Here is a 66,024-nt window from a genome sequence, read left to right as displayed (position 1 = left end):
ACATAGGATAGATCTTATAACCAAAATCATCTTTTGAAGGTGTGAAAAGTGGCGTGGAAATTTGTACGGGAAATCAATAACCGCTGAACCGATTTATATGAAATTTGGGATGGTCTACATCTTTGATTTAGTTAAAAATGATGAAAAAACATGACTTCAAACCTAAACTTAAACAGTATTAACTTCAAGAAGTCAATTCTGAATTCCCCCCTACACCTCATTTCACACCTTTAAAGGATGATTTTTGAGATAACTTATTATATCCTGTCTCGGGACTCTAAATATATGTGTACCAAATTTAAATTAAAACTGTTCAGCAGTTTAAGCGTGAAGAGGAGTTTAAAAGAAAGTATTTTAATAAGTTTATATGTTTTTACTTCGGAATGGTGTCAATGTGATACCTTAACTAAATTTGGTACTGCGAATTTATACGAAAACGATACCAAACATGGCCTCGTAGCTTTACTGTTGTAGAAGTCAAAATAAAATTGAGAGCCCTAAATTCTTATTACTTGGCCAAACTTGTGTAGAAGGAAAAGGTAAAATAAAAGTCTTCGGCAGGAATATAATATAAGACACAAATATATTTTTTTTGCGTTACTATTTCATTCATCAAATATAAACATACCTTGATTATACTATTATACTATTCTAGTGAGATCCTCATAGATAAACAAAAACGTTTACTTAAAAAATTACAAGGTCGAAATGTCACGGAACTTGTGAGAGTAATATGTGAAAAATAAACACTTTTATAACAAAAAAAATCTGGACACAATTTAAGAATCACCCAATTGCGTCGAGGAATCATCTGTATATTTGCTTGTTTCATTACCTCCTCGCTTCTTTTTTGTCCTTTGTATTCTGTAGCAATTTGTTAGATCTGAAAATAAAGATAACTTGCGTCGTCACGGATGTCGATTTATAGGTTTTAGGGAGTGCAGAATTCGAAAACGATGATCATTTTATAATCCAAGATGGCGGCTACGTATTTTGTCATAATAGTGGAATCCAAAATGGTTATCATTTTCTAAATCTGCGCCCCCCAAAACCTATAAAACGACACCCATGACGACTTTTATGACATAGTGCATGGCCGCCATTTTGGATTTCAAAATGGTCATCATTTTCGAAATCTGCGGCCCCTAAAACCTATAAAACGACATCCATGACGACTTTTATGACATAGTGCATGGCCGCCATCTTGGAATCCAAAATGGTCATCATTTTCGAAATCTGCGCCCCCTAAAACCTATAAAACGACAACCATGACGACTTTTATGGCATAGTGCATGGCCGCCATTTTGGATTTCAAAATGGTCATCATTTTCTAAATCGGGGCCCCCTAAAACCTATAAAACGACATCCATGACGACTTTTATGACATAGTGCATGGCCGCCATCTTGGAATCCAAAATGGTCATCATTTTCGAAATCTGCGCCCCCTAAAACCTATAAAACGACACCCATGACGACTTTTATGCCATAGTGCATGGCCGCCATTTTGGATTCCAAAATGGTCATCATTTTCAAAATTGGGGCCCCCTAAAACGTACAAAACGACATCCATGACGACTTTTATGACACAGTGCATGGCCGCCATTTCGGATTCCAAAATGGTCATTATTTTCGAAATCGGCACTCCCTAAAACCTATATATCGACACCCATCTCGACTTTTATGACAAAGTGTTTTGCTACCATCTGCATGCAAGACATTTCTATTATTTTTACGTACAAAAATGGCCCCCTGTCAACTTTCAATCGAGATTTAATCGATAATTTATTCGATTAATATTCAGATTAATTCAATTTCAATCTGTTAGGTCGACTAAACTAATCGCGATTAAAATTTGAGAATTAACTTTTTTTATTCCATTAATTAGTCGAATAAACAGTTAATCGATTAATGCCCATCTCTGACCACGGAATTTTTACACTTTGAGAATATCTGAAAACAAATCAACACAAGGAGCCATTTTGCAAATCCAGTAACATACCAGTAACTTTGTTATTACTTTTGACAGCGCGTGTCATGTGTCAACACAGTGTCGACACAAAGTCGAAACATTGCAACTACTTTGTGACTGCAATATTTCTCAGCCTTAAACCATATTTATACATCATAATTAACAAGTTTCGTAGTATGTAAAGCGTTATTTCTGTTATTTAAGTATAGTATACGCATCGAAGTACTAAAAATGCTTCAAATAATATAGTTATGAACACAGGCACTGAGAAGTAAACAATTTCATTTCCGGCTAAACTAAAACAATGTGGTGGCGCGTTGATTATATTACACTTAGTTTATCAAATCACTCGAGCAGTTTAATTCCCCATAATAATTTAAGTCCTATTGTAATATAAATGCAAACAATATATAATTACGTCTTGTAATCCGTTTTAGAGATGGCGTATTAATGTCACTTATTTTTATTTAAGTATTTTTCCATCTGACAGTTTCCATTTGACAGGAACAAAATGAACGAATGAACGAATGATTTTGGCATAAAGTAGTCGCAAACCCGAAACAATGTGTGCACACGGCGACCACACTTTATGTCACTTTGTGTCATGTGTCGACCCTTCCCCATTTCTGGTAACTGTGTCGACACGGCGACGACTCTGCGACTGGAATTGTGACCGAAACAGACGGTGTCGACACAAGATGTGTCAACACCGCGTCGTAACGGCGACTGGAAATGGTTGTATGGGTCGTTTCGAACTTCCTATTTTTCGCGCATGTACTATTATTGCACACCTCAATAAAAGAAAAAAAATACAAAAGAAAACAGAAACACAAGCAGAGGTAAACAACAGGCGGTCTTATCGTTAAAAAGCCCAATAATATTCGGCCCGATTCGAATTTTAAGATACGTCAATTAATAGATCTAGAAACGATATGGATTTGATATGTCAGTGTCAAATGTGACGTTCCTGCAAACAAAAACGTCACTTTTGGCACTGACACATATAATCCATATCGTTTCTAGATCTATTAATTGACGTAAGTATCTTAAAGTTCGAATCGGGAAGATTGTTTTTTTTAATAATAAAAAAAACTCTAGAGGTCAACGCACTATAGACACCAAGTTAACATTTATTGGAAAGGAGGACGCGATTTTTAGGACACAGAAAACTTTGAACACGTTAGAGAACTCTAAATACCTATATATAACTAACTTACATGGTATACTCAATTTTAAAATTGACTTGCGATTAAAATACTAATTTAGCTAAAGTATATTTATCTGATGATTTTGTTACAAAATGAGCCTCTGAAACTGGCAAAAGTTTTTATAAATTTCGAAATAAGTAATCAAGACTTCAATTATACATGTTTTTAATTGCTTTTCAGCTAAAAATGCTTTAATTTGTGTACTGGTAGTTTAGAATGAGTATTAAGGTTTATATAGTTCGTTTTTTTTTAGCATTAGAAATAAGGTAAACAATCTTGACGTGTCTTTTTATTGAAAAACGCGTTTTAAAAATAAGTCACGGCAAATATGTAACAATCATTTATATTCTTCCGCTTTCAATAATAGTTACTGATTTTTTTAAAAAGCGTTTTCAATTAAGACATGTCAAGATCGCTTACTTTCTTTCTAATGCTAAAAAAAACGAACTGTAGTGAGGAACTAAAATAGGCTATGTCAGTAAAGTATAAGTTGCATAGACATTAGAGTCCGTCTAAGTTTACTTTGCACAGAGTTGAACATAAAACATAACAATGTGAAGATTAATGAGTAATTAAGATAAGGATAATAAAATTAATAAATTATCAAATCATTTGTAACGTCAGTACTTAGACCCCTCCTTATTCATAAAACTTTACGGGCCTGATTTAGTTAAATTATGTTTTATCCCTTTCTTACAAATACAAGTCAAAATGACAGATAAGGGCAAAAGATTATTAGCTAATTGAGGTTTGTAGCGCGTTTATGAATAAGGGGGTTAATCGGTATACTAGCTACTAATTATTCAACAAATGTGTGTTTTATTTTCTAATTTGCATACATTATTTCGATACAAAACTGTCTTCCATTTTTAACAATACTAAAATACTAGTTTAGGACACGGTGCAATACTTCTTGTCAGTAGAATACTATTTTTAATTATATTTTAAAAGCCTGACCAGTAATACATGGTCATTGTCAAGAGGGCGCTGTTATTCTCATGTGTAGGGTGACAGTTCACTTTAGTATTAAAAATTTAGTTCCAGTGAAATTCCGCACGTGATCATATATTCCTGGTCAGACTTAACTCACTGGAATAACAAATATTGACATAGAAGTAAAGAAATCACCTCAAAGAAATCGAGTTGTGGCGTGTGGAGTGTGGTGGCGATCACAATAGAGATGGTCGCACTGATAGGCTGTGGAGCCTTATATAGCCCCTAACAAGAGGAAGAAATGATTGAAGTTACAGTCCCTCATGTGTCAAACGCGGCATCTATTTACAGATATAATTGGTAATGTGTGGTAATTCTGCCTTGATAATCTACAAACTAACAATTTTACTATTTAATACTGGACCAATAAGCAGAATCAATTTTCTATATATTCAGCCTATACAGACAATTATGCAAATTCACTAGGCAATGATCCACCAGGCTGGGTGTTTATTATTAAGTAAAGTTTGCTTCATCAAGTGTACCGTGTTGAATGTGAAATATAACAGAATCTATTAAGATTAATACTGTTAAGATGAAATGTCTTCTCAATCAACTGCTAAATACGAGTACTGTTGTTGGGTAGGTATTTAATTTTAACTCGTCTAAAATAGGTTATATTAACCTCGTAAGACCCACCATATAAAGTTTTCGAATATTTAATTTGAACCTAATTCAAAAAGTAAATTAGAACGAATTTAGTTTGTTTTAAAAAGCAATGAAACAAAAGAAATGCTACTTTATTTGGTTAATGAAAGGTTCAAATTAGATTGCACGAATATGTACATTGTAATGTACATTTTGTCTCAGGAGGTTAAGAAAACTGTGTCAGAGGACAAGGAATGTTTTTAAATTCTAAGCCTAATCAAACGTCTATAATCTATGTGTAAGAATTATCTATGGTAAAGTCTCACTTTTGTCATGCTGATGCTGCAGTTCTAAAAGAAATAATACTTTGCTACTATCTAAAGTAATTTTTACATGTATTTTTTAAATCAAGCATATTCAATTATTAAAAATATTACTACGACTCAATTTTAATAACAAAACTTACGTGAGAACGGGTCACTCACGTATTAAAATACGTCAGTGACCCGAAAGCAGTGTTGGCCGAAACGTTAATGCCAACCATTTTTGGCCATTAACCATTATAAATTGAACCGTAAACTGTAACCGTCCGTTACGGTTCAATTTATAATGGTTAATTGCAATTTACGTTCGGCCAACACTGCTCGAATGTCGAAAAACGATCGACATGTTTCACTCCGTACCGAGGAGTGTCATCAGGAGCTTGCGTTGACGGAGACGGACTTCGACTTAAAATACGTCGGGTCACTCATAGCGACGTTGTGGTATCGTTAAGTAACTCACAGCGCCATGTTGTGATACAAACGTTGGGGTCACTCACGGTGCCGTTGTGACATAAACGTCGGGTCACTCACAGCGACGTTGTGGTATCGTTAGGTAACTCACAGCGCAACGAGACGAGTGTTGCAATCTCGCCATTTTTCTTGCAGTTTTCTGTGTTCCTCGTACTGCTGATCGGTTATATGCTTCACCGTGGTACCTGGGCCCTGTTGACAAAATTATAAATTGTAATTGTACATATCTATACATATTTGCGCATGAGAGGAGGCCTATGCCCAGCAGTGCAGTGGGACGTATATAGGCTGAATTATTATACATATTTGAAGTTAAAAATCATGCAAAATTTGCAGAAACAACCTCTAACGCTACATGGTGACGTCACCATGTATTGCCATTTTGTAAGAAGCGTTTCGTCAGTAAAGTGCCGGTGCCAGACTTTGACCATCATTTGTGACTTTTGTATTGCTTTAAGACAATGGGTCCCATACAGACATTTGATCCTCAAAACAAACCTGATCGATTGATACCATTCATAAAAAATTGTCAAATACCCTATTTCACGGCGGGCGCTTACGACGTTTTGGTCGCGTGGGACAGGTTGCGACTTGCGTCAAATTTATTGGTATGGCTTCTCTACAGTTATAATAACTCGATTATAGTGCAGCATTTCAATGTAAAAACGAATGATGTATTGATGGTATTTGAATTGATATCTTACCTTTATTTTCCTCGGATCCAAATTGGCCCCTAAGTTCTGCACGCCCTTAGCCAACTTCGTAAGCGGCGACAACACCATATCCTTAGTAGCACTCACAGGACTCGCTATATTCTTGAACTGCCTCAACGCGGACTCACTGTGACTCTGCGCTATATTCAACGTTATTTCATGCTGAGAATTAGATCTATGATAATTTACCCCTTCAGCACTTAGACACGGGTTATCCGTTATAATATCACTGGAACTGTGCGATAATTTCTGAGAAAGAATTAAGGAATTTGGTGGGACAGGTTTCGAGTATTCACTCTCGTTTTGAACTTGGATTTCTGGCGTTTTTGAATGATTCGAACATGTGTCAGCTTCCAAATCGAATGGGTTCTTCTTATTTGTATTACTTGGGGTTTTTATACTTTGCTTTTCGACTGGCGTAGTGATTACCACGCTTGGGTCAAATTGTTCATTAGGCTCGATTTTAGAGGAATATAAAGGATTTTGAATAAGTTCGCAATCGTCTTTTTCCTTTTGCTGTGAGCCTATATAGTGCTGAGTATTCTCGAAATTGTCTAACGTAGGTTCGAAGATATTAGTCCTGATTTCGTCATCAGAGGAATAATCACTGGACATTCCGTCAGAAAGGCTTCCCTTCTTCCTAGTTTCAGTTTTGCCGCCCAATGTGAAGATTTTCTTGGTTTTGGACGAGCTCTGGTCGAATTTGAGCTGAAGGCTGGGTCGCGCGCGGGCGTTGAGGGAGTGAGACAGCTTGTTTAGCTTGCTGAACTGCTCTGACATGTTGGTCAGGGCTTTGGATCCTGGAATGATAAGATGTAATAAGTGCATTGGAAAGGGTTATTTCCTTATAAGTTTTAAGTTTATTGAAAGAAAGAAAATACATTTATTTATGACAAACAAACAGTAGTCAAACACAGATGACAAAAACTGGTTGACAAATATACGAGGGCTGATCCGAAAGTTGTTAGCTGCTCCGGCTCTACTCATGCGATTGCAATGTGATTTATACCATTGTGAGGGATATTTCAATGCTAATTATGGCCATTATTTTTTTTTTACTTATATGTTTATTTTTTATATAATATATTTTTTACTGAAAGCTGTTTTGTATGGAGTTATAAATTACTAAGAAAAAAAACGATTTTTTTTTCACAATTAGATGAATCTCTTATTGAAATCTTTAAGAATCAACTTATGTTTACCCGGGTCTAATTATTCGGTTCCTTTTGCTATTTTCGATGTATAATGGATACATAATTTTATATGATAAAGCACATTTTTGAACAAGTATCTGAAATTACTACTTTTGATGAAATGACTCACTAGTGACACCTATTGTTATAATTAGGTTTACTCAATCAAAATGATTTATACGTAAAAAGACGATCGAGATTCGCAATTAGCAGCACCTAAAAAAATTATGTTTTTAAACTAAAAATGTTTATAAAATGATACCACATAATGGAGTCTCAATTACTAATCATCCTGGCTAATGGTTAGGCTTCAGCACGTCGCAGAAAAAAAATATTGAAAAAAAAAACTATGCGTTTTCTAAAAACGAATTGACGTCACCTCTTTACATATTGAAATATCCCTCACAATGGTATAAATCATATTGCAATCGCATGAGTAGAGCCGGAGCAGCTAACAACTTTCGGATCAGCCCTCGTACAATGTATAACATTTGGAGCAAAATGCCATAAAAGGGTCACAACTCAGCATGTAGCTGGCAAAGCCAGCGCTGTTCTTCCGTTGTGACCGAGGCGTACGCCGTTCGACGACGAGGCGGCTATGCTTTTGTATTCTGAATTTTATCATATGTGTAGAGAATAGCTGTTTGGTATTCATACCCCGCAACACTGCCTCACTGCCCCGCAACACTGCCTCGGATCTGAGTCTGAGGTTGGTCATCTGGATGGGGTATAGGGAAGGGTTGGTTCGGTTAGGTCAACAACAGCTGACTGGTTTACTAACGTTCGTCTCGCCTTCGCTTCTTGCATTAGATTGGTGTGAGCATGTTCATCGAGGTCTGAGGTTGGTCATCTGGATGGGGTACAGCGAAGCGGGTTCGGTTAGGTCAACAACAGCTGAATAGTTTACTAACGTTCGTCCCGCCTTCGCTTCTTGCATTAGATTGGTGTGAGCATGTTCATCGAGGTCTGAGGTTGGTCATCTGGATGGGGTACAGCGAAGCGGGTTCGGTTAGGTCAACAACAGCTGAATAGTTTACTAACGTTCGTCCCGCCTTCGCTTCTTGCATTTGACGGGTAAGAGCGAGTGCATCGCGGCGGCGTTTTAGAGCAACGCACTATTTGGTACAACACTTCGGAGGCCTGAGGTTGGTGATCTGGAGGGGATAGGGTAGGGATGGCTCAATTATACTCTGTATCTTTAGGTATTTCAATAAAAGTAAACAAAATCTACCTTCAAATGGCGCCTTATGCCAGTTGAGGGTAGATGAAAACATTACATGATCAAATAATGTAGGTTAAAGTCAGGTCGTTCAGTGGCTGATCCAGGCGGTTTTGTAATTGGTCGGTTAACCATTAAATGTTATAACTACCCGAAAATGTGCAGATTGTTTGTTTACTTTTATTTAAATACCTAAAGATACAGACTATAGGTGTTAGGTGATGGAATATGTACACCTAGCCGCAAAACTGCATGGCCATACAATGAATTCATTAATAATGTGTCCATGCAATTTTGCAGCTCGCTGTGGATGTGAAGGAGTTGAGAATAGACGAGGACACGAAAACTGTAACTCCGAGTTTAACAGTTGAAGTAGATGGCGCTGTACGGCGCCACGCCAATACGCCATAAATTTTTTAATGCGACATATTTAAACAACCATTGTTCTCGCATAATGCACGGAGCTAGTGTTGGTAGGAACTCGAGTTCTTTAACTCTGAAGTTGAAGAACTGAACTCGTTTTTACGAGACTCTACGCTTAAAAAACTTCTGAGTCTTTTAAGTCCCGAGTCGAGTCCTTCGTTCAGTCTTTTTTAAGAGCAACTCAAAAGGACTCGTGCCTCCGAATAAAGACTCCGTGAACTATTTTCGTTTTTTTCCTAAATAACAGTAAAGAAATTAGGCGTTATTGTATGATGATGACATTATATGTACCTAATCCACAAATTATACATAAAGACAATGCATTTCGGAATTGATTTAAAAAAAATCGAGAGTTCTCTAAAGAAAGCTCAAGTCCCTACAAGAGACTCGGGTCTCTATAAAGTTGAAAAGAACTCTAATTTAGACTTGATTATAAGAGTCTGAAAAACTGAGTCGAGTCTTGAAGCAGAGGACCTAACATTACACGGAGCCGTATAGCGTCATCTAATTTAGCTGTCAAACTCAAAGAACGAACTTCTTTATCTTATATGATCAGTAACTCCTTGGTCGACATAATATACATTTACAAGAATATTGTATTAGCTTATTCACTCATACTTACCGACGCTTCGTATGTCGGCGACTAGCTGCGTCTCGCTCACGTTCCTAGTGATAGTGGGGAGGCGAGACAAATCCAAGTATAGTGAGGATCTAGCGCCACTCGACGCGGCTTGCGTTGGATGTATCTAAAAACACGTATTAAGAGCCCATCAAGCCCGTGCACACTAGCGCCACAGCTAAATAATCGTGATTATTTAAATTTAACGAAAGATATTGAAAAAAGGGGGCCGCTACGTACTGTATTGTGTATTTACGTACCTTTTGAATGCATCAAACTAGTTTTTATGTTGCTGGTTTCGTCGATCTAGGAACTCAAAACAAAAACGGCCGTTTTAACACATTCACTGCCCCCGACTCACATGTGCGTCCACCGTCATACAAGTTTGTTCCTAGGCCACGCTCCCTGGCAGTGAATGCGTTAACTTTGGACGCATAGATTGACGAATCTAGCAATATCTTTTTTCAATATCGTTCGTTAAATTTAAATAATCACGATTATTTAGCTGCACGTGGCGCTAGTGTGCACGTTGATGGGCTCTTAAAATAACATAATGCATTAATTTAATTAACCCATAAATAGATCAAATATGTGTATACGTTTTCAACCAACGATTGACAATAAGACGCTATTTCCATGAAGGTTCAATTAAAAATTAAGAATGTGGTACCTTTTAGTTGAAAACGTCACATATATTCTACAAACGAAGAATATTCGGTGAATATTTATTGGCAAAGAGTAATTGATTTTAGAAGTGTGGTAAACAAATTCTTATCCCATAACCAAGTATGACGGGTCACCCATGGATTTCAAAGACCTCACGAGCGACGGAATGCTAAATTTAAGTTATGATATGCATGTTAATATTTAAAAACACAGTGTATAATGCCATACGATAAATAAATAATAATCTCTAAAACAGCTGAAATAGTACTACTAAACATTTTGTAGTAACCAGAATATAAAACGTTAGTGTTTGGCAACTTAGTTACTGTATAATCACATAATAAATAAAAAATATGGTCGAATTGATAACCTCCTCCTTTTTTTTTAAGTCGGTTAATAATAGTACTACCGTACAGAAAGGAAACTTCCTACATACAAAACCGAAGTTCGACAGCGGTTCAGCGTCGAATCATGCTGTCCGTTCTAATATATGCCACTATCCCTTTCGGCTATTTAGGGTTGTCAAAATTCACGTCATTATCTTATCTGTGGTCGTGCACGCAAAGGGACGTTAAGTTGTGTCAACCCTAATAATTGCTCGGAGCAATGCTAAGCCGAGCGGAGCCGAGAAAGCCCGAAAGGAGGAGAGAAAAAAATGGGCATGGCGATATCTAGTTATCAAATTTGAGTCATACATTTCTAAAATCAAATCTACTTTGTTATTAGTTAAAACCGGCAATAATCATTACATACAACTAGTTTGAACTAATATCGTTTAGCCCGTTGTGTCATGAGATCAATCGGTTAAGAATAAATGAACAGTAATTTACCTTCGATTTCCGCCTCTCCAATTTGACACCGCTATGGAAAGGAATTGGTGGCAATTTAGCCACATCCCGGGCCACCACCAGTGACTCGCAGATGTAGTGCAACGATTCTGTGAACAGATTTTAATACGTGTTTGAATTCTTACATAGTTACTTGAAGTTGAACCTTAGCACTAAGACAGTAGAGTGCAATTTCGACTCTGTGAACACATTTTTTAAGTGCTTAACATCTTGATATGTTATTTGAATTTGATCCTAAGCACTAGACCGTAGAGTCCAATTTAAAAAATATCACAACGGTAGCCACATGTCGAGCAACCACCAGTGACTCACAGATATAGTGCAACGATTCTGTCAACATAATTTATACATGCTTAAAATATCATGTTATTTGGAGTTGAACCTTAGCGCTAAGACCGTAGAGTCCAATTTAAAATATATCACAACGTTAGCCACATGTCAAGCAACCACCAGTGACTCACAGATGTAGTGCAAGGATTCTGTCAACACATTTTATAAGTGCTTAAAATAACATGATATTTGGGAGTTGAACCTTAGCATTAGCACCATAGAGTCCAATTTAAACATTTGTGATATATTTAAAATATTATTCAGTCTTTATTCAAATAACAACCATGATGCAATCTTAATAGAGTTCAAATTAAATGTGTGCGTATTTGTTTTACTAGAGTTTTACAGTTTTATTTTGCCATAAATACTCAAACAGCTAATTTACCTGAAGTCATTTTGTTTGTTGTATGTCCTATCCGTTGCTCATACGAATAAAATGCTAAATCGCTTATCGATCATCACATTTTTTGTTAAAAGTTTGATTGAAATACAAAAAGCAACTCTTTTCCATACAAATAAAGTTCAAACCCGCTTACCAATCATCTCGTCCTTAGTGTTAATGACAACCGCCATATTATTGAAGAACCTCAAAGTAGTAGATCTAAACATGTGGAAGTACCCAGGCTCGTTGTTGTATGTGTAGTTGATTCTTATGCAGGATATGGGTTCAGATGTGCTTTTGCGTCCGACACCGAATATCTAAAATGAACGTTATTGTTAGTACGACAAGGTTTGTTATTGGGTGAAAAAAAAACTAATAAAATGCGAGCCCAAAAGGGGAATCCTAACATTTAAAAAAATCAGTAGCATTAACCGTTAACGTAGAATTAATGTATATTTGGACTTAGAACGTATTGAAAAATTTGAAAGATTCTAATGGCGTAGTAAACATTTTAATTTTACAGAGTTTGTGTGTGAAATGACTAAAAAAGTACATTTAACAAACACCCCTTGAGTTGCAAGCGTCCATAGGCTACGGTGACTGCTATAAAAACAAAAGAAAGCAGTCATCAAGCAGTACTCGGTCTGAGGTCTCGTCGTAATCTGCCATGTGGTAAGCCTTATGCAAGTATGGACCTTATATCTAAGTATTAAGGTGTATATTACCGTGGCATTAGTGTCCACAGTGCCGAGCTCGACTAAGGGCCAATTGCACCAACCACATTTGACAGACTGATCAACGTCAGCCCCAGCGCTTTACTATGAACTTTCCATACATAAAAATTTAGCGAACTCTTTAACGATAGGTACGAACAGTTTGGTGCAACCGACCCTAAAGTTATATCCCGGAGCGGCACTTTCTGTACGCAGAGTACTCGGTCTGAGGTCTCGTCGTAATCTGCCACGTGGTAAGCCTTATATCTAAGTGTTAAGGTGTATATTACCGTGGCATTAGTCTCCACAGTGCCAAGCTCGACTAAAGTTATATCCCGGAGCGGCACTTTCTGTACGCAGAGTACTCGGTCTGAGGTCTCGTCGTAATCTGCCACGTGGTAAGCCTTATATCTAAGTGTTAAGGTGTATATTACCGTGGCATTAGTCTCCACAGTGCCAAGCTCGACTAAAGTTATATCCCGGAGCGGCACTTTCTGTACGGAGAGCACTCGGTCTGAGGTCTCGTCGTAATCTGCAACGTGGTAAGCGTCGCTGGTGAGAAGGAGAACGCTGTCCATTTCCGTTTCCGATGGGTCGCCGGTACTGTAATAGTAATAAATAAAATAAATATAGGAGGATATTTTTAAACCACCACTTCATCAGAAACATCATAGAAGGGAAAATAAATGGAAGGAGAGGGAGGGGAAGACCAAGGAAAGTTATATGAGCCAAGTAAGGGAGCATGTAGGCGCCGTCTCGTAGCAGGACACTAAAGGCACAGTATAATAAAGAGTACTAACGTACAGTATGGACACTCCCTGCCTCCCGTTGAAAGTTCCGCCCACCCGCTCTCGGTTACCTCACAGTTACCGGCTGGCAAGGACGCGACGACACGACGCGGTGCGCAGAGCGGAGGCCACGTAAAATATTCAAATATTAAACAAATATTTACAAAACCTATCAGATCACACTGAAAACAACACAATATCTATATGAACAAAAAATCATGTTTTCAACTTACGTAATATTTTGGTGGCCTGAATTTCCTTACAAAAATTTTGTTACTTCGTTTATACTCATTCAAAATAGGAAACTATTGTATAAATCGAGCTTAGATACCCACCTTACAACATAATACGATTCTTATTTCTTCCTAATTCGCGCAATCAGTTTTGAGTCATTGAGGTCATCGAACTTGACAACAAAATGGCGGAAACCCTAGCACGTCTTATCTCACTCACACAAGCATGGTACGCGTTCACCTACACGAGCTTAGACTGTGTGCGTAGAAACGCGTTTGTTTCATACATTTGATCGCCAGTGTCCGGGGTGTGCTAAAGGGCTGGCTTCGGACCTACCAAGGTGGAGACAACTTCATCACGCTGCACTGACAAGAGCCCAGGTCTTAAATTGAATGGATGGAGGACATTTTTACACAAATTGACTAAGACCCACACTTAGCTCGGGAACGTTTGTGTTGTAAGTACTAAATACTTAGAAAACACTCATGACTTCGCAACAAATATCTGTGCTCATCACACAAATAAATGCCATTACCGGGATTCGAACCCAGGACCATCGGCTTCGTAGGCAGGATCACTGCCACAAAATAAATAATAGTACTAGGTACAGAAGACTCACTCTCTAACAAAACGCGTCTGTTACGATCAGGACAGATATGGCCGCTAGGTGGCGACAGCGCCACGCGCGGCTTATGGCTAGCCACCAAAATTGGTGTGGAACGGATGTACTTTTAGCTACCTGTAGCAAAGCGACTAAATCGCGGAGTGAGCCACGCCTGTCACTGCCGACTAGGCCCCTTAGGCCAGACCGGTCGAGTAAGTAACCTGTCTTACTTGGGATCGGCGTCGATGAGACCCCAAGCGCCCAACACGGGTTCCGTGTCCACAATGAGCTTTTTGCAGTCGTCGATAAGCGATTTGACGTGTTGCGCCATTGCCGCCGTGTCCACACTTTGTTCCTGCAAATGACCGCTATTCGTCAGTATGATGTTACCTCTATTGTCTTTGTTTATGTTATTGTACATTTATTGTAAACTACGTGTATGTGAGGTGTGCAATAAAGATTATTGTATTGTATGAGTTATGACTAAAGTAAGAACGGTAAGCACGAAGACTTTCGTACAATGACCCGCGCAGTGGCATTGCCCTCCAGCATAATCGGCGGTCTTAGAGCATTTAGTGACTGGAGACGCCATCGTTCATTCATCATCATTCGTGCTAATCGTCCTTACTTTACCAGTGATCCGCGGACCATGCGTTTATTATAACAATAAAAAAGCTAAGTAACTATCGCGGTAACCGAAGCCAACATGAATAAAAAATCGGGCAAGTGCGAGTCGGACACGCGCACGAAGGGTTCCGTACCATATAAAAAAAAAAAGCAAAAAAAAAACGGTCACCCATCCAAGTACTGACCACTCCCGACGTTGCTTAACTTTGGTCAAAAATCACGTTTGTTGTATGGGAGCCCCATTTAAATCTTTATTTTATTCTGTTTTTAGTATTTGTTGTTATAGCGGCAACAGAAATACATCATCTGTGAAAATTTCAACTGTCTAGCTATCACGGTTCGTGAGATACAGCCTGGTGACAGACGGACGGACGGACGGACAGCGAAGTCTTAGTAATAGGGTCCCGTTTTACCCTTTGGGTACGGAACCCTAAAAAGGTACATTAGACAGGGTATAAGTATGCATGGATGGTATATATATAGATTAAACTGAGGCAAGAGTGGGAGGTGACAGGGCTAGAGGAAGATCGCCAATGAGATGGACCGACCAAAACAAAGCCAGTGTGTCCACAGTGGCCACAGTAAGCGAATGCTCACGGAAAGCAGCTCTATGGGAGGAATGGCGACGTGTCGTTAAACGAGTCAGCATGCAGAGTGTCAAGAGTGTAACGAAGAAGAAGAAGGCATACACTTATGGAATCACGGGCAAATACTTTATTAACCCTTTGAACGCCACGCGTATCGTGTACGGCGCGTCATCGTGAACCTTATTGCAATGCACGAAGAAAATTGGGCTGTAGCCGCACGCGCACGCTCTGGTAACGTGTTTCGAGACCAAAGCCTTAACAAGACGTTAGTATTTTTGAAAAGGATCTTCATTGAATTTCAAAATCCTGGTGACAACACCAAATTGTAACTGTCCTCTGTTATACAGGAATAAAGGGCAGCAGGCATAGGCATAGTATAGGTGCATAGACTGAAGCAGGGCACTCGCAGGAAACACGCAGGATCTCTTTTTTGGCAAATTAAGAATTACTAAATCCTGGTCACGGCACCAACCTGTAACGAGCGACACTCAATAGTTGTCAAAGGAAAATTAGCTACTTTGTATGACCTAATTTCATTGCTTTTTAGTGTATTGGAACTTTTATGTATGTAGCCATGCACAGTGGCGTGCACTTCATAAAGGCAAAAAGGCACTGCCTACCCTACTATAATTCCGATGTCTATCCTCTTAAACTACTTAATTTAATTTATACTTGATCGTACTATCAGTAATCAATATAACTTAAAACATTCTAAAATTTAATAAGCGCTCCATCTACCGGTTAAGCATTGTCATCAAGTCATCATCTATAATTCGACGCGACGAAGTTTACACCACGCGGCACTAGCGCCGCTACGTGCCTTGCACGGCAAAGACAGAAAACATTTCCGTCTAAATCTTTCTATGTGTGCCTTCGTCGTTACGCGGTTACAGTGTAGTGGGCCTTCCTATAAGTACGAGCACACAATTATACAAGTAACGCACACATTTAGACGCAATAGGCAGTGTCTTTCGTACCAAACCTAAACGATGATGGCCGAAAGTTTCCGACTAGTTCCGATGTTTACGTGACTATTTTAAAAAGTAGCATTTGCTATGGTAATTTAGTGCAAATACGAGACTATTTTTTTATTCGTTTACAGTATTTGGGTAAGTTTATTTACATTTTTTATTCGGTCGCCATTGTTTGTTTGTTTTGGTGAGTTTATGTGATAACAGTTGCCGGCAATTATAAAGTGCGATTAGTGAAAAAATGGATAATTTTAACTGTGATAGTTGTACGGTGGGTGTGTGTGTGCAAACTATTAAAAATGATGCGTTTTCAAAGCTTTCGTTTAGCCAAAAAAAACAAGTAATTGAAAAGGGCCGGTTTACAGCGGAATTACAACTAACGCAGACAAGTGGGAAAGTAACTCGCAAGTTCAATCATAAACAATACGATTCCTACTCGTGGCTTACGGGTTGCGCCCATAGCAATCGTCTGTTTTGTTTCCCGTGCTTGTTGTTTTCTAAGAGTAAAACGGTATGGAATGACGCGGGTTATGTCGATCTTCATAACTTTTCAACGGCAGTAAAAAAACATGACCAATCAGACAAACACTTAGAAGCTTCTCTTCAATTTCACACGTTTGGAAAAAATCGAATCGAGACGCGATTAAATGCCCAAATAAAAATAGACATCGACAGACATAACGCAAAGGTCGATCGAAATCGAAATATTTTTCAGAGGCTCATTGACATTGTTTGCTTCTTGGGAAAGCAAGAGCTCGCATTTCGCGGACATGACGAATCCGAATCGTCGGTTAATAAAGGTAATTATTTAGAGATGGTCGAATTGCTGGCTAAATATGACGGCGTTTTAGAAAACCACCTGCAAAATTCGACTAGCTCATTTACGGGTTTATCTAATCGAATTCAAAATGATCTAATTTCTAGTGTAGCGTCTGTGTTGAATGAAACGATAAAACGGCAAATAGCTGCCACTGATTTTGTTGCTGTGATGGTTGATGAAACTCCCGATGTAAGCGGAAAGGAACAACTGGTAGTAATTTTGAGATATTTTCACAAGTCGGAAGTGTATGACCGATTCATCAAATATGTCGACGTGAGTTCCGACCGCACCGCGCCAACTTTAAGCAGTATCATACTACAGATTCTGGCAGAGTTTGATTGTTTGTCGAAATTGATAGCTCAGACATACGATGGTGCCGCTGTGTTGTCGTCTGAACTCAATGGCGTTCAGTCATTGGTTCGTGAGCAAATTCAATGTCCTCTTGCTCTGTATGTCTGGTGTTCTGCCCATGTTCTCAATTTGGTACTTTCAAAATCCTGTGAACGTATTCTTGAAACTAAACGTTTTTTTAATGTAATTAAGACGTTAGGCAATTTTTTTCACAGCAGTACCAAAAGACAAGACCATTACAATAAAATGGCAGACTTAAAAAAATTGCCTCGCGTTGCCGACACACGTTGGACATATAATTCACGTACCGTAAACGTCATATACAATTCTTGTCCACATCTGATTAACATGTTGGAGGATATGGCAGAAAACGAAAACACCTGGGACGGCGACACATTGTGTCAAGTATCATCATTCTTGCACAATTTAAAAGAGTTTGAATTTGAGTTTTTACTCCGTATATTTAACGAAATTTTCGCAGAAACGGATATACTTTACAACATCATTCAAAAAAAGACGTCCGATGTGGGTTATTGCGTAAAAAAAATAAACGAATTCGAAGCATTCCTGCAATCATTTCGATCGAAATTCGATTCAATTTTCGAAGACGTTAAAAAAATAACCGGGCCACCAAAGCGAAAACGCAACGTTGCAGATGCAAAAACGAATTTTAAAAGAATTTTTGTCGAAATCGTAGACAATATATATAACGAGTGCCATGACCGTTACCGCAACATGAAAAATTTGAAATTTTTTCAGTTACTATCCTGCGAAAATTTCACAAAATATAACGAGAACTTTCCCACCGGTATAGTTAATGATTTTGTCAACGAATACAAAGCATTCAGTTTCAACGTAGACCGCCTGATAAATGAGCTTAAATGTATATATAAAACCGACGATTTTAACGATATGAGCACCTACAATATAATACAACATTTTGACGAATACGGATTAAATGCAGTTTTTCCTGAAGTCCTTCGACTGGCCAAATTAATTGTCACTGTTCCCGCAAGCAGCGCTTCCACAGAAAGGTCGTTCTCAGCGCTCAAACGCATTCACACATACTTGAGAAACACGCAGGGTCAGCAGCGACTGACCGACCTGTCGAAAATTTCAATCGAGAAATCGCTGTTAGCGGAAATTAAACGGCTTCCCAACTTTTACGACTCCATTTTGCAAATATATTTACAGAAAGACAGGCCAGTAGATTTAATATACAAATAATTAATTAACTTCCCATACTTCACAGCTCCCTCTAGTATTTTGGTCATTATTTTATAAAAAAATCTCTAATTAAACTTCCGACGCGTACACACACACACTACTGAATAACTTTAATTTAATAACAAAAAATCATGAAACCACCAAAGAAAAATGCCGAAAGGCCACTTTGATTATCCGTAAATTGATATGTCCATAAAATCAATCAGTCTTCGGATATTTGACGTGGTTAATTATTAGGTACGTCATTATTAACCGACTTGACAACAAAATGAAAACCATCACGCAATTCTTTTGGTAAGTTAGTAGCTCCCATTTTTTTTGCCTACCCAGTCTCAAATCTCTGTGCACGCTACTGGCCATGCAACAAAGGGAAGCGTAGGATTATATACTAAAGGCCACTTGCACCATCCCGCTAACCCGGTGTTAAGCGGTTAAACTGTTAACCCAACGTCAAATTGTACCGGTAACCATGGAAACTCCAGGTTTTAGCGGTTAACCCCGGGTTAGGGGATGGTGCAAGTGGCGCTTAGACGACTAACTACTACTCTGCTACTACTCTGTTTTTTTAAAGGAATAAAGGGCAAGGATAGGATTATATACATAGCCTAAAGCAGGGCATGCAGACGCGGGAAACACAACCACCTTGACTGAGGCGCATCCGATGCCAGTTAGTTGTTCAGGGATATGCCGTGATTCGCCCGTCATCACGTCTATTGCTGTCTGTCGGAGCGCGTCCTTGAATGTTGATAGGTAGTATCTGAAACAAAGGGTTGATATTCAAGAGAAGTATAATTAATTTGTTTGATAATTTTGTAAATTATTTGAGCATTATAAGGTAATACCATAAAAAAGAAATCACTCTGAAGTAAATTTATTACGGTAGGTAATAAAACCGCTCAGCCTGTTACATAATACAATTGAAGTTTTAGCATATTAAGTCATAATTATGTCAATATGAATGTTATTGCAATCCGATTGATAATGGAATTATTTAGATTTATAATTAGAATTGTGATTGTTTAACATATTAATATTGAAAAAGCCAATTAAATAAATTAATAGTTTATCGACTCAACACGAGCTTAATGATTATTTGATAAAGCTGGTGTTTTAGAATAGAAATATTCACAAATAGAAACACAATTGCGAGAAGGGAGGTCAAAAACAATTGTTAATAAGCGAAAACAAACACTAGCTAGCCATAACCAAATTTAAATTGACAGCTTAGTTTCAGAACTGCAATCCTTTCAAAGTTACCGACGTAGTGCATAATTGTTTTCCATCGTATTTTCTCGGAAACGTTCGTATTTGTCATGCTACTTCAGTCAACGTCAGCACTTTTTGTACCGAGACTGAAGTAGCAAAACACCTTCGTACGTTTCCGTGAAAATACGTTGGAAAATAATTATGCACTACATCTGTAATTATGTACTTGTTAAGGTATCAGTCATTTAATCTTATTGTAATTTAACACCAAAAAAGTACTTACAGATTAACCCATTAGCGCCCATTGCACCCACTTGGGTACACCTGGGCTACGTCGTTTGATTTGTTTTTCTACTGTACTTTACAGCATTAGAAAAATGGTTGATTCCCAAATGTGGGTGTAGGCGCTAATGGGTTCAAATTTCAATAGACAGATAAATTTAATTGTGCGCATAGTGCATTGTAGTATATTTTTGAAAACTGGACACTGGAAATGTTCATCGAAAAACGGCAATTCAGAAACCAAGCTAAACTGACCTCCCTAATCCATACGCAATCTCCACAGACAAGAGCTCCTGCGCCAATAGCTGCCCGAAATAACTCGGGACCAATTCTAACTTCGGTCGATTCGTGTCCATTTCAACGACCATAAGGCTGGCCGTTTTAAAATCGCGCCACACGCTGTCGTGCTCGTCTATGGTCGCGTAGTTTATGGGCTGCCCTAGAGCGATGTCTATGGCGCATTGAGTCATCGCGTCGCTAAAATGGCGGATCACGAATCTGCCAGGAGAAAAGGCCCGTCATGCCGTTCTTTTTTGCAAAATAATGTGTATGCAGAGACTATTATGTCAATGCCAACCGGGTACATAATAGTTTGAATATTCATAAGAATATTTGCTACGAATAATAATTACCTGCTGGCAGAATTCATTCCATCTTTCATCATGCCCGTAAATTTTCTTTCGCCCGTTCGCGTGTAATCTCCCTGTATAATAAAAAAATATTAATAGGTGGCATCTAATAAAAAAAAAAACTGTAATACTTCAGGAAATATATACTTAATTGATGGTGACTTTTTGGTTGCTTTAAGACACTCGGTACATAATGGCTCAGGGCTCAGAGTAGAAAAAAAAACGTAAAAATTACCGAACACAGTAAATGAATTTAGTCTAGTAATGCTGAATTAACTACAAATTAAGATTATTGAAGACGTGTTAAACGACCATAAATATGTGTTCATAATGTTCATATACTAGTGAGAATCTTAGCCGTTTACTCTAAAATTTTCCACACCATGCCGTTGTAAAAGAATATTGAGACACCACCAAAATCCGCGCGGTTTATTAAGATGATTAAAGATGTGTTAAACGACCATAAGTATGTGTTCAGATACTAGTGAGAAATTGAGAATTTCGACGCATAAGCAAAGGCATCTCAACACAACGTCAACTAAGGTAACCGAATAAATAATAGTACTACCGTACAGAAAGGAAACTTCCTACAAAACCGAAGTTTGACAGGTTCAGGGTCAAATCATACTGTCCCTTTGTAATATATGGCACTATAGCCCTTTCGGAAATTTAGGGTTGTCAAAATTCCAGTCATATCTGTGGTCGAGTACGCAAAGGGACGTCAAGTTCTGTCAACACTAATAATTGCTCGGAGCAATGCTGAGCCGAACGGAGCCCAGTTTGGCCGAAGGGAGGAGTTTCGCACCCCTGCTAAGTAGTAAAAATTGTAATTCACTGAAAACCTCACTGGATCTACAACTTGACTATGACTGTACCTTGAGCGCCTTAGTTCCAGCATACTGCCTAGACAGTATGTCTCCATTATCAGCCCACTGCGTGAGGAAAGCGTTGCGCAGCGCGGGCGGCAGGCCGCTGCCCGGCGCCCCCAGCCCGAGGCGGCACAGCTGGAGCTCCAACACGTACTTGGCTATGGCTGTCTGTGGATGAAACATAAATTAGTAAGGGCCGCTTGCACCATCCGACTAACCCGGGGTTAACCGGTTAAACCTGGAGTTACCATGGTTGCCAGTACAATTTGACACTGGGTTAGTGGGATGGTGCCAGTGGGCCTAAGGCTATTGAACGAATGCAAGTGCGAAGTCGTACGTTCAGATGGTTGCCTTGCTGGATTAAGTATACGGATTTTTTTTCCGCTAGTACAAAAAGCTGTCAGAGTGTAAATAGTATTTATACATATGTTTATATTATATATATATCGTCGTCTAGTACCCACAACACAAGCCTTATTGAGCTTACTGTGGAAAATTGTCCCATAATATTTATTTATATTGAATAATGACAGGGATTTTATCCAATACAGATAGAAGAGTGAGTTTTAGGAATTAAAAGCAAAACGAGGAATTTAAAAGTGAAATACTCATACTAATGAGCGAAATTTGCATCAGTGCAACAAGGGAATTTTAAACCGAATAATGAGCGTAAGCGAATTTAGTGAATGATAGTGTGTAGTGAGAAATTTCTAAGCGGAATCATAAACTCAACGATTGATTTTCAGTCTACAGTCAGCAGTAGAAGTTTCGAAGCGGGCAAGGTGTTCAAAATGATTTTGACGGGACTTTATTGTTAAGAGAATAAGAGCGTGTCAAGGTAATTTTGAACACCTCGCCCGCTTAGCAATTTCTGCTGCTGACTGTACAACTGTCATAGAGTTGAACCAACAGCATCTACAACGATTTTGATAGCACACGCAGTGCAAGTGTTATTTTAAACGTCAAACTTCTATGAAATTATGACGTATAAATGACACTAGCACTGCGTGTGTTATCAAAACCGTTGCAGACTTCTCTCGGTCTGACTCCAAATACCTGTACTACGTTCGTGCGGTCCAGGCAGTCAATACAGTTGACCCGAAATACACCAGTTTGACTGCAGATGAGCCCGCGGTCGTCGCGCCAGCAGAATCGCATCTCGTTGATGATTTCAACCAGCGCGTTAATGAGGATACTGACATTCTCGTAGTGCATACCACGGCTGAAAAGTCAATATAAAAAAATTGCAGAATTATATAATTACAGTAAAGTATTCTGTGAGCGCTGGTGGCCTGGCGGTAAGAGCGTGCGAATTTCAACCCGGAGGTCGCGAGTTCAAACCCCGGCTCGTACCAATGAGTTTTTCGGAACTTATGTACGATATATCATTTGATATTTACGAGTCGATTTTCGGTGAAGGAAAACATCGCGAGGAAACCGGACTAATCCCAATAAGGCCTAGTTTCCCCTCTGGGTTGGAAGGTCAGATGGCAGTTGCTTTCGTAAAATCTAGTGCCTACGTCAATTCTTGGGATTAGTTGTCAAGCGGTCCCCAGGCTCTTATGAGCCGTGGGAAAATGCCGGGATAACGCGAGGAAAAAGAAGAGTATTCTGTACGGAGGAGAACTGCTTCAGATTCGCGCTAAAGTAATTTCGCTGTGTTCATAATCTTATCTCCTAAAATGTTTCTTAGGGAGTCTCCCGACATATTTTTTATACCTTCATAAGTTGCTTATTAAGTTGAATTCTATTGGCGTTATTCATAAACGTGTTACTGGCCTGAATTAGCTATGAATTTTAGTCTGTATCTGTCATTTTGACTTATGTATTTGTAAGAAAGGGATAAAATATAATTTAACTATATCAGGCCCGTAAAGTTTTTTTCACCTCAGCAGCTCGAACAAGGGTACTTTGCTTCTTAAAAACAGTGAGCAAAATGCGATTTTGATCACTAAGTAAGACAAAATGACATTCAAGTGACCTTTATAGTGAAATGTCATTTCAACATGCGGGGTCTAATACAAGTTCGAAATAAATTTAAAAGTGGAAAAATTACTGTCTTTAGTGAGACTTGAACTCACGACCCCTGGATTTTTGAGTTCAAGTCAGTAATTTTTCCACTTTTAAATTTATTCTAAGCTTAATAGCATCGTTCGCAGACGTTTCTGTTTGTTAAAAAAATTAAAGTTCGAAATACTTCGATTCTATTATCTTTGTCCTTTTCACACTGTTAGCAAAAAGAAACAGACAAAAAAGTTAAAACGACATTCAACGGTATATTGAGGGTTTATAATAGAACCCCGAAAACTTCAGACCGCGTCGTTCGAAACCACGTATTAATTGATAAAAACTTTACTGTACAATTAAAATAATGAACTCAAAAAATACACAGATTATCACGCTAAATTTATTATTTTACTTTTAAGAATTTCTACCATAGTTGACAAATACTACGTATCCGCAATTCGGACCGCATCTTAAAACGTATTTAAAAAAAAAAGTTTTCGATTGAAATATCAGTTGATGTTCGTTATTTCCATATTATTTTACTGAAATTTATTATTACGTTTTGTGTTTGTGTTCGCTTGCGGTAATTAAACTTAATTGTTTGTATAAATTAAGAAAACATGAGTGCAAGTATTAAAGTGATGAAGAAGGATTACATTTTTCAAGTTGTCTAATAGGTATGTTCGCACTGCTCAGGTGAAAATTTTTGTGTACTACACGAGATCAAAGTTATTTACATCTCGTGCGCTTTTGAGTCCCTTACTACGCTCAAGAATCTTTCGCTTGCAAGGGACTCAAGCAAGAAATATCAAACTTTGATCTCTTGTTGTACAAATAACTAATGAATAAGGGGGTATATGTTGCGTGTCCTAATTAGGCAGGTACTTACCAAGCCTCATGGAAGTCAAAAGTAGCATATATAAGGTCCGGGCTGTTATACTTTAAAACGTGTTCTCCATAGGCCTCAAAAATAACCCGCTCGCGGCCTTGTTGTTCGACTAGGTTAACTATGCAGACTTGCTTGTATAGCTTCAGTTCTTCGTTGAAGTGCTTTTTAAAGGCTTCTTGTGTTTCTTCTTCGCCTGAAATGAATGTTAAAAAAATATCAATCAATTACATACATACATGTTTTGCAATGATTTTGTATAAAAACACTTTCACTATTGAGCGAATATTCAGCATTTTACGAGGCTTCTTCGTTATATTGCTAACAGTAAACTATGTACAGTCGCCATCATATATATCGGTGCGGCCAAGGTGCTCACAAATATCTGAACACGCCTCTATTGTCAAGGCGTTAGAGTGCGCGTTCAGATATTTTTGAGCACCTCGGCCGTTCCGATATATCTCATGGCGACTGCAGAAACAAAATATTAAAGCACTATAAATGGTATTTTCATACATACCCTTGTCTAGACGAGGTGGGGGTCTGAATTTGTACTCTGGCTGACTCCAGAAAATAGGGACCGAACCTCGAACCTGTAAACAAGTCATATGACATATATACATATCTTCATTACATAACTAGTAGTTATAACTTAACCCGTAACCGGAACCGGAAGTAGCTGGTAGTTTTAATCAAAACAGTTAGTCTTAAATGTAAAAGAAAATTTGAATTTCGCGCCTTTTTCTACTTACAAACTTGATTGACCGGCTATACATGGTTAATACAAATTTATATCTGAAAAATGTAGTGACGTAATATAAAATAAGGAAAGTAATGTACCCACCAGGGCGTATCGGTTTGAGTTTAATTTTAGTGTACAAACAGCAACACTCCTCACTGTACATGGGTGGACCTTATCATAAAAGGCATAAGGTCCACCGATGTACAGTCAACAGTGCGGGCGATGGTACTATTACGCAACCGTATGGTTAGACAATTTTCCTTTCACTCGGTCGTTCACTTTTATCTCTTACTGTACGTTTTGCTGACATCAGTCCAAAATCTCAGAATTACTGTATTAAAGTACCTAAGTAACTTTCGTTTGAGCGAATTAACGCCAAAAAGATTTACAGCTGCGCAAAATGAAACTCAAAACATGTTAAGTAAGTATTAACATATGTATTAAACAAAATTCGTATTTTCATCACACTCGCTCAGTAAATGTGGAATTGCACGCAAGTTTAGCGGGAGTTATAGAAAAAGCGTTCTCCCTAGGGAGTTATGAAGTTTCTAGTGCCATAATTAACAGTTTTTTGTCTTTATACTTAATTTGTGTATCGCAAGTGTGATGAAAAACATTGTGTGTAACTCGGGGCGTAATAATATTGCAAACGAGAGTAAGTTAAATCGCGACGGCTTGCCGGAGCGATTTAACATACTCTCGTTTGCAATATTCAACTTACGCCCCATGTTGCACAATGTACTATTGTTTGCAAAGCCGCTTGAAGTAGACAATTAACATTTCCTCATTTAGCCTAATTTCAGTAATCTCACTAATGTCATGTAAGTAATTTAGTTACAATAATTGGGTACTTTCCTCTACTTAAAATAAATTATTTCACCCCGTGCACGCTGATTTGACTAGTAGGAAAGTAGCCAATAGGGAATATCACGCGATAAATCTCTGCGTAGAGAGCGCTACCAGCACAAACAGAGGACCTACTGCGAAACACGAAAATCGAAATTTCGTTATCTGCCTCTCTATCACTATTGCATATTCGAGCGATAGAGGCAAATTCCATTTGGGGTAGAAAGCTTCTAAGTCGTCTCGCCAACTCCTTTTCGGTCTGCCTGCCCCGGCCTGCGCTGTCTAGTGTGTTACGTGGGTCCCAGTAACCAAAAAGAATAGATAGTATAGAGGGGTCCTGTCATTGTAAATTTTGTAGTCACTGTAAATTTACTGCCATCTATCGACACACGACTAAAACTCAAAATGAAAACGTATAAAGTTATCGAAAAATGTATATATATGGATAAATGATTTTATTATTTTTATATCATTTTGATCCATGTTCATTCACTGATATCTATGTGTTAAAATTGTTAAATATGAAACGGTGTCGTCACGCCATCTAGCCGAGGATAGGCTAAAGGTGTGTGCGCCATCTATTCGAGAATGGCTTTTACTTGAATTCCGAGGCACGTTTTTTCCTTAGACTTTATTCGTCTTATACGAAGTTACATATGTCTTTGCAGTAACCAAAAGCTTTGTAATAATCCGACGGAGTATAATGAACGCACCTGCACAAAAGAAGCCCTATGGATGCTGTCAGAGCACATGATGGAGACGATCTGCTCAGTCTCCACGTAGTTGGCGACATGGCCTTCGGGTTCGATTCCGCGTCGATTGTACCTGCAATCCAACATTTTTCCTATCGGTTAGGTAAGGAAGAAATTAAGCGGTCAATTAGGCGCTGTGGTTTTCTTGAGGGATAACAGAAAGAGTTCTTCAAAACCGGCCAAGCGGCAACAGAAATACATCTGTGAAAATTTCAACTGTCTAGCTATCACGATTCATGAGATACAGCCTGGTGACAGACAGACGGACGGACAGTGGAGTCTTAGTGATACGGTCCCGTTTTTACCCTTTGGGTACGGAACCCTAAAAAGAAATGTATAGATTTTTAATGGCGCAAGTGATTTCTAACGTTTGCAGGTGTCCGTAGGCTCGACCGCTATTTAGGATAAGAGGACGAATCCTTGGATGTTAGGTGACTCCATGTCGAGAGCTCCTCTCTTCCCTTCTATATAGTACACAAATGAGACAGAGTTTAACAGACTCACATAGTCCCAGCTTGGTATCTCGAGCGCCGCGTTATAACACCCAGCCAGCGTAAAGGTTTCATCGCAAGAACCGCCGCTGGATAGAGACTCCGTGTTGAGGGGGTTCGCGTCCGCTGGTTCGACCGCTATTTGGGATAAGTGATAAATGGACGAACCCTTGGATGATAGGGTGACTCCATGTTGAGAGCTCCCCTCTTCTCCTCTCTCTATTGTCTACAAAAGAGACAGAGTGTAACAGACTTACCTAGTCCCAGCCTGGTATCTCGAACGCCGCGATATAACGCCCAGCGTAAAGGTTTCATCGCAAGACCCCCCGCTCGATAACGACTCCGTGTTGAGGGGGTTCGCGTCCGCTGGCTCTACCGCTATTTGGGATAAGTGGACGAATCCTTGGATGATGGGTAGGACCCATTCGTCGCAGTGAGGGCTCTGAAACAAGGAATTTAATTATAGATTAGAATACAATGAGTGCGCACCGTAAAACGAAATTAAGCACTAGTTTTCTCATTAATATCGCCACGAAATATGGCAAAAAATGTACTGAATTAATAGTCGCCTAGGGACGATTTGCGCATAACCGAACCCAAGGACATAAACATAAATTCATATATTTTCTAAAAGGAAGAGTTAAAAGATGACTGTTTTTTTTTAGTTTCAGGCATATTTATTAGGTAAACAAAAATAATAATTAATTCATAACAAGTAATATTACGCGGTAATTTAATGAAATACAAATACATGTTCACTAACGTCCCTCTTTTTCTAGTTCTGGGTACGAGTATCACAGGAATGCGTCGTCTCTTCTCCCTAGATGGTAGAATTACGTTCTCTGCTTAGGAAAACATATACAGGCTGAATAAATACAAAAAAAATCTGCTGTCTTTTAAATTTCGGCGAACCATTATCGGCCGAATTCGTACTTTAAGATTACGTCATTTATTACGGCTAGATACGATATGGATCAGATATTTCAGTGTCAAGAGTGACTTTTCTTCAAAAAACGTCACTTTTGACACTGACATATCTAATCCATAACGCATCTAGCCGTAATATTTGACGTATCTTAAAGTGCGAATCCGGCAGTAGGTATGTCAAGTTTTCTATGGAACAGAAGATTTTTTTCTCGCGTTTTCAGGTTTATAGCTATAGCCCTATCTCCCCATAATAAAAGTTGTTCAGTATGACCTATATATTGTACCCCTCTAACTCCTCTAAGTATGGTCAGACATATCACATAACAAAATCACTCTGTACGAATGACGCATGAAGGTAGGTATAACATCAGTTTAAAGTTCCATTTAAAACGGAGCGTGATCGCTCTACGGATTTCTCCTCCGCCCTTGACACACTCCAGTTTCCGGTCACGGGTCAAGTGTAAAAATGTTCATATGAGTTTCAATCTTAACTCAAAGATGGAAGGTCTAAAATGCGTACATACACGGGGCATATGAGTTCGACTTTGAAATAGTTATTTACGATACAAGTGCGGGAAAGAGGAAATTCGAAACGAGTGGTGATAAATTAAAACACGACCGAAGGGAGTGTTTTAAATCGACACGAGTTGCGAATTACCTATTCGCACGTGTATCGTACAACGTTTTACAGTACATATGGCCCTTTAAACTTTTGACATCGCACGAAAAGTGCTATTTTACGCAGTAGTTTTTATTTTGATAGAATTCGAATCTTATCCCCTAGACGTAAAACGCAAGTTTTAAAACGTGTCAATGTATGAGCATATGACGTGACTATGTACCTATAACTGGTCTGCCAATAGTCTTAAATCATAGTATAATGGTTTGTGCGCTAATTCTGACACTGCTCACTAAGATGGGTATCACACATAGTCTAATAAAACATGGTCTTCCATTCCCAGAGTGACACGGGGCTACGTCACAACAACATGGCCGCTATATATAGCGCTATCGCATATTATCATATAGCGCTGTCGCATGATGACGTAAGCCCGTGTCAGTTAGGTGACCTAGAAAAGACGGGAATGGAGTACCAGGCGGAGTATATTATTATACCATGGGTATCACACTCAAAGAATATAATACTCACTAGGAGAAGAACGGTAACTCCATACAAAAAAATGTCCCCAACCGTTTATACGTTTATACTAGTGGCGCCGTCTTTGTGTACCAATGGAACTAAAGTTGACAACCGGTTTAGCCTGGCGGGTATTGGTAGGTATAGGTAGTAATTCTGTTGATAAACATATTTGTTATCTTCATATCACGAAATATATGAAAGATGCAAATATTACCCCTTGTTTGTGGTATTATCAATTGATTTAAATAAAAGGCATATTTATGTTTATAACATTGTATTATTTTATTTATTCAAAAAATGTTTTACATATAGAAATATACACTGAAAATTAAACCGTGACAACTTAATAAAAAAATAGACGTTAATAGAGCGCATTCACAAAGTTTTCAGTATAATAATATATACTGAAAACTTTAGGCATGCCTACCTATTACACTTTACACACACAGATACACTACACTTTACACACGGCATGTACACAGATTTCCAACTTGTATTCATACATTTCTTCACGGTTAATTAATACGCTTTCCAAATGCGTTATGACGCGGTTCCTTCTGAACCCACTAAAGCTATGAATTTCACTCAAATATGTATCTTCAACAGCCGTTGCTCCGCATTTAGCACATTTTCTATGTGCATTGCTGTAAACCATGTAGGTACAGACTTACAGAGTCTTAAGAGGTAGTACCGCTACGTTGTACTTATTATTTAAAGATTTAATAAATAAAATTTTCGTTATGAACTTTAACCACAGCAGTTGGACAGAGTCATTGACAATAGTACATTATTGTCGAGGCTCGGAAGTAGCTACTTGCAGGCTGAGGATTCGTTTTAAACGGACGACCTTGGGAGTCCGTTTAATTGAATCCGAAGCCAGCAAGTAGCCTTCCAGCCGAGTCATATATAGTGCTTTTCTCAAAAATGGTGCAAGAAATATAAATATCATAGAAATATTTTACAAAAGCAACTTTCTTACGTATATATTTTCACAGAAAAAAGTAGAAACAATTGAAAAAATTAGCTTTGCCGCCTTTTTATTTTTTTAATAAAAAAATAAAAGTGTATTTTTCTGCCGAAAATACGCCAACCTATTTGAGACAGCTAAATAGTCGCGGTACTAATCATCTGTTTGGCTGTTTAATGGGCCTGTGCCTTCATTTGATATGGCCATTTCAACTTTTAAAAAGTTTGGAACTCGACAAATAATGGAATTTGTATGAAACATTGCAGTCCCAAAATCGAGACTGCAATGTTTTTAACTTTTTAATTTTTGACTGACCATAAACTACGCGCTTCGCAACCTATTTTTTAAACGGCAAAGTCGACTTTGCCGTCCATTTTTGAGAAAATATATTTTATTATTATGGTGGGTAGACGTACCTACCCTCCATATATTTTATGAACATTGATAAAGACAGTTGGAAGCAAATATTCATTATAAAACTTAATCGCGTGTAGTTAAGTTTTATGTGTTTTAAGTCCCGTTTTATGATTAATAATGTAAAAAAAATCGTGAAAATTTAAATTTCAGTTGGGAGCAATGTTGCTGTACAAAAATGTTTTTATTTTGATTACTGGCAAGTTTTTCTAGGAGGCCAAAGCACACATAGAAGCTTCAGGCGCATACATGCGCAATTATTTGGGGACATAACTTTCTTAGGAAGTGAACAGGGCCCAGTTTTATAAAGTTACAAGTTACAAGTGTACAGGCGTTTACTGGCAACACTTGCTCCGTTTTTTACAATTTGCGTTTTATAAAAGTACTGTGTTACAATTTTACAGGTTACAGGTACAAGTGCCTGTAGCTCAACCATAGACGAAAATATGGGAGTTTAATAGTTTTAAACTCATAATCGAACAAGCGTTTTATAAAAATATTGTAAATTACAAGTGTAGATTGGTACACTTGTAACAAAAACTGACATACGTCTTGAGTCCTGTAATTCTTAAGTTTTAATTAAAATTATTCGTTTTCTGAGCGATTTTAAACTTTACTCTTTATTGTTAGGCACCAACGCGAACGATTTTGCCAGGGCATGCATACTTTTCCATGCACTGACCTTATCAGTTTTTGTTAATGTATCTGAAGTATATTATAGTAAATAGGAAATAAAGTGGCAATATGTTTGATATTGATTTTATTGATGATATCGTTTTATTTTATCTACTAGGAAACGGAAAGGGATTGGTGCCGATATTTGTCGTTGATTTATTAGCATTCGTCTCTTTATTTAAGTATAGTGCATTCACAATTCACATTATGGTAAAGTGTACTATTCATCATTTTCGATACACAGCGTACTTATCTTTGAGCCGCTATCGAAACGATACATTTTATAATGTAATGTGAAACAGTATTTATTTACTTATTAGGTAAATATTTCATGAAATCTAACTTAATCTGAATCTGAAAACGGCCCGAAAAGTATATCCTTGGCATCGAACACCGCTCTCAACCACTCGATTTTTCCTTCTTTTCTGGGCATTTTTCCAATAATTAATATTTTACAACAAACAATAACACAGCATTTAGTAGAGCGTGAGTAGAGCACAGAGTATCTATGACAGACATTTTTTTTTAAATAGTGATGTCCTTCACACCTGTAGATTTCACATGTAATCGAGATTGACCGTGGTTCTTTATAACTGTAATTATCTATGTGTATTTATAAAACACCTGTAGCCACAGTGTCTGTGCTGCCTGCTGGTTACTGCCTGTGTTCACAGTGCATTACAGGTGCCTGTAGCCTGTACTCTTGTAACCTGTAACTTGTAACTTTATAAAACTGGGCCCAGGCCTTGATCACACTTAAGCTGATCCGCACGCTACTCCAGTGTGAGCGAGACAGCGACATACATGCACGTATATAGCGGTGTCCCGTTCGCACGCCAAGCGGCGTGCGATATGAAACCAGCCTAAGCGGTCTAGGGCCCATTTCTCGAACGATATTAATATTAGTCTAATATTATTACTATGTTGTCATGGCAACCCATACGATTTGACAGTTCGTGGACTAATAATATTAGACTAATGTTGTTCGAGAAATGGGGCCCTGGAAGAGATCACTCTTTTAATATAAGGCTGTTTCGTTCGGTTAGTCTCTAATTTTAAACTCGGGTCCTTTTGTTTCAATTGTTTTCTTTCATGCAAGTTTAATAAAAAGTATTGTATGAATAAAGCCTGTACACTGTACAGCTTATCACTGATTAGGTGAAAATCATTGTTTATTTTCGTTGGGGTGTGTCATATTTCATAATAAGTTGGCTACAATACTACCTATTAATAAGATAATTTATTTATAACATATTTGCTGTTAGACTTTTTTTTAAATATGTTTGGGGTACCGGAACTAGAATTTAAGTGTATCATAGTATTGAGATTCAGCGAGGAAATGCTGCCAGTATCTTTGGCACTATGCCCCAGAGGCCCTTTAGACATAGACTTTTAGTTTTTTAAGTATTCGTTTTAGTTTTGTAGGTAGTTTTAATTGTAAGTTTATACTTATGTTGTAGGTAGATCATTGGTTAAATTACATTACAAACTAAAAAAAAACTAATTTAGACTTACATTGGCTTTTTAAATAAAATCATAAATTACAATTAATGCAAAATGAAAGTAAATCATTATACAAACGATAAAGAGGATATTGTTAGTTATATTACATACCTACATATATTTGATGTAGGTATGTAATTGCATAGCACCAAAGGAAAATTAAATGTGGTTAACACTGGATATTTTAATGTTTATTTTCCCAACAGACAATAAATACTAGAATTAATGATAGTTGTAATTGTTAAATACCAATAGGCTGCAACTATTTACCTTCTTGTAAATTACTACTTTGTGGTTAATATTCCTCAATTTATTTAAATTGAAATTATTAGCTTCTATACATGCATGTATGTTAATCTGAATAGCCGGGTCCACACAGAGCGAGCATACGCGCGAAGCAATTTCCTCGCGCACAAAACGGCCAGTGTAGACGTGCCTCGGCCGAGGCGGCGCGCGCGAGGCACGTCTACACTGTGTGTACCCGGCTAATGGCGAAATTAAAAACAAAGATTAGTAATTGATTGTAGAAGAAATGTTAAAGTCTAAGAAACAAAATGAATACCCCTGATTTAACAGCTGAAGGTTATGGCCCGGGACGGCGCCCATTTTTTTTTTGGTATTTGAATTGACAAATATCAACTTTTACCAACCAGAGTGACAATGATATACATAGCCATCACATGCTTTTAAAAAGCACCTAAGAATAAGACCCCCTGTTGTTACCTCTATTGTCTTTGTTTATGTTACTGTACATTTATTGTAAACTACGAGTATGTGAGGTGTGCAATAAAGAGTATTGTATTGTATTATTTTAGACTTTTTACATATCTTAGATCAGCGGTCGGCAACCTTTTAGCAGCCAAGGGCCACATAGTAATTAATGAAGTTAACGCGGGCCGCACTTTGTTAATATGTGTGACTTTATCAGACATTGTCTTTTGACAATATTACATACAATATAGCCAGGGGGGTTCCTGGTCCGCAAGTGAGAGGTTTGTCTGTTGCCGACCGCTGTCTTAGATAATCAATGAATTATTGTTAAAACAATTACTTTCCCTTACCTCTAAAGCAATGATATCTTTCAGCATATGTTTATTCCAGAAGAACCGATCATCCACATGTTTCCACCATCTCGTAATATCCGACACAGCTTTCGTCACCCCCTCCTCTGTTTCCAACACTTTCTCAATCTCATACTGCCGTTGAAGGGAGTTTGTCAAGTCCAGCGTCCGAGAGTAGTAGAAACTGTCAGTGTCATCAAATATTTTGTACAGCTCGTCAGTCAGGCGTTTTTCGAAACGTTCAGAGACTTTGGGGTCATATTGCTTCTTTACGGTGTGTTTGACCTGTATTAAAAAATATTATAACAGAATTTGACATGCATTGCAGTAAAAAAATATAATTTTTTGAGCATATGAGAGTTTTACTAAAGTATAAAATATTTTATAATTAAGGACAAAATGTTTTTTTTTTTTACATAAAATGTAAAATACATATAATGTAGTTTTTTTTTCCGCTAAAAATGCTTATCTTATCTTACAATGGGTATTTTTGTGTGAAAAGACAGCACATTAATTTACTATTAGTTGAACAATGCTTACTTCATTGAAAGCATTGCTTTACCTAGTGTGGCATCTTCAAAAGAGGTGGATACAGATTTCTAGTACCTATTTATTTTTAATATGGTGTGTATAATTTCATTGTTTTTCACAACCAATTTAAGATATTAAAATATATTGTTTTGGTTTCTGATGACTATGTTTTAAATAAATAGAACATAACATATAGTTTCAATGGTAATAAATCACGTCTTACTTGTGTAGCCGCTTGTTGCGTTGTCGTCTTAATAGTATTACTAACACTTTTCACCGCCCCCACAGTTTTATTTAGAAAAGCTGAATTTTCAAACAGCCGGGCCCCCATTTTCTTACTAGCACTCTTCGATCCCCCAGACGAACCATGCTTCGTACACGGAGACAACTGAACATCGTGGTTTGCGGCCCCAGAATTAAGAAAAGCAATAGACTTAATTTTGTATATTGTGTGGTGGAAATATATTTGGCCAACAGGTACTGCCTCTTTGATAATTATTAGCCGGGGTTCGTAGACGTTGGTATGCTCTACCAAACCGATAATGCCTTCTGTTATGCCTAGGCACTCTATATCTTCGATATCCGACAGATCCCATGCTGAAAAGAAAAACCTGAATTTAGACACCTTCCAAAGGCACAAAACATCGTAAACATTCATTATACTAGTTTCTAAAATAATAATTCATGCAAATATTTCATTATTCATATTTAATTTAGTTACATAAACAGCAAAAAAAGGAAAATAAAGTAATTAGAACACGTACCTGATCTGACTGAAAATTTCGCAGTAAACCGATTCCACCATAAACTTGACTCGTTTCTAACAAATATATAATACGATTCTGATCTAAATAATTCCATTTTTGTTCAATTTAATTCACGTCTTCTTCGTTTCTATTGAAATTCATTGTGTTTATTATTGTTGCAATTTGTAAGCGATTGACGTTTCAGAAAACTGAAAAGGGGAGGGGGCAGCTGATAGTTACGTTGGTGCCATTGATGAAGTAGTTCGGATTCCTACCGGAAGTCGCGAGATACGTTCCGTTTCTTATATACTTATTTATAATAAAAACTATCTTGGTGAAGCAGATCTTGTCAGTAGAAAAAGGCGGCAAATTTGAAAAATATAGGCGCGAAGGGATATCATCTCATAGAAAATTTGAATTTCGCGCCTTTTTCTACTCACAAGATTTGCTTGACCATCTATAATTAATAAATTGATGCACAATAAATAATACATAATGCTCATTAATATAAAGAAGAAGATATTTACATCTCCTCGTTATTCTTGACGAGAAAAAACTAGAAATATGCTTCAATCATAATTTGTTTTATTTTATTTCTAAGATTTCTTTAAAAATGTTATGGGAAATTTAATTTCATTAACTGTAAATGAACCTAAATAAAACTTTTTATAAGCTTCTATTTCGATCTTCTATATTTTATTATTTACGGCACATATCATGCGTGAATCGGAACTAATCTATCGACGCCGGCTTTATCCCGCCATTTTGGCATTGTAGTTTCCGGTTGACAAATTATGCAGGATTTTGTGATATTTTAGCGTGGATTCAGTGGTTCTCGTGTTTTTTACACCAAAATGGATTGGCAATTAACTTGTCGAGTATGTCTGGAAACTGGCGATATGGTATCTTTATTCGATTGGGATGAAAATAACGAACAACTCGGTGACAAGTACACTTACTGCTGTGGCGTGGAGGTATGTAAAAATTACCACACAAAATGGTTGCGATGGCCACCCCATATATTTTTTCAAGCAATAATGTTGCTATTATTGTTTTATTTGTAGATTCAATGATTTCGCTGACATCCCTAAATTGTAAACCTTCAAAAATTAGGTATTTTGCAACAGAATGATGATTGTTTTAATGTTTGCAGGTGACGAAAAATGATTCTTTGCCCACGCTTATCTGCCTGAACTGCGTGGACCGTTTAACATTCGCGTTTCAGTTCAAACAACAGTGTTTGTCGTCTAACGACACTTTGAAAGAATGTCTCGAGGAGTTTATGAAAAGCTCTGCCGCTGTGACGGCTTCTTCGTCCAAAAAAAGTTAGTATTTGCACAGTATTCCTCGGTATTTTCAATTTAAGACCAGCCCTCACGGGCCATGGCCACTTCAAGATATATCTCCATCACCAAATATAAGTACTTACAACTCTTGAAAATTCTATAAAATCTTCCATTAAAAGAAAACTGCCACATCCATCACTGTATGCTATGACTTACTTGACTTAAGATCCTATGTCCCCTAGATGGGGCAGAGGGCGTCCACAGTGACTCTCCATGTAGATCGATCTTGAGCTTCTCGCTTCATTTCACTCCAAGACTTCCCGAACTTCTTCGCCTCGTCTAACACCGTACGCCGCCAGGTTTGTTTGGGACGGCCACGCTTTCTCTTTCCTTGGGGGTTCCAATCTAAGGCCTGTTTAGGTATATGGCCGGGCCCCCTCCGGAGTGTGTGTCCAATCCAGTTCCACTTACGGCGCTTGATCTGCTGGTCGATTTCGTGGCAACATTCTCGGAGGTTCTCATTCGAGATGGTCTCGGGCCAGTAAATACCGAGAATTAATATGCTATGCTAACATGTTAACAGTGGCGGATTTGCAGTGTTGGCCGCCCTAGGCCTCAGGGCCCTGTAGTAACTACTAGCCGCCCCTTTCTCAGCACCCATCTATAGATTTGCCCTAAGGCCCGGGCCTACTGGGCCTTAGGGCAAATCCGCCACTGCATGTTAACATAACTATTGAAGTTGCTATTCATCTGGGAAAAGTATCCAGATGAAAATGGCCACCTTCTGTGTCGGGGTTACACGTAAAAACCATTTTACTGAAATAAAAGTAGTTTTGTAAATTGTCCAATTAAATAATGCTACATCAACCAAACATCTGGGGTTTTTGAACAAAATAAATTTTGTGTTGCAGCCCTATTCTCATCATATTGCTTACATGGAAGCTACTTTTGCTGACTGTCATCGTTAACTGTCGAGTTGTAGACCAATATTATAACATTTATAACCAACACACATTTTTCCAGCCATAACGGAAACGGAAACAATAAGCATAAAGCAAGAAAACGGCCTGCTGTTGCAATATGAGCTGCCCGTGGAACATGACCCTCAGATCCAGTGGACGCGAACACTGACCAAGACTCCTAACAATGCTGTGGTGACTAAGGCTCCGAAGGCCAGGGGCAGGGGACGGCCGAGGAAGTATCCTAACAAACAGGGACAGATTGGTAAGTTTTTTGACTTCAATTTAGGTTTAAATTTGGTCTCTTTCTAACAAATGTAATATTAAATGTGAAGGATATAGACCAATTCTAAAAACTAAACTTATTTTATAAAGTAAACTATTTATTTTCTCTACCTTTAAGTGGAAAGTGCAGGGAAACATGACTTTGAATGCTTGTGCCTATATCACGTCACCTCAAAAAGGCATAGGGCCTAACAAGCTTAAAAACTGGACAAGTGCGAGTCGGACTCGCCCACTGAGGGTTCCTTACTTTTTAGTATTTGTTGTTATAGCGGCAACAGAAATACATCATCTGTGAAAATTTCAACTGTCTAGCTATCCCGGTTCATGAGATACAGCCTGGTGAAAGACAAACAGACAGTAGAGTCTTAGTAATAGGGTCCCTTTGGGTACGAAACCCTAAAAACGAAATGCTCATAGCATTTTTGTTGCACTGTATGTAGTTAAAAAATTTCAGATGTATCACCATACCAACGCAAGAAGCTAAAGGAGCCTCAGAAAGAGCAGGAGTCCCTCACGTCACTGCTGGCTTCCGGCTCCCTGGACCTCAAGCAGGAGCCTGGGGAAGATGAGGAACCGTTTGACAGTGCTGGTTAGTTTTGTCATATAAGCTGTATTTTTATATCCCAAATATGTTTAATAGACGGTTCAATACAAAATGAGTCTACTCATGAATATCTAGCGACCTTTACCAAGGACGAGTTTTGGCCGAAGGGTGTCAAGTTTCGGCGGTTCCGCGGCCGGCTCCCAGACACTGCGGGTTGCGTAATGCATCACAACCATAATGACCCAGCGGCATAAGCCCATTATTTTAATAACAAAACTTCCGTGAGACACAGACATATTCAATATATTAAGAGCGTTTTTCGACTTAAAATATGTGAGTGACCCGTTCTTAATACATTTAATAAGCCCATTATTATTATGGTCATTAAACTCATTAATACTAAGGATGTTTAAAATGTAATAAACATAGGAAATAAATTTGTTCCTAGACTTTGCTGGAGGTGATGATCCTGATTTTGAACCTGATGAGGAAGCGGATTCTGACGGAGGCACGAAAAAAGCGGTATGTCAAAAAAACAGTAATACACATTGTCCATCAGGTTAATCGAGTATAGTTTGTAGATTTCTAACAGGCCCCGACGGCTAATCCTTTGTCTATTGTTAAGTAAAACCGCACGTGCTACTTACCTGCAAAAAAGGGTCTTAATTATTCTATTTGGCACCTGAGCGCGGCCTAGTCCAACGCACAAAAAACCAGTGTAGGTGCGCTCTCCGATAACACGCCTTAGTTACGCATCTCGATGACACATTTTAGACTGGTTCTGTAGCGTTCGACTCGCCGGCACTCAGTAACCGTAGTACTGTCCATATTTATCCATTAGTTCATTTTGAATCTTATTGCAATTTCCATATGAGTTGTAATTCAATTAAGTACCTGGGTAAAGTGAATGAACGATTTTTTATACCACAGAGCCAAAAGCAGGGGTTATAATAATATAACTTTGGATATGAGGTGTAAATTCTTGTATTTAGGTGTCCATGCCTTCGCTTGAACCACATTATGAGATAACACCCTTGTAACTCAGCCCTAATCAAGCGAATTCATCAACTAGTAGCGCCATCTATCGCGCTACCCAAGTACTAATGTCGCCCGGTTGCCAGCGCTCGGCTGCTTTCTCTACAGTACGCTTTTGTAACTCAGCCGAGCAACACGTTTACAAAGCAAGTTTAAAAAGATCAAGAAATTTAAATCGTAAAAATATTTTGAAAACCTACGACGTCGTGACATTCCGCTCGGTGCCCATGGCCCAGCGACGAGACGCAGTGACCTTCCTACAGGCACCGTCATAAAAAGTACACGGGTACTTACGCCTCATGGCCTCGTCCTGTGGGACAACAAGCGTCGTCCCGTGAGACGACATGGCGTCGTCCCATGAGACGACAAGCGTCGTCCCGTGAGACGACAAGGCGTCGTCCCGTGAGACGACAAGGCGTCGTCCCGTGAGACGACAAGGCGTCGTACCGTGAGACCGTGGTATCGTCCTGACACACGACATGGTATTGTCCTGACAGACGACATGGCAGCGTCTTGTAAGACGACGAGCATCGTCTCGTTAAAAGACCTTGTGACATTCCGCTCAGTGCCCGTGGCCCAGCGATGAGACTAAGTGAGCTCTTATAGCCATCATCATAAAAAGAATACCTACGGGTATAAATGGCACACAGCGTCGTCCCGTTGGACGACAAGCATCGTTGCGCGTCTCACTCAGTCCCGTGAGATGACATGACATCGTCCTGTGGGACATCAAGCGTCGTCCTGTAAAACAATAAGGCGTCATCCTGTGATACGACAGGCATCGCGATGAGTTACGTCATCATGTGAGAAGACATTGCGCCATTCTGTGGTATCGTCCCGTGAGAGGATATTGCGTCCCATAGGACTACATTGCATTGTTCCATAAGACTACATTTTGTCGTATCGTGAGACAATAATACGTCGTCCTATGAGATGATATCGCATCGTCCTCTGAAATGACATTGAAATGATGTTGTCTTGTTAAACAAAAACCGTTGTCTCATGGTCTACCATTAATACGGTAGCGGACGTCTTATTGGTCGCTTTATCGTTCGATGTCTGCACAGTCGGCCTCGCATTTAAGATCTGCATGGTCATGAACCAATGCACGACTTAGTGGGCGTTATCATCATTGTAGCCGACCAAATGGTGTGTCACCTTATTTTAGAACGACGAGCAGCAGAATTGCTATTAGCGGGTTTGGCGCGATATTGATAATGAAATGCAGTTACAGTAATTGTCTCAACCTGCCAGGAAAAAGGAAGGTTTCCGTCTTGGTCGTGTACAAATGTTGGTCTAGGTCGATAACAAACAGTTGCCGTGAGATACCAAACAAACCAAAAATATACATTCTGAGGATCCTAAACTGTATGACTAACTGGCCATGAAAAATAGCAGTTAAGAAACTGTGAAAAGGGAAAAGTACAAAGTGAAAAACCTTGTGTTATACTTTGCCCAACTAGATCCTATACCATAAAGAGAGAGGGGGAGGCAAGAAAATTGACGTTAGCCTTAAAGAAGGAAAGAAAACTAAAACTCCCTCTTCTGAATAGGAATACCAATACAAGTATAATGCCAATTCATTTACGGCTCTGTCATAGGCTAACAAGAGATATCTCTTTATTGCGGCTCTAAACCTGAAAAGAATAGAGTTTATGATACTCGTATATATTAGTGAAAAATCATCGCACTAAATCCCTCTTTTGAATGATGAATGACTAGTCAGGTTGATAGTGTCTTTGGGAATACTGAAGCATCTCCTGTATACTCTCTAAATATTGACCATTAGCTAAAAAATTGCGGCCTGTTACAAAGAGAAATCTTTTACTTACTTTAAATCGTCTACTATGTAGCTGTGAAACAGAGACCACTGAACTAAGAGAAACACGTAGAAAACAGCAAGTACCTTCCATCGCATTCCGTCCAATAGACCGAACTGACAAAGGCATTTATAATGTAATTAGTGCTCCATTCACATCAGTCAGGTAGAAACTTGTGAAATTAGGTTCAAATACTGTAAGTAACAAGCTCCACTTCGAAAGATTATCTAAGCAGCCGGTTGTGTTATCGACCTGCCGTTGGTATAACAATCATGCATCATAAAACGTTGACCATAAACGTTACATAGTTAAATTTCAAAGGAAATGAATGAACTCTTACTGGTAGTATAACTATCGGAAACAGGCGGTATATGTCTAAAAGGACCAACTAGTAAAATATTAATTTAGTATGGCAATCCGCATAGTTACCCATGATTGTTCAATAGGTGAAACATCGGTTTCTTTAGTGGTAAATGTTATGCCTATGTAGAAGATGAAGCGCTCCTTCAAGTTATGTAAATAAATAAAGAATTTATGAAAAGATTTTTCGGTAGTTAGAGTGGTGTTACTGATTCTGTTTCGAAAAATCGCGAATTGAATTAGAGGTGAAGCCGACTAAGGGAACTAAGCTGTCGTACCAACAGCCACGGTCCACGGCTTTAAATCTAAACGATGATTGTTTAATTTTTCCAAATAGACAAATTAAAATGAAGTCACTTCAGAAACTTTGAAACCATGTGGACTGCGGGGCAAGCCAACGTACAGAAAAACGTATAACGTACGTAAACGTACACACATGCGTAATATGTAGAAAATATTTGCAGGCAGTCACCGATAGCAGATACCGGATTCTGAAAGAACACGGATCAGAAATATCCTTCTTTCGATTTCCAGATGAGAGGTTCCCTTTGCAGATAAGGAAGTACTCGCGTGATTTTATAGAAGAATAACAACATACGGTGGTTCAGGCAAAATGCACGATCTAAGCGAAATATGACTACAAATATGTTCGCCGGTTAAATAGACCCTGCAATTTACTCTGAAAATCAACACTAGTTCTGCAGTCATTGCCAGATCTAAGTATTATAAGCTTAGCTGAAAGGTTGTAGTCCAGGGTTTACAGCATACTGTTGTAACAGGTCTCATAGAGCATGTAATTGGAAACGTCATCTTCAATGCAATCAATTCCAGGTGTAGTACCCTACAAAATCATCGTGTCTTGGTTATAGGGCAGATGCGCCGCTAATCGAATTACAGCATTAGTTGTGAAGACAACTACAATTCATATATTTATATATTCATGATAATATGCTTATATCATTAAATACAGTATATATGAGATGTCAGTAGACATATATCAACGTTACGTCAGGCGTAGCTCACTCCGCGATTTCGTCGCGTCGCTACAAGTACATGCGGCCCACACCAATTTTGGTGTCTAGCACTAGTAGTTGCCGCGCACCGCTATAGAATAAATAAATAAAATAAATAAATAAATATTATAGGACATTCTTACACAGATTGACCAAGTCCCCCAGTAAGCTCAAGAAGGCTTGTGTTGAGGGTACTCAGACAACGATATATATATAATATATAAATACTTAAATACATAGAAAACAACCATGACTCAGGAACAAATATCTGTGTCATCACACAAATAAATGCCCTTACTGGGATTCGAACCCAGGACCATCGGCTTCACAGGCAGGGTCACTACCCACTAGGCCAGACCGGTCGTCATAGTACATACTATTATTTATACTATGATTACGTCAAGGTAGTGACATAAATATAATATGTCGCAGAAAGGCCTAGATCATCAAATAATTGTTTATTTGTGGGCATCATGATGCCTAATTAACCCTAGGGTTCCCTCAAGATAATCAAATGATACACAACTTAATTGCACGAAAGCCAATAAACAACATACAACGTCCTTGTATTGCTAAATTTCTAATCAAAAGTACCTACAAATTAATAATAATAATAATTCAGCCTATATACGTCCCACTACTGGGCACAGGCCTCTTCTCACTCGCGAGAGGGCTTGGGCTATAGCCCCCACGCTGGCCTAATGCGGATTGGGGCTTCAAAGTACAAATTAAGTAATCAAATTAATATTTGGTAATGAACGCGTCTACACGTGTTAAGGTTTGACAGGAATTGTGCCACAGCATCGCCCGCGCGCGCCGGTGCTGGCAGCACTTGAGATTAGATGACATCATGACATCATGAGACACCCGTGGTTTATGCCACTGCAATGGTATAATGCCAAGAACTTACTGGTTCGGACCATATATAAATAATAATAATGTTTTAATTTGTCTGGGTGTTAAGAAAGTTCCGCAATTGGTTTGAAAAGGTTGCACTACAATTTAAAGTGGATAGGTCCACCTCCCCTACTCTTACTCAAAGAGTCTTTCATCGTCAGTCAAGAGGTTTTTACACTCTTATTAGAAGATCGTATGTATACGAAAGCATTAAAAACTCACAAATCGTGCTAAGTCTAACAATAAAGCACAATCCATTACCAGCGCGCGAACCATATGATCTTCAGTTTGGGAATCAGCTTGCCACCAGAAAGAGTGAACATTAAACAACCTACAATTACAAGCCTTTATTATAATTAGCCTAAAAATTATAGGTGAAGGCATTGGAATTATTCAAAGATTAAAAAATCTTCTAAAATATCCTACCTGGTAGACGGATCTTCAGTCTACGCACAACATCATGGTGAGATGCCATCCACAACAACTAGAGTTGTCAGCATCACTTTAAATTCATAATCATCGCCTCCATACGGTTGTCACCTGCGTGTCAGTGATTCTGTTCATTCGTTTATTCGCTTGCATGACTGACAAGCACATCATTTAAAGATTGGTTGACCCGGCACCAGCCTAATTGGCAAGTTTTCAGTTATCTGTGGGGAGTAGTAAATTTAGCAGCATAAATGACACTTAAAATAAGTAGGAGCCTACCATTGCATATAAGAATTAATATCTTTTCATGGCTTACTATTAATATGGTAGTTTTTAAAGCAACCCTCACCTAAAACTAATCAGTAAGGAAGAATGTATTATCGCCTCAGTTGAAACTACTGCTAGGTTGTTGAGAGTTGTTACTAGTAACGCATACATTAAATCATGAAGTGTTGTATTTTCTTCTTCACTTTCTGACGCTACTTTCAGGCAGAGGAGTACTTGATTCGAAATAAATCTCAATTACTTCCACAAATAAGAAATAAGAACATCATGTTTATAATTTCTAACACATTTACGGAATATGTTGTCCTTATGTAAGGATAGCCCATTAACAAGTAAACCTGGTATACCTAGTAGTCAATAACTATGTATTAATATCTAAATAATGTTAATATCGTATTCTAGTGGGTACATATACAAACATTTGGTTATTTGTCCACATTAAAAGTCATATTACATTACATCTGGTCTATGATGCAACTTACCAATTTACATTAAATTGTTGGAAAATACAATAAATCAGAGAGGACCCAAGCTTTTCCAATTAGTTACAAAATTTTAAACAGTGGATGGGCCGGCAGTGCTATATTTGTGTTAAGCAGTAGATAAGTAGTAGTAATATCATTACATCATACAACAAAACCATTTTATCACCTAGTGGCTATTGTAAGGAAAGCATCAGGTAGTTTGGACGGGTTAAATGTAAAACTCACTCGATGAGGTTCGCGTTACACGCATCAGAGCTACTACTTCAGATAGTGGTTACACTTAAATTTGTACGACCTACAAGTACCTACTTATGTCTTTAATTATGATATTAGGGACAGTCTTTCAACTAATAGTCACACAGTTTTGTTTTATATAAAAAGTTTTATAGTCACAATGGATAACTTATGTTGCCAGTCCGTGCTAACAATTGTCTCATCTATCGGTAATTACAAATAAGGAAAATCTAGTAAGGTTTGACGTAAACAATCCTTTAGTATATCAATACGGAATAAATTTCAAGCCCATATTCTTATCATGTGATTTTTGCATAAATTTAAATATTATCAGTCACAGTACGCCCGGGCCAGCGCCGGCAGAGGTTTAAACACGTCTCATAATGTGGTTCAAGCGAAGGCATGGACACCTAAATAGAACCGTTTTTCCCCCGAAGGGTAAAAAACGGATATTTAGGTTCCTGCCGAAGCTTGAACCACACCTAAGGGCCTTGCCGGCTTATGTGGTACTGAAGAGAAAGCAGCCGAGCGCTGGCAACCGGGCGACATTAGTACTTGGGTAGCGCGATAGATGGCGCTACTAGTTGATGAATTCGCTTGATTAGGGCTGAGTTACAAGGGTGTTATCTCATAATGTGGTTCAAGCTTCGGCAGGAACCTAAATATCCGTTTTTTACCCTTCGGGGGAAAAACGGTTCTATTTTTATAGCTCGGTTGACATAGGATAGGCTACATCCGCATTTCCCAAACTATGGGACGCGAGCGAATATTGAGTGGGCCTCACGACATTCCGACCGATCGGGCGATCTGAGCGTTACCAATTATATTTTAAGCCCCCTTAGGACGGTTAAGAGCTGGGTCCCGAATTTGGCACTTTTTGTTAGATGTGTCGGAGCCTGGGAAACTTTGGGAAGCACTGGGAACTTGGGGGCACTGGGGTACATGGTAGAAGATTGGAAGCACAGGTTACATGAGTTATTGTACGCATTCACACGCGCTATGCTCATAGCTGATGGCGTATTTTTTCCGCTTTGTAGCAAAAAGCACTTATGAACCATGAACACGCCTAGCGGGCAGTAAATGTTATACAAAGTTAACAAAACGAACGTGACATTTTGAAACAGGTTACAACACCACGTAAGCGGGGTCGACCGCGCAAGGTGGTAGAGAAATCTGAAGAAGGTGACGACGGCGAGGATATGCTGCTGAAGGAGACCATCATGGCCTTCTCCGAGCCCATCCCGGACCATATCCTCAACCCCAAGCCACGACAGAAGTACACCAGCAAGAAGCGATATGTCTATGAAAAAACGTGAGTAACATGACAGTAGGATTTTGATTTAGAATAGAAGCTATGATGTTTTTGTCATTGAAATGTCAATATTTGGGTGATTTCGAATTAACGCTGTAATAGTGTGACATTTAATATTTTTTATTTTATTAATTAGCTCACAAAACAAGCTACAGACATTTACTTACAGGAATTACATTAATAACTTACAGTTCAGATCTGGACTGTAACATGTGTGCACAGAAGGATAGGAACATTCAGTTAAAATATAACGCTAGAGTGATGAGATGTCAAGAAAATTATATAAACAGTAGTAAGATTATACTCCTACACATAGGTTCTAAATTGAGTTTTTACCCTTTGGGTACGGATAAAAATGCTCCAAGGTTCGAAAAAGAAGTTTTTTGTTCAAAAGTTTCCACTCCATTTAAAGTAAATTGGTGACAATCAGAAAGTGTCACTGTGTCTTATCTCTTTAACTTTTATGCAATAATGCCACTGCTCTCTATTTTGTGGTAGTTTACCAACTAAGCAAACCGTACAACTTATTATACAGTATGTAAACTAACGAAAAACATTTACTCAAACCAGTTAATGTGTAGGTCACACTGAGCAACTTTTACTATAGCACCGACCCCGAAATCGCGACAACAAAATTTGGTTGTTTCATACATTTTGCTGGTCTAGCATTGAAATTTTCTCCGGGAGAGTCAATTTTTTTTGTGATTTCGGGGTTGGTGCCATAGTAAAAGTTGCTCAGTGTGACCTGTTCATTAACGGGCTTGAGTAAATGAATTTACATACTGTACTCGTATTTCAACTAGTTTTCAACTTTATATGTATTTGAAATAAGTTTGACATTTGCAGGCACACTTGCGAGACTTGCGGGTCGTCGTTCACGTCCAACGCGTCTCTGCAGGCGCACATTCGACGCCATTTGGGCATCAAACCGTTTGTCTGCAGGTAACAATTAGTACCTAATCAAATCTAGTTATTGTTTTATTACATTTATTTTTAATTGTATATCAACATATAGATGTTTTTCTGAGCAAATAATACAAGTTTAAATTACTTTTTTTTGGTCCAAATAATTTTATCATGGCTTTCCGACCTGTTATGGACAAATTTAGGAGGAACGCAAAAAATAGGTTTAATTACTGGATTACAGCACATAAAGTACCTACTTTCAAAGTGAGTAATTAATAGTAGTTTGTGTTACAAGGGATCAAAATGATATATTTCCGTCAAGGGCGTACATTGAATCCTGAGCGTAATGAGGGATTCAAGTGTTAACGCCCAAGACGAAATAATTTTGATACCGTGTGACACATACTGCTTTTCACATCAACTATGAGGAAATTGTTATGTTCCAAAATATGTATTATTTGACCAAAAAAAAAATAGTATGCAAGAAAGAAAAAATCGTGTCCTTGAACAGAAAAGTTCAACTTTGATCCCTCCTAGCAGGGAAGAAAAGTGCCACTTTGATCCCTCCTAGCGGGGAAGAAAAAGCCCTTTTTCGAATAGGTGATGTGAAAACAATATTTTGCGTTCCTCTAAATTTGCCCATGAGTGTATATACCTTCCTTGATTTTTTGTCTTAATCAGTAATCCATTCAAATTGGCACTTAAAGATGGTGACCTTTGTTTTTCGTTTTTAGTGACCAATCATTATGCAGTTTACTGAATGTATTTCATAATTTTGAATATTTTGATATACAATGTTAAGGAAATTATTCAGCTGCTCTGCTATTTACATTTGCAGCAATATAATATTTAGTCTTTCAAACAATTTCCATCACAAAAAAAGATACTTCCTGTGCCGTGATGTGAAGATGATTTTAGGTGATATGTAGTTAAATATATAGGTAAATAAAATGATAATCATAGTTATATAATGATAATAGTTGGGTGCGGGTGGGGTTGCCAACATGCAAAGTGATTAATATAACGTACTGTGAACTACACCCGCGCCCAAACGTGTTCCCACACTCGCTGCTTTTGAACCGACTTGATCAAGACATGTTGAGGACGCACCCGCACCCGATCTATTCGTAAAATATCTTAAAATTCTAGTCTAAATTAATACAATCCTGTAAGTTTCGCACGTTATGTTCATATATTTTTCGTCGGATCCCTTTGTTTGACATAATTATTGAAAGTCATAATGTAATGATTCTCAGATTATCAATAGTCATAATTCTGAAACCGTTAACTTTTCAGGATTTTCGTATGGTTATCCTATAGATTGTTTGTTGGGAATCCTGAAAAGTTACGCGTTTCTGAGAAAAACCAAATTATGACTAACGAAAATGCGGACAAACAATACATTATGACTTAAAACTTTATGGGAAACAATAGAGACCCATTTTTCGTAATCCAGATTGTACGAACTAAACCGTGTTACACCCAATTTACAAACGTTTATTAGCGTTAAGCGCCCGTCAAGTATTAAAATACATCATGTTTTATTCGTTAACACAGTTGACGGCGATAAGATGCCTAATAATGAACGTTTGTCTGGTTGAAAATTTTAGACATCGCACAAGCGGAAATACGTCGCAATGGACATTACAATGCCGATTGATTGCATTTAAATAAGTAACTGAGTATAACCTGAGTTACTTGTATACATCCAGATTTATCATTGCTTGAAGTTGGATATTAGCCGGGTCCGCACAGAGTGAGCATACGCCAGATAAAATTGCCTCGCCCCCCGGCTATTGAATTCAATTTCATCTGAAGAAGGACTGTCGAAAAAGGACTGTGTATTTTGCATTCTAGCCGTACTATCGTTCTCACAGACCTTTAGACTTACAATTCGTAACCGTAATTGCACCGCAATGAATTCTTCTATTTGCATCACAACCTTAGTTTATATCCACCCATCCCTGAGTTTTGCGCGTATAATACTAATAAGGGACCCACGGAACACCATCGATGGCGCAGGGCGGGGTTCAGGCAGACCGAAAAGGAGATGGCGGGACGACTTGGACGCATTTTATCCGGATTGGCGGAAAGTACAAACGATAGGGTTGAGTGGAGGAAAGGAGGGGAGGCCTTTGCCTACCAGTGGGTCACTAAACAAGGCTAAAAAAAAACTAACATGTAAAAAACATCCTACGCGACGCATTTTTTCCTCTGTACGACGTCTAAAATCTTAAACCTCACGGGTATTAAAAAACGATAGATATACAAGTATGCGTAACATTTCGTAGCGTGTGCGGTTACTCGTGCGTCCTCAACATGGAGCTCCGCCGCCACATGATGCGGCACACCGGCCAGCGGCCCTACAAGTGCCGCGTCTGCGACCGCCGCTTCGGCGACTTTGGGTCCAGGCAGAAACACGAGAGGCCAGTTTATTGTCCCTTACCCCGTACAGCGAGCTGCAAAATTGCATAGATTCATTATAAATAAATGAATTCGTAATGTGTCTGTAGTTTTGTAGCTTGCTGTACATAACAATGCCTCAACATAGAGGTAACATGATGGCCACACCGGCCAGCGGCCCTACAAGTGCCGCGTCTGCGACCGCCGCTTCGGCGACTTCGGGTCCAGGCAGAAACACGAGAGGCCAGTTTATTTATTAACGTACCCCGGGGTTTTGGGTTCCGGGATGATTTCGTGTATTCATAACGTTGTTAATTATAAAATAGTTATCATACTATGAATTAAAAATAGGTAGTAAGCCTAGTAAAAATAGGTAGTAATGTGCTTAGAAATGTTAAAATAGTTTCGGTTTTTACCAATTTTTGGGTAGTGTAAAACATTCCGGCACCTAAGTCCCTGGTGTATGTTTATTAACCATTGTGAGTCGCTGTGGACGGAGTCGGCTGTTTAACGTTCTAACTTCATTTAAACAGCCTACTATTTACACAACAAACCCAGTTAAAAATAACTATAGCGCGTATGGGAACACAATCAATGTAATGCGGGAAAGTTGTCCTACACATTCCTATCTTACCCCGTGCTCTGACAGCGTATGTGGCTACTCGTGCGTGATGAAAGAAGCACTAAAGCGGCACATGCTTCGGCACACCGGCGAGCGGCCCTACAAGTGCCGGATATGCGACCGGCGCTTCGGAGACTTCGGCACTAGGCAGAAACACGAGAGGTAACTAACACTCGTGTGTAATGACTGAAGCGGCACATTACAACGGCGAGCGGCCCTACAAGTGCCGCATATGCGACCAGTGATCGGGGACTTCGGCACCAGGCAGAAACACGAGAGGTAACTAAAACTCGTATGTGATGACTGAAGCGGCACTTTACAACAGCGAGCGGCCCTGCATTATGCATATGATATGCGACCGGCGATTCGGGGACTTCACTTGACAGAAACATGAGAGGTAAGAAATTCATTAGCCTCTTGAGACCCAGAAGCGATTGTTTTGTTTTTGAAATTGGAACCCTTAGGTACACAATAAAAGTTCAAAATAGATTTTGGAATATGTACAAAAAATTGTACATATGGACTTAGGAGGTTAGAGCCTAATCAAATATTTGGCACTTCATTTTCAGCCGACTTCATTAAACAGAGGAATGATTTTGCTCTCGAATTTCACTAGGTAAAGTGGAGCTGCTGATAATGATAGCTATTTAAAATAGGTGAAACCGTTTAAAAAATGTCTTAAATATTATTTTAACAACAGACTGATTGCTTCTACATAAATAAATAAATAAATTGAGTTTTTCTAAAACAGTTGCAGTTTAAATATTATATAGTTCTAGACAAACTAATAGATATCTTTATAACGCAGGTTGCACATGGGCGTCCGTCCCTACCAATGCTCGCTGTGCGGCAAGGCGTTCACCTACTCGTATGTGTTGGCTAACCATATGCTCACACATACCGGCGAGAAGAAATATTCGTAAGTATACCTAATTTCTAGCGGAAAATCGCCCAATAATTTGGGTCACCATTCCATTATACATTATTAAATTTTTGAGTCCAACCATAGTCTAATAAAACATGGGGCCTATTTCTCGTACGTTATTAGACTGATAATATTAGTCCATGAGCTAATACTTTTTACAAGTTTACAAGTTTGCGTTTCTCGAAGCTACACTTGTAAATTATTAGATACTAGTCACCAACTAATAAATATTAGCTAATAATAACAAGAGTAAATACTGTTTGGTTTCACAAAAGAGTACGCTAATAATTACACTTGTAAATTACATGCGTAAAGCTATTAAGCTCAAAAGGCTTGTAAAAACTATTAGCTAAATTTATTAGCAACCAATTTGTGAAAATGTGGTCATATTCCGACAGTTCAGACGACGAAATAATAGTTATTCGTCGCCGAAGAGTTTTCCTTCCGAGGAATAACTACGAAATACTTCAAGGGGCCTTTGCATTTAATGAGTTCCGGCTGTCTAGTGTGAAACTGGAAGAGCTGATTTTAGCCATTGGGCCTAGTTTAGAAAGACTTACGGAAAGAAATCAAGCTTTGTCGTCGAAGTTAATGATTCTTGTTACTTTACATTGGATGGGCACTGGAGCCCAATACCACGCAGTAGCCGATATGCACGGTATTTCGAAAAGTAGTGTATGTCGTGCTGTAAATTCAGTGGTGAATTCTATTGTGCAGGAAATGTTTCCAGATTTGGTTAAATGGCCAGAAAATATGGATCATTTCTTAATACCGTCAATTGTAGGTCCATTTTTATTATAATATTATGTTTTTCTGAGTTGTCCCGCTATTAGCGCAAAAGTGCACGTCAAACGACAGCAACAATACGCGGGAAGTTTTTTTTTTAATTGGCCAAATGGCAAGGGTGGTGATGCATTAAGCCAAACTACACCAATAATATTATTAGTCCGCTACTATTAGTGACTAGTCTAGTAAAATTATTTGAGAAACATAAAATATTAATACTTGTAATTTTTACACTAGTAACTAATAACTAATAAACTCATAAACTAATAGTTACGAGAAATAGGCCCATGGTCTTCTCTTCTCAAAGTGACACAAGCCTACGTCACAATAACATTGCCACTTTATATAGCGCTATCGCATATTATCATATAGCGCTGTCGCATGATGACGTAGGCTTGTGTCAATCACGTGATCACGAAAAGACGGGAATAGAGTACCAGGCGGAGTATATTATTATACCATGGGTCCAACTCAGAAATATTACTTTGTAACTAAGGTTGGTATTTCACCTGTCCAATTTCTTGGTCCAATGCGCATTGCGTCTCACTCTCTCACTAAGCAAAATGTGACACGCAAATACACATTGGACAAAGAAATTGGACAGGTGGAATACCAGCCTAAGGGCCTATGATGGTCATTTTAATAAGCCAATATAAACATTTTCGCCACCTATTGTATTACAAACGGTGCTCTCATGTAAAAAAAATATTTTTTAGGCCCGAGGCATTCGCGGTGACGCCATAACCCCTAAGCTACTTTTTATTGAACTCTGTACGTCTTTCATGCAATTCTGAATCTTCATTTTTTTTACTATAATGCTGGAAATCAAATTAAAAAGAGGCGGGTCAGTCTGTCTCGCGCGCTAGATACTCAATTCAATCAATTTAATTCAGACATAAATATCCACAAGATTGTGATTATGATTATTGACACTGGCGCTGCACACCCGCTCAAGCTATCTTTATACCTCCAAACGTGTAATTTTCTAAAACCCCATGTATTTTGTTAAACCCCTGTTGTTATTATAATTAAACATATTATTTAGTACTAGATACTTATTAGAAAACTAAAACTTCAGCGTAGGATGTAACTCAATTTAGTATTGTTTTCAATCTGACTCCACAAGACAGGCGCAGCCTAGTGTGGCAGTCATAGGTTAAGAAGAATTTGTAAACTTTTTGGCAAATAAAATTTTTTTTTTTCAGTTGTGAACCATGCAACAAGAAATTCACAAAAGCCCACCATCTCAAGTACCACAACAAGGTGCACCACCAGGAGCTCTACATCCAGCAACAGCTCGAGCTGGAAGCCAAGAAGATCAGACAGCAGATCAACGTGTCCGGTCTATCTGGCGTACTCTCCGGACAGATTGTGGATGGAGCGTTGCAGCTCATACAGACCCCAGAGGAAGGTATGTAACAACATGAACTGTACTCTAGCAACAGCTGGCAGCCAAGATCAGACAGCAGATCAACGTGTCTCATACAGACACCGGAGGAAGGTATGTAACAACATGAACAGGCGACCTAGCCAAGATGACAATCGCTTGCGCTTCGCTATCGATGATATGATATGTACCTAACTTACGAAACGACATATTAATTATGAATTTAATACTTCCAATGAAACTTGACATAATTCCAATTTGTACATTCTCGTGGCGTTATTCATATACGCGTTCCTAGCCCTGAATTAGGTATGAATCGTTTGTCTTTATCTGTCATTTTGACTTATGTATTTGTAAGAAAAGGATAAAACATAATTTAATTAAATGAGGCCTGTAAAGTTTTATGAATTAGGGAAATTACTATTGATACATTGTATATTTCCTCGTCAGATGGAGAGCAGGAGCTACAAATGCACGTGGTGGAGGAGGCCGAGAACGAAGACAGCGAGGCCAAGGAGACCGACCGGGCCGTCGCGGGCATGCAAGCGGTACGTTAATCACAGACGGGTGACATGAGATAAACGCCCAGTGATCGACATACTGATGCCAGATAGTTGACACCTTGCTGTTACTTCTATTGCTTATGATATTAGTTTAACACAGGCACTCGGGACGTATATCTAACTCACCTACTACACTCGCGTGCAAAAGTATTGCATCACTTTGCATTTTTTCGTCCGCACCCAATATATTTGTAAACTGGTTAATTTCGATAAATTATTTTAATGTTATCATGTTCCTTGAAGTTTTAGCTTTACGAAAAGAAAAAAAACTTGGAAACCGGCCCAGTATTTTTCAAATTATCGGCATTTTCCCGATTTGTGAGCGGTTTCACGTTATCACGCGCACGAGTTGCGTTACCCTTGACCCCTATAAAACGGGGGTAGAGAAGGGGTTGTTATCAGTCACTTATCAGAAGTCGATCGTTACATATCTCCGCGTATTTTCCCGTGAAAAAGACCTGAAAAAATGGAAACCACTGAAGCTGAAGTCCGCCAAATCGTCCAGCCCCTGCAAGCGGGGCGTAGCCAACGTTCAGTATCTGCCGAGCTGAATTTAAGCCAATCTGCAGTTTGCAGAGTTTACCAGAGGTTCCAGGGGACTACATCCTTTACTTCAAGACCAAAGAGCGGCCACAGAAAGTGTACATCAGAGAGGGACGACCGCTTCTTTGTCACAACATCTCTCCGAGATCGACACCAGACAAGCATTGCCATCCAGCAGCGTCTGCGTGAGGTACGAGGAGTGGCTGCCAGTGAGTGGACAATAAGAAGAAGACTTAAGAAAGCGAACTTGACACCCAGGAGGCCCGCAGCGGGGCCCAGATTGCTGGCGCGACACCGTACAGCCTAAAGAGAGTTTGCTGAAAATCACAAGGACTGGACCCTTGAGCAATGAACCCCAGTTCTCTTCTTGAAAGAGTGCAGAATGTGCTTGAATAGATGTGACCGAAAAGGAAGAGTCTACAGAAGGCCAGAAGAACAGTTCGCTCAATGTTTCTTCTCCGAAAGGGTCGCCTATGGCGGTGGATCCGTAATGTTCTGGGGCGGCATTTCCTACGACGGGCGGACAGAGCTGGTTTTCGTGCCTGGCGGGGGCCGTGACAGTGGATTGACCGCTGCGAAGTACATCACTGATATCCTGGAGGAACATGTTGTTCCTTATGCCGGTATTTTTGATGAGGGGTTCATCCTAATGCAGGATAATGTCCCGTGTCATACCGCTAGGGCCACGGCAGCCTACTTTCTCGAAGTGGGCATTGACACCATGGACTGACCAGCGATGAGCCCGGACCTTAACCCCATTGAACACGTGTGGGACTACCTAAAAAGGGGGCTTCAGAAGCGGAATCCTGCCCTGGTCAATGTTGAGGAGCTGAAGGGAGCCTTGCTGGAGGAGTGGGACGCTATTCCTCATCATCACATTACAAAATTAATTAGGTCTATGAAAAACCACTTGGTTTGTGAAAGGAGGCCTCTGGGTGGCAATACCAAGTATTAACCCTTGGGACGCCTAGTGCCATATCCGTACCAGTCCTGTCAACTGCCGGAGGGTCTTCAATTTTTGTACCCGTCAACTGCCTAGTCCCAGATCTGTACAAACTGTCTCAACTGCCTTGTGCCTTATCAGTCACCAAATTTATTGTATTATATTTTTACAATTTTGAGATCTAAACACTTACAAATAGAGTTTTATATCATTTGCACTATAGCACTTTTTATTTATCGCGGCAGTTGACGGGTGCACGTACGCGAGCCTATCCGGCATTTGAGGGGGATGGGACGGATCCGGCACTAGGCATCTGACGGGTACAAGTACGTTTGTCGGTTCGGCGTTCCAGGGGTTAATTTAATAATAATAATCGATATTGTATTAATAAAATGACTTTTATTCTTAAGTTTCCTGATTTATTTTTGGAGCATTATGCGACTACTGTCAGTTTTCTGTTTTTTTTAGTCTTCAGATTCGAAATTTCATTGAATTTACCATTTTTCTCATGCGTTACATTATAAGCTTTCAGTTGATACCAAAATTTTAAGAATCGGGTATAGAATTACAAAGATATTGGGTGCAGACGAAAAAATGCAAAGTGATGCAATACTTTTGCACGCGAGTGTACATGAAGTGGGATACGCCACAGACGGCAATTGACGTCAACGCAAAATCGTGACAACGACGCCAAAAAACACGCGTTTTTTTATGAAAATCTACTGAAAAACTTTTAGGTTGGCATTATTTATTCACAAAACTAAATTTTACCCCCGTGGCGTCAGTGGCACGGCAAATGTATGCGCCGTTTGGCGTTTAAAAGGTTAAAAAAACCTCATAAACAAATAAATTCGTGTCCTCTTAAAAATAATCATTGTACATTACTAAGTATAATTTTCCCGTTAAAATGCAGATTTATAGTTACCGTGAGCGGGTCATGTTGACATTTACACTTTGCGCAGATAAACGGGGTTCTTGGGCGGCCTTTTAAAGTATACCCCTCTCGAGTCCCGCGAACGCAATATCGCGTCTGCAGTAAGGTTACCTCTAAAGGGGTCCACAGATTACCAGTTCGCCGGACGATATCAGCCTGTCAGTTGTTCGGAACTGTCAAATTTTCAAATTTTGCGTTTAACTGACAGGCCGATATCCTTCGGCGGACTGGTAATCTGTGGGCCCCTTAAGTCCCACATACCCGATTTCATACAAAATGTATGAAAAGAGAAAAGAGGTTTTTTACATTGTCTATAACTGGAACTCGAGGGGTTACCCTTTGGGGCTGTCCATAAATTACGTCATCGATTTTTGACGATTTTGGACCCCCCCCCCCCCCCTAAAATCATCCAAAAATCATGCTTCGAATGACGTCGTTTCCTCCTACGTAGTGCTACCGTCATCCGATGTCGAGACCCCCCCCCCCCCCCCCCCCCTAATTTGAAATGACGTAATTTATGAATAGCCCCTTTGACGTAAACTGACGCGCGCGGCTACAGCCCAATATCAACCTTCGTGCATTCTAATAAGGTTCAAAAGGTTAAGGTTACTTTCCATTTAGGTATTCATTTTTCCTTTTTACTGATATACTGTTTGTTACAGGTGGTGTTAGACAGCGAATTCTCTATGGAAGAAGACGACAAGACACAGTAAATCATAGAACCACTGTTAATATTAAATAATTTGTTAGTTAGACATAATAAAATAATGCCCTGTCGTATATACATGTCGCATGGGGTTGTTGCCAGTTATTTTCATTGGACTCATTATTGAATCACCTCATATTATGGCCACAACACGCATCAAAATTCACAACCGGATTGTCTACTTAGCTCTGGTAAATTCAGATCTGATGTCTATGGTCATTTGGTCACGCATATCTGTAAAATAGAAGTAAAAAAATTGCAATCAAATTGTCTATGATCAAAAAATTTGTCCTTCGTGATAGAACTAAATAAATTAAGATTTAATTGTCTATGAAAAATAATTGGCTTGTAGCACGTATTGTCGAGGCCCTAGCGACTTTTTATAACGAGTAGCGTTTTATTTATGAAGTAGCGCGACTTTCGGTAAGATGTACAGTCGCCGTCAGATATATCGTAGCGGCCGAGGTGCTCAAAAATATCTGAACACGCACTCTAACGCCTTGAAGGCGTGTACAGATATTTATGTGAACCTTGGCCGCTCCGATTCCGTTAAACATGACAAATGATATAGAAATATTCCGGTTAGTTCCTTGTGGGAGCAAATGGTATTAAAAAAAAAATGTAAACCAAAATCCATTTGACTTTTTTTAGTTTTAGTTTCTACTGTAGTAAATCTTTTATAATGTGATTTAATAAAATGTAGTAAATAATGAGTATCAGTCTCTAAAATTGAGGCGGCAGGGTAATTAGCCAGTATCTGGCCACTTTTAGTAACTGGCCGCCATAAACTAAAATGAATTCTATTCACCTATAAACAGAATTCATTTTAGTATAAGGTTTCAATAACTAATGAATTATATTTATAGGTGAATAGAATTTAATTTTTAGTTTGGGGTGGCCAGTTACTGGCGAATTACCCTATTCGACATTTTTATCTGTTCTTATGTATTTTATGAAATCAAGGTCATCCTGGGTCGAATATTGCTTTTGGCGACATCAAACATGACATTTTATTACATCTGTAAATATTCCATTGCCTTTTATCACTTTGAATGTCATACTTTTATTTTATATAATAAGTAAATACCTAAAATTAGGTATGTTATGTATTGACGTAGTATAAATTAGTAAACAAGTTATTTTATTGTATATTGTCGGTTACTGTTATTGTCTGTAACTTTTAAATAATAATACAATCATGGAAGAAATTTGTATGGTTTTTTTTATAATTTCCTTTTATACTGTACGGTAGTAACCGTACAGAAAGGACACTTCCTACAAAACCGAAGTTTGACAGCGATTCAGGGACGAATCATGCAGTCCCTTTCTAATGTGTGGCACTATCCCTTTCGGCTATTTAAGGTTGTCAAAATTCAAGTCATCTTATCTGTGGTCGTGCACGTAAAAGGACGTTAAGTGGTGCCAACCCTAATAATTACTCGGAGTAATGCTGAGCCGAACGGAGCCGAGTTTGCCCGAAGTCAGGAGTGTCTCCCCACTGCCCTAATCTAAATACTGAAAGTTTCCGGACGACAAAAGACTAGTCCCCTTTATTAATAAAACTTTACGGGCCTGATTTAGTTAAATTATGTTTTATCCCTTTCTTACATATACGTAAGTCAAAATTACAGCCCCACTTTACGTGTAGGGGAGGTACCCTAAAAATATTTTTTTTAGATTTTATTGTACGACTGTCGGATTTATTGATTTATTATCCATGCCAAATTGCAGGTTTCTAGCATTAACCTTTTCGACGCCGTGTCAAACACAAAAGCTGTCACGCGGACGCCACGTCACAGAAGTGTCAAAACTGAAATTGAACTTTACGCATATGCACGTAGGTCTATGTTGCTCTGTGGTCTGTGACCGATTAATCAGTCTTTGGCGTTGAACCTGCGGTGCGGATATATCGGTCATTGGCGTCCAAAAGGCTAACGATCACGGAGCAACGCCTCGGATAAACGGACCAACAGACAGACGAACATGGCGAAACTATAAGGGTTCCGTAGTAACCAACATTTGCTATAAAAAAATTACCTAGTTTGATGTAAGGAACAGAGTTGATTTTGCAAATGCAACTATTCCAATTGTATATATTTTTAAATTTCATAAAGACAAAACGATTATTAGCTAATAGAGGTTTGTAGCGCGTTTATGAATAAGGGCAAAGAATAGAGTGTATAGAGACGGATTGTCAAAGTAAATTATGTAGCCACTGTAAATTTACTGCCATATCTTTCGACAGAACATAAAACTGTTAAGAGCCAACGGGAGTGGTCATTTCTCCATATAGAGATGGGTAGGGGTGAGTAAATACTGAGTATTTACTCGGTATTTACTCAAAGTATCCGATAAATACCCGTATTTACTCATTTAGGTGGGTAAAAACGATTGCTTATAAAATATTCAAAAAGTGAAATTTAAGAACAAAATTGTCTTTTATTGAAGAGTGCTAACGTGTATTAACAATATCTATAAAATAAAAAGCATAGAGGACGCTTAATTTTGGAAAAAAAGGTAAGGTAGGTTATCAGTGAAGGGCAAATTGTGATAATGCATAGTTAACAATTTTGTTTTAAATAAGAAGGTAATAACTTTAAAATTATGGTACTTAAATTCTATCGATGTTATGGATAACTGCATGTCGCGCAAAAGTGCGTATTTACCCGGCACTTACGACCTTTTATTAAGGGTTTTTTAAAGATAACTCAAAAATGGCTCAACCGATGATGTTCCAAATATTGTTATTTGTACTCTATTATACGGCTTATCTCTCGATATGTTTTCTTAATTTTTCTGAACTTTGGTTCTAAAGTTATAGAGAGATAAACATTATTTTGGCCTTTCGAAACGGTTTTTTCCCAAAAATATTCAATTTATCCAAAAATGTTCTTAGAAACATTCCAGTTATTTTTAAAGACCCATTTAATGATGTGCAACACGTTGGTGGTTTCTGATTTTTTTTTGTGACAATTAGTTACATGTAATGAGTTGAGTGCCCCTTTTAAAAATACATTTCTTACAATTTTGAGGACTTCGGCTTACAAAATACACCTATATTTCAAATTTGTATGCCCCTTTCAGCACTCTAAATAGTTTATACCCACCAATTTGGGTATAAACGAGTAAATACGGGTAAATTGAGTAAATACTGAGTATTTACTCGGTATTTACCCGTGAGTATATACTCACTACCCATCTCTATCTCCATACAAACGTACTCCTCGTTTTCCTCCGTGGTTTTTGAAGCTAGAGCAATGATTTTTTCAACACATATTAATATTGTCAATATCTGTGTCGGACCGTTTTTCCTTTTTTTTATATTTTTGTTTTTTAAGGCGCTAGAGCCCTACAAAAATGGCCAAAATGGCCTAATTGACTATGCCGCAATGAGAGGCGTGGCATTCAAAACTGATATCAATTAGCCAAAAAAGCAAAACGGCCCGACACAGATAATTTCATAATCATTTAGATTTCCAAATTTGGTGACGATTGGTTAAGTTTTGGAGGAGAAAACAGAGGAGTACGAAACCTCAATTTTTGAGATTTTTACGCAGGATTTTTCGCCTTGTCCTTATCGCACTACTTTTAGGTGCCGCTTCCGTTAGCGAGACGGCTATATTTACCTAAAATATTTAAAACTCAGCTCCTGTTTCGTCTTAAAACCATTTGCCTTTGATCCTTAGGGCTGATTTAGACGGCGCGGGGACTGTTGGTTACGTCTAATTCAACAGACAAATTAAAAGTATCAAAACCCGCAATGTAATGAAACTCGCATGTGAGTACTCGCATCGTCTAAATGAGCCCTTATACTTTCACTGATATTTGTTCTTCTTCTTCTGCCGTGCCTTATCCCTTTATTTGGGGTCGGCCCTCCTCGTTTTACGGCGCCAATTAAGACAGTCGGTCTTGGGTTGTCTGCTTGTCCAGTTGAGCTCGTTCTAGATCGTTAGCAACGGTTGTCCACCACGTGGCGGGCGGTCGCCCTCTACCTCTCTTTTTATCCGGGATAGCCAGGGCCTTCTTTACAGCGTTGTTTTCGTCCCGTCGCATTACATGACCGTACCATCGCATACGACTTTCCACCATCTTATCCACTATGGGAGCAACTTTAAAAGAACCTCGGATATATTCATTCCGCACTCTGTCCAATCTTGTTACTCCGGCTGCCCACCTTAGCATTCTCATTTCAGTCGTGTGCATATGTTGTTCATGCTGCTTTTTGACGGCCCAGCACTCGCTACCATACATCATGGCTGGTCTTACTGCCGTTTTGTAGACTTTGCCCTTCAGCCGGATCGGCATTTTGGCATCACACAACACGCCTGTAAGGGTTCTCCATTTTAGCCAGGCTGCATTTGCTTTATGGGTAGCGTCCGCATCGATGTTGGCATCAGAGCTTAGCATCGATTCCAAATACTTAAATTGATGTAGGTACTTTCGGTAATGGCTGTCCGTCAATTGAAATCCAATTCAAATTGAAAGTCAATTGACTTTCACTGATATTTGTTAACTTATTAAATATTAATATTAACGCCATCTACTCGACTATAGGTCATAGGTATGGGGCTATTCATAAATTACGTCATTTCAAATTAGGGGGGGGGGGTCTGGACATCGGATGACGGTAGCATGAAGTAGGAGGAAATGGGGTCATTTGAAGCATGATTTTTGGATGATTATAGGGGGGGGGGGGGTGTCAAAAATCGTCAAAAATCGATGACGTAATTTATGGACAGCCCCTATGGTGCAATATTTTCGAGCGATGGCGCCATAACCTTCAGCCTACTCTCGATGGCATTAATATTAATATTTAACAAGTTAACACATATCATTGAAAGAATAATGATCAAAGTCAAATGGCGTTCTAACAGTTTTAATCGCCTGTCGAAAGATGGCAGTAAATGTACTGTAGCTACATAATTTACCATGACAGTAAACTCTCTATTTCAAATTATCTTTGATAAGGGGGTAGGACTATTAGGTGCTTCAATTGTGTTTTGGGTATTCCGTTGCATAAGATAGTAGTTAGTACTATGATCATTACAATCTTTATAATGACCACTTATGTTCCTTTAAATTTACATTACTGCAAAAATAAAGTGCTTCTACTAAAAACTGGTTTAGGGGCCGTAATTCTTCCAAACTACGTTCAGCATCGTTCACATTTAAATGCAATGCAATCTACTAAATAAGTCCACTAGATAAATGTAAATAAAGATGGGAATCGAGCGAAGGCGCCCAAACCTTCCCAACATTTGCCCCTTAAATATTACATTACATGACGGACAGATGTCGCTAGGGGGCAAAATAGCGCAAATATTATGCAGTGTTTTGGCAAAAGCGCGAAATAGAGATAGTCCACGAATGTAAATGTCGGTATAAGGAATAAATATGGGACAGGAATTTTATATCAATGTGTGTAGTATATATGCCACATGCGCAAAAATAGGTACATAATCTTGCAAGTTATTTGTGTAGGTAGAAACCTTATATGTCTGTAATGCCGGGCCACACTAATGGAAAACGCCGTTGATTATCGCGATAATCCCTGTGTGGCCGTATGAAAAGTGTCAATTATCGACATTGTATGATTTAAATAACTTGTTTGCTCCATAGTACAATACATACATATATATGGGCCAATAGTTGCCTGAAAATAAATGTTTTCATTCATTCATAATTATGGTATATGACCTCAACTCTATCCGTCACAGGGTTTTAGTGGGTATACCTTAGCACATGAGAACTGAAGCCTTATGGTACCAGTAGGTAGGTAATGTAACAGAAAAATTTAGTAGGTACCTACATGTGCAATTTGTTATGGACAAAAAAGCAACCAATCTACTGAAACCGAAATAACCTCTACCTACTTAAAACATTTGCTGTTTGTTTCATTCCAACTCAAACCTAACTACTTCTACTTCAGAAATTCTCCTACATCCGAGCATCTGCCAACAACTTTATTATAAAACTTTGAGAACCGCCTAATTTTTTCTCCCCACTCGTAATAAGCGCATTAAGGCTGGAAAAATTTAAACTCTGCCCGAAACTTTGGGCGTTTTCTTTTTTACATTAAGGACAAAAAGAAAAAGAGAGCCTACTTAGAAGGGTGGCTCAAAGTTTTAATATCGCCAGACATTCCCTCATATCCCCGAAAATAATATACAACAGCCTTTAATTCTTCGATTTAAAGTTTAAATTTGCACGTTAAAATGTTTTTGTAGGAGCATTGTTAGGTTTGTGCATTTTTAATGCAAGCAGTATATATGTGATGCTTAGCGTTAGCGAATTTAAGAACCGATGGGGAGTGTTTCGTTTTTCGTGTGTTACCTATTTTTAAAATCGTCAACACTTGTATGGGTCGAGTAATTGAATTGAGAAAGGGTGGTACTTTTTTCTTTCTGTCAAATGCAACTTTTTGGAGTTATATTTCATTCATCAACATACCGAACTGAAAGAGCTTTAATGACAATAAAATACCCTCAAATGCAATGAGGTACCTACTGTGTTGTATATATGATACGCACAATAGAGATTAATTTGTCAGCTTTTCTTCAATCGTAAGGAATCCGGACTAGTCCCAATAAGGTCTAGTTAGATGGCAGTCGCTTCCGTAATAACTAGTGCCTACGCCAATTCCCGGGATTAGTTGTCAAGCGGACACCAGGCTCAGTCGTCGCAAAAGCCGGGACAACGCGAGGAAGATGATGATCTAGGTACAATACGTTTACCTACTCAAACATTTATCTTTGCAACATGTGAACATAACCGCATAAAAAAAATAGCAACATAGACAAAAACCTTCCCCAATTCGTGTCGTTTTCGTTCCGGGGGTAGCTGACAACTCCGTCCGCGCCGTGCGTTTTATTTCTGACAGTTCTTTTATTTTCTTATTTTCGTGAGGGGTGTTTTGGGATTAGTGCAGGTGCGACTGCGCTGGTGATCCGGGGTTTGAATGAACCAGGGACAGGAACCGGTTACCTTAACCGGGGTCTTTCATAGGGTTATTTTAGAGGTGTTTATAAAAACCCCTACCACAACGGTAACCGCTTAATAAGGTAACACTTTGATTCGGTAACCGTATCAGATCGAGTTAACCTCTGTTACCGGTAACCGAAATAAAAACCCAGTCTATTCAGTTACCTCATTATGAGGTTTTTGACCAGTTCAAACGATTGTAATCTTTACGCACACTTAAATTCAACTTATTATTGAATAACCGAGGTTGGCATGGGCGGTCTATGAAGCCTCCAGCACAAACAAGTTTTTTTGCCTTTCCTTTGTTTATCTTTATACCTACCTGTGTGGTGTGTTCTTATTATAAATATTATTATATTATAACTAAAATAATTAAATTAAATAAATTAAATAAATTAAATAAATTAAATGAATTAAATGAATTAAATGAATTAAATGAATTAAATGAATTAAATGAATTAAATGAATTAAATGAATTAAATGAATTAAATGAATTAAATGAATTAAATGAATTAAATGAATTAAATGAATTAAATGAATTAAATGAATTAAATGAATTAAATGAATTAAATGAATTAAATGAGTTAAATGAGTTAGTAGATTGCATTTTTAGTGTATTTTCCCCATTCCTTTTTGTGTAATATATGTATGTTTATCCTATAAATTTTATATGTATTTATATCCTTTATCTTTCTGGTACCTTGTTGTACATTTTGCTGCATTTGTCACCCTCTTTTCACTTTCTCCTCTCATCTACTCAAAGGTTAACTGGAAGAGATCCCTCAAAGGGATAAGTTCGCCTTTGTACTTCTTACTAATTGTATGTTATTTTTAATATGTATTTTTGTACAATAAAGAGTTTACTACTACTACTACTACTACTAAATGAGTTAAATGAGTTAAATGAGTTAAATGAGTTAAATGAGTTAAATGAGTTAAATGAGTTAAATGAGTTAAATGAGTTAAATGAGTTAAATGAGTTAAATGAGTTAAATGAGTTAAATGAGTTAAATGAGTTAAATGAATTAAATGAATTAAATGAATTAAATGAATTAAATGAATTAAATGAATTAAATGAATTAAATGAATTAAATGAATTAAATGAATTAAATGAATTAAATGAATTAAATGAATTAAATGAATTAAATGAATTAAATGAATTAAATGAATTAAATGAATTAAATGAATTAAATGAATTAAATGAATTAAATGAATTAAATGAATTAAATGAATTAAATGAATTAAATGAATTAAATGAATTAAATGAATTAAATGAATTAAATGAATTAAATGAATTAAATGAATTAAATGAATTAAATGAATTAAATGAATTAAATGAATTAAATGAATTAAATGAATTAAATGAATTAAATGAATTAAATGAATTAAATGAATTAAATGAATTAAATGAATTAAATGAATTAAATGAATTAAATGAATTAAATGAATTAAATGAATTAAATGAATTAAATGAATTAAATGAATTAAATGAATTAAATGAATTAAATGAATTAAATGAATTAAATGAATTAAATGAATTAAATGAATTAAATGAATTAAATGAATTAAATGAATTAAATGAATTAAATGAATTAAATGAATTAAATGAATTAAATGAATTAAATGAATTAAATGAATTAAATGAATTAAATGAATTAAATGAATTAAATGAATTAAATGAATTAAATGAATTAAATGAATTAAATGAATTAAATGAATTAAATGAATTAAATGAATTAAATGAATTAAATGAATTAAATGAATTAAATGAATTAAATGAATTAAATGAATTAAATGAATTAAATGAATTAAATGAATTAAATGAATTAAATGAATTAA

At 38.1% G+C, this 66,024-nt stretch overlaps 2 protein-coding genes across 2 annotated transcripts; one reads left to right on the top strand and one right to left on the bottom strand.

Annotated features, from left to right (window-relative positions):
• Positions 1 to 5,567: 5,567 nt before the first annotated feature.
• Positions 5,568 to 35,770, bottom strand: LOC134801098 (phosphatidylinositide phosphatase SAC2). Its single transcript, XM_063773618.1, has 18 exons — positions 35,561 to 35,770; positions 35,020 to 35,393; positions 34,266 to 34,550; positions 27,835 to 28,019; positions 27,048 to 27,159; positions 25,267 to 25,339; positions 24,750 to 24,942; positions 22,910 to 23,075; positions 21,860 to 22,021; positions 20,988 to 21,058; positions 19,510 to 19,624; positions 14,515 to 14,639; positions 13,093 to 13,261; positions 12,100 to 12,262; positions 11,216 to 11,322; positions 9,723 to 9,846; positions 6,257 to 7,065; positions 5,568 to 5,744 (listed from the first exon to the last, which is right to left on the bottom strand). The coding sequence occupies exons 1-18, from the start codon at positions 35,655 to 35,657 to the stop codon at positions 5,640 to 5,642; spliced, it is 3,435 nt and encodes a 1,144-aa protein (XP_063629688.1). The 5' UTR covers positions 35,658 to 35,770; the 3' UTR covers positions 5,568 to 5,639.
• Positions 35,771 to 36,249: 479 nt separating this feature from the next.
• LOC134801124 (zinc finger protein 394-like) lies at positions 36,250 to 57,267 on the top strand. Its single transcript, XM_063773660.1, has 12 exons — positions 36,250 to 36,516; positions 36,696 to 36,867; positions 37,852 to 38,052; positions 38,527 to 38,661; positions 39,065 to 39,138; positions 46,299 to 46,486; positions 47,333 to 47,428; positions 50,445 to 50,579; positions 51,226 to 51,336; positions 53,334 to 53,539; positions 53,966 to 54,063; positions 57,161 to 57,267. The coding sequence occupies exons 1-12, from the start codon at positions 36,397 to 36,399 to the stop codon at positions 57,209 to 57,211; spliced, it is 1,587 nt and encodes a 528-aa protein (XP_063629730.1). The 5' UTR covers positions 36,250 to 36,396; the 3' UTR covers positions 57,212 to 57,267.
• Positions 57,268 to 66,024: the final 8,757 nt, after the last annotated feature.

This window comes from Cydia splendana, chromosome 21 (assembly GCF_910591565.1).
Source record: "Cydia splendana chromosome 21, ilCydSple1.2, whole genome shotgun sequence".
NCBI classification, from domain to species: Eukaryota; Metazoa; Arthropoda; class Insecta; order Lepidoptera; family Tortricidae; genus Cydia; species Cydia splendana.
Note: the sequence above shows the minus strand (reverse complement) of the source record. Positions and strands in the feature narration are given on the sequence as shown.

Coding starts and splice junctions, on each gene's coding strand:
- LOC134801098 (XM_063773618.1), bottom strand. CDS start 35,657: ATGGAATTATTTAGATCAGAATCGTATTATATATTTGTTAGAAACGAG. Junction 28,020..34,265: donor AAGATATCATTGCTTTAGAG/GTAAGGGAAAGT, acceptor TCCTTGTTTCAG/AGCCCTCACTGCGACGAATG. Junction 14,640..19,509: donor TCGGATGCGCCTCAGTCAAG/GTGGTTGTGTTT, acceptor GGTCATTTGCAG/GAACAAAGTGTGGACACGGC.
- LOC134801124 (XM_063773660.1), top strand. CDS start 36,397: ATGGATTGGCAATTAACTTGTCGAGTATGTCTGGAAACTGGCGATATG. Junction 36,868..37,851: donor GGCTTCTTCGTCCAAAAAAA/GTTAGTATTTGC, acceptor ACATTTTTCCAG/CCATAACGGAAACGGAAACA. Junction 53,540..53,965: donor CATACAGACCCCAGAGGAAG/GTATGTAACAAC, acceptor TTTCCTCGTCAG/ATGGAGAGCAGGAGCTACAA.